Genomic DNA, 72,089 nt, shown 5'->3' on the forward strand with positions numbered 1-72,089 from the left:
TGTTATACCTGTGCTCCCTCCCTCTCTCTCTGATACCTGCGCTCCCCTCTCTCTGATACCTGTGCTTCTCTCTCTGATACCTATGCTCCTCTCTGATACCTGCGCTCCCCTTTCTCTGATACCTGTGCTCCTCTCTTGCTGATACCTGTGCTCTCCCTCTCTCTGATACCTGTTCTCCTCTCTCTCTGATACCTGTGCTCCTCTCTCTCTATCTCTCTGATACCTGTGCTCCCCTCTCTCTGATACCTGTGCTCCTCTCTCTCTCTGATACCTGTGCTCCTCTCTCTCTCTGATACCTGTGCTCCCCTCTCTCTGATACCTGTGCTCCTCTCTCTCTCTGATACCTGTGCTCCTCTCTCTCTCTGATACCTGTGCTCCTCTCTCTCTCTGATACCTGTGCTCCTCTCTCTGATACCTGTTCTCCCCTTTCTCTGATACCTGTGCTCCTCTCTCGCTGATACCTGTGCTCCTCTCTCTCTCTGATACCTGTGCTCCCTTCTCTCTGATACCTGTGCTCCCTTCTCTCTGATACCTGTGCTCCCCTCTCTCTCTGATACCTGTGCTCCCTCTCTCTCTGATACCTGCGCTCCCCTCTCTCTGATACCTGCGCTCCCCTCTCTCTGATACCTGTGCTCCCCGCTCTCTGATACCTGTGCTCCCCTCTCTCGGATACCTGTGCTCCTCTCTCGCCTGATACCTGTGCTCCCCTCTCTCTGATACCTGTGCTCCCCTCTCTCTGATACCTGTGCTCTCCCTCTCTCTGATACCTGTGCTCTCCCTCTCTCTGATACCTGTGCTCTCCCTCTCTCTGATACTTGTGCTCCTCTACCACCATGCGGACCACTGATAGGTACTCACCAGTGAAGTCCATTGTTGTCATCATTGGCATTCATCACGCTCTTAACAGAAGTAAGGAGTGTCCAACAAAGAAGGAAAAAGTAACAGAAAAGGTGCAAAATGTGAAGTGCAGGAATATGTCACACCTCACAATGTGGTGAAAAATGTAATAAAATTGATAGGATTCACACACTTCGCAACAACTTTATTCTTTCACTCAGTGAATCCAATCAAAGTAAAAAACAGTGTAGTTTGCTATTTATGCATACCACTGTTAGATGCCAACATGTTTCTCTGCCTCTAAACTTTATGCAGATTCATCAGGGCTATGTTGTATTTGCCACTGCACCATGTGTTGGACACATCAATCTGGAAGACTGTCAACAAAAGGTAAAATAAAAAAACACAGTTACAATGGATCTATGTGTAATTTCATCAATATAAAATTACATTACACTCTTATTTGCATATTTACCCTCAGCAAGCCATCTTGTAGCCTACCAGCTGCCAGGTTTCTAAGCAAGTTTCCTTTCGTAAAGCTCTTGCTCTTGGGGTACCAAGTGTTCCTATCGTTGTAGGTATCTATGAATAGAAGGACCGTGAATCAGCCAGCCTTCATTGCCCAGTCCTATCTACAAGATTTTTAGCCGGCACAAATGCCCAGTCATACACCCGTGTTCCAGCTAAAAATGAGCCTTCGAGACAAGGAAAGATTCTAAAACAGCACAATCTCTCCAGCTTTGATACTCAGTGAGCACATATTGTCTCTCAAAGGAAATTTTTTTAAATTACACTGCGGAGACGCATAGCATGCTCGATCATAGCGTTTTCAATATCAGAGTTGTGCAAGCGCCTCCCAGTTACTCTATACTTGGAAACACAGACACACTACCTTCTCGCCGGGGAACCCCCCTCCTTACCGCCCAAGCGATGCGGAGCGTACTCTCTCTCTCTGCGTGTTGGTCCCTTCACTTCCTGCATTTAGCTCACTAATCGCGCTATTACTCTGATAACTGATACCTGTGCTCCCCTCTCTCTCTCTGATACCTGTGCTCCCCTCTCTGATACCTGTGCTCCTCTCTCTCTCTTTGATAACTGTGCTCCTCTCTCCCTCTGATACCTGTGCTCCTTTCTCCCTCTGATACCTGTGCTCCTCCCTCTGATACCTGTGCTCCTCTCTCTCCCTGATATCTGTTCCCCCTCTCTCTTTGATAATTGTGCCCCCTCTCTCTGTGATAATTGTGCTCCTACCTCTCTGATACCTGTGCTCCTCTCTCTTAATCCTGTGCTCCTCTCTCCCTCTGATACATGTGCTCCTCTCTGATACCCGTGCTCCTCTCTCTCTCTGATACCTGTGCTCCTCTCTCTGATACCTGTGCTCCTCTCTCTGATACCTGTGCTCCCCTCTCTGATACCTGCACTCCCCTCTCTCTGAAACATGTGCTTCTCTCTCTGATATCTATGCTCCCCTCTCTGATACCTGCGCTCCCCTCTCTGATACCTGCACTCCCCTCTCTGATACCTGCACTCCCCTCTCTCTGAAACATGTGCTTCTCTCTCTGATATCTATGCTCCTCTCTCTGATACCTATGCTCCCCTCTCTCTGATACCTGTGCTCCCTGCTCTCTGCTTCCCTCTCTGTCTGTGCTCCCCTCTCTCTGATGCCTGTGCTCCCCTCTTTCTCTGATACCTGTGCTCCCCTCTCTCCGATACCTGTGCTCACCTCTCTCCGATACCTGTGCTCCCCTCTCTGATACCTGTGCTGCTCCCCTCTATCTGATACCTGTGCTCCTCTCTCTCTAAGACCTGTGCTCCCCTCTCTCTGATACCTGTGCTCCCCTCTCTCTGATACCTGTGCTCCCCTCCCTCTTATACCTGTGCTTCTCTATCTGATACCTGTGCTCCTATCTCTCTCTGATACCTGTGCTCTTCTCTCTCTCTCTCTGATACCTGTGCTCCCCTCTCTCTGATACCTGTGCTCCCCTCTCTCTTATACCTGTGCTTCTCTATCTGATACCTGTGCTCCTTTCTCTCTCTGATAACTGTGCTCCTCTCTCTCTCTCTCTGATACCCGTGCTCCCCTCTCTCTGATACCTGTGCTCCCCTCTCTCTTATACCTGTGCTCCCCTCTCTGATACCTGCGCTCCTCTCTCTCTGTTACCTGTGCTCCTCTCTCTCTCTGATACCTGTGCTCCCCTCTCTCTGATACCTGTGCTCCCTGCTCTCTCTGATACATGTGCTGCTTCCCTCTCTCTGATACCTGTGCTTCTCTCTCTGATACCTGTGCTCCACTCTCACTCTGATACCTGTGCTCCACTCTCACTCTGATACCTGTGCTCCTCTCTCTCTGTGATACCTGTGCTCCTCTCTCTCTGTGATACCTGTGCTCCTCTCTCTCTCTGTTACATGTGCTCCTCTCTCTCTCTCTGTTACCTGTGCTCCTGTCTCTCTCTGTTACCTGTGCTCCCCTCTCTCTGTTCCCCGGGCTCCCCTCTCTCTGTTCCCTGGGCTCCCCTCTCCCTGTTCCCTGTGCTCCCTGCTCTCTGATACCTGTGCTCCCCTCTCCCTGATACCTGTGCTCCCTGCTCTCTGATACCTGTGCTCCCCGCTCTCTGATACCTGTGCTCCCCGCACTCTGATACCTGTGCTCCCCGCTCTCTGATACCTGTGCTCCCCTCTCCCTGATACCTGTGCTCCCCGCTCTCTGATACCTGTAGTCCCCGTTCTCTGATACCTGTGCTCCCTGCTCTCTGATACCTGTGCTCCCCTCTCTGATACCTGTGCTCCTCTCTCTCTGATACCTGTGCCCCCTCTCTCTGATACCTGTGCTCCACTCTCTCTCTGATACCTGTGCTCCTCTCTCTGATACCTATGCTCCCCTCACTGATACCTGTGCTCCCCTCTCTCTGATACCTGTGCTTCTCTCTCTGATACTTGTGCTCCTCTCTCTCTCTAATACCTGTGCTCCTCTCTCTGATACCTATGCTCCTCTCTCTCTCTCTCTCTGATACCTGTGCTCCCCTCTCTCTGATACCTGTGCTCCCCTCTCTCTTATACCTGTGCTTCTCTCTCTGATACCTGTGCTCCTCTCTCTCTCTGATACCTATGCTCCCCTCTCTAATACCTATGCTCCCCTCTCATACCCGTGCTCCCTCTCTTTCTGATGCCTGTGCTCCATCTCTGTTATACCTGTGCTCCCTCTCTCTCTCTCTGATACCTGCGCTCCCCTCTCTCTGATACCTGTGCTTCTCTCTCTGATACCTATGCTCCTCTCTGATACCTGCGCTCCCCTTTCTCTGATACCTGTGCTCCTCTCTTGCTGATACCTGTGCTCTCCCTCTCTCTGATACCTGTTCTCCTCTCTCTCTGATACCTGTGCTCCTCTCTCTCTATCTCTCTGATACCTGTGCTCCCCTCTCTCTGATACCTGTGCTCCTCTCTCTCTCTGATACCTGTGCTCCCCTCTCTCTGATACCTGTGCTCCTCTCTCTCTCTGATACCTGTGCTCCCCTCTCTCTGATACCTGTGCTCCTCTCTCTCTCTGATACCTGTGCTCCTCTCTCTCTCTGATACCTGTGCTCCTCTCTCTGATACCTGTTCTCCCCTTTCTCTGATACCTGTGCTCCTCTCTCGCTGATACCTGTGCTCCTCTCTCTCTCTGATACCTGTGCTCCTCTCTCTGATACCTGTTCTCCCCTTTCTCTGATACCTGTGCTCCTCTCTCTCTCTGATACCTGTGCTCCCTCTCTCTCTGATACCTGGGCTCCCCTCTCTCTGATACCTGTGCTGCTCCTCTCTCTGATACCTGTGCTCCTCTCTCTCTCTGATACCCGTGCTCCTCTCTCTCTGATACCTGTGCTCCCCTCTCTCTGATACCTGTGCTCCCCTCTCTCTCTGATACCTGTGCTCCTCTCTCTCTCTGATACCTGTGCTCCTCTCTCTGATACCTGTTCTCCCCTTTCTCTGATACCTGTGCTTCTCTCTCGCTGATACCTGTGCTCCTCTCTCTCTCTGATACCTGTGCTCCCTCTCTCTCTGATACCTGGGCTCCCCTCTCTCTGATACCTGTGCTCCCTCTCTCTCTGATACCTGTGCTCCCCTCTCTCTGATACCTGTGCTCCCTCTCTCTCTGATACCTGCGCTCCCCTCTCTCTGATACCTGTGCTTCTCTCTCTGATACCTATGCTCCTCTCTTTGATACCTGTTCTCCCCTTTCTCTGATACCTGTGCTCCTCTCTCACTGATACCTGTGCTCTCCCTCTCTCTGATACCTGTGCTCCCCTCTCTCTGATACCTGTGCTCCTCTCTCTCTCTGATACCTGTGCTCCCTCTCTCTCTGATGCCTGCGCACCCCTCTCTCTGATACCTGCGCTCCCCTCTCTCTGATACCTGTGCTCCCCGCTCTCTGATACCTGTGCTCCCCTCTCTCTGATACCTGTGCTCCCTTCTCTCTGATACCTGTGCTCCCTTCTCTCTGATACCTGTGCTCCCCTCTCTCTCTGATACCTGTGCTCCCTCTCTCTCTGATACCTGCGCTCCCCTCTCTCTGATACCTGCGCTCCCCTCTCTCTGATACCTGTGCTCCCCGCTCTCTGATACCTGTGCTCCCCTCTCTCGGATACCTGTGCTCCTCTCTCGCTGATACCTGTGCTCCCCTCTCTCTGATACCTGTGCTCCCCTCTCTCTGATACCTGTGCTCTCCCTCTCTCTGATACCTGTGCTCTCCCTCTCTCTGATACTTGTGCTCCTCTACCACCATGCGGACCACTGATAGGTACTCACCAGTGAAGTCCATTGTTGTCATCATTGGCATTCATCACGCTCTTAACAGAAGTAAGGAGTGTCCAACAAAGAAGGAAAAAGTAACAGAAAAGGTGCAAAATGTGAAGTGCAGGAATATGTCACACCTCACAATGTGGTGAAAAATGTAATAAAATTGATAGGATTCACACACTTCGCAACAACTTTATTCTTTCACTCAGTGAATCCAATCAAAGTAAAAAAACAGTGTAGTTTGCTATTTATGCATACCACTGTTAGATGCCAACATGTTTCTCTGCCTCTAAACTTTATGCAGATTCATCAGGGCTATGTTGTATTTGCCACTGCACCATGTGTTGGACACATCAATCTGGAAGACTGTCAACAAAAGGTAAAATAAAAAAAACACAGTTACAATGGATCTATGTGTAATTTCATCAATATAAAATTACATTACACTCTTATTTGCATATTTACCCTCAGCAAGCCATCTTGTAGCCTACCAGCTGCCAGGTTTCTAAGCAAGTTTCCTTTCGTAAAGCTCTTGCTCTTGGGGTACCAAGTGTTCCTATCGTTGTAGGTATCTATGAATAGAAGGACCGTGAATCAGCCAGCCTTCATTGCCCAGTCCTATCTACAAGATTTTTAGCCGGCACAAATGCCCAGTCATACACCCGTGTTCCAGCTAAAAATGAGCCTTCGAGACAAGGAAAGATTCTAAAACAGCACAATCTCTCCAGCTTTGATACTCAGTGAGCACATATTGTCTCTCAAAGGACATTTTTTAAAATTACACTGCGGAGACGCATAGCATGCTCGATCATAGCGTTTTCAATATCAGAGTTGTGCAAGCGCCTCCCAGTTACTCTATACTTGGAAACACAGACACACTACCTTCTCGCCGGGGAACCCCCCTCCTTACCGCCCAAGCGATGCGGAGCGTACTCTCTCTCTCTGCGTGTTGGTCCCTTCACTTCCTGCATTTAGCTCACTAATCGCGCTATTACTCTGATAACTGATACCTGTGCTCCCCTCTCTCTGATACCTGTGCTCCTCTCTCTCTCTGATACCTGTGCTCCCCTCTCTGATACCTGTGCTCCTCTCTCTCTCTTTGATAACTGTGCTCCTCTCTCCCTCTGATACCTGTGCTCCTTTCTCCCTCTGATACCTGTGCTCCTCCCTCTGATACCTGTGCTCCTCTCTCTCCCTGATATCTGTTCCCCCTCTCTCTTTGATAATTGTGCCCCCTCTCTCTGTGATAATTGTGCTCCTACCTCTCTGATACCTGTGCTCCTCTCTCTTAATCCTGTGCTCCTCTCTCCCTCTGATACATGTGCTCCTCTCTCTGATACCCGTGCTCCTCTCTCTCTCTGATACCTGTGCTCCTCTCTCTGATACCTGTGCTCCTCTCTCTGATACATGTGCTCCCCTCTCTGATACCTGCACTCCCCTCTCTCTGAAACATGTGCTTCTCTCTCTGATATCTATGCTCCCCTCTCTGATACCTGCGCTCCCCTCTCTGATACCTGCACTCCCCTCTCTGATACCTGCACTCCCCTCTCTCTGAAACATGTGCTTCTCTCTCTGATATCTATGCTCCTCTCTCTGATACCTATGCTCCCCTCTCTCTGATACCTGTGCTCCCTGCTCTCTGCTTCCCTCTCTGTCTGTGCTCCCCTCTCTCTGATGCCTGTGCTCCCCTCTTTCTCTGATACCTGTGCTCCCCTCTCTCCGATACCTGTGCTCCCCTCTCTCCGATACCTGTGCTCCCCTCTCTGATACCTGTGCTGCTCCCCTCTATCTGATACCTGTGCTCCTCTCTCTCTAAGACCTGTGCTCCCCTCTCTCTGATACCTGTGCTCCCCTCTCTCTGATACCTGTGCTCCCCTCCCTCTTATACCTGTGCTTCTCTATCTGATACCTGTGCTCCTATCTCTCTCTGATACCTGTGCTCCTCTCTCTCTCTCTCTGATACCTGTGCTCCCCTCTCTCTGATACCTGTGCTCCCCTCTCTCTTATACCTGTGCTTCTCTATCTGATACCTGTGCTCCTTTCTCTCTCTGATAACTGTGCTCCTCTCTCTCTCTCTCTCTGATACCCGTGCTCCCCTCTCTCTGATACCTGTGCTCCCCTCTCTCTTATACCTGTGCTCCCCTCTCTGATACCTGCGCTCCTCTCTCTCTGTTACCTGGGCTCCCCTATCTCTGTTCCCTGGGCTCCCCTCTCTCTGATACCTGTTCTCCCCTTCCTCGGATACTTGTGCTCCTCTCTCGCTGATACCTGTGCTCCCCTCTCTCTGATACCTGTGCTCCCCTCTCTCTGATACCTGTGCTCCTCTCTCGCTGATACCTGTGCTCCTCTCTCTCTCTGATACCTGTGCTCCCCTCTCTCTGATACCTGTTCTCCCCTCTCTCTGATACCTGTGCTCCCCTCTCTGATACCTGTGCTGCTCCCCTCTCTCTGATACCTGTGCTCCTCTCTCTCTGATACCTGTGCTCCCCTCTCTCTGATACCTGTGCTCCTCTCTCTCTCTGATACCTGTGCTCCCCTCTCTCTGATACCTGTGCTCCTCTCTCTCTCTGATACCTGTGCTCCTCTCTCTCTCTGATACCTGTGCTCCTCTCTCTCTCTGATACCTGTGCTCCTCTCTCTGATGCCTGTTCTCCCCTTTCTCTGATACCTGTGCTCCTCTCTCGCTGATACCTGTGCTCCTCTCTCTCTCTGATACCTGTGCTCCTCTCTCTGATACCTGTTCTCCCCTTTCTCTGATACCTGTGCTCCTCTCTCTCTCTGATACCTGTGCCCCTCTCTCTCTCTGATACCTGTGCTCCCTCTCTCTCTGATACCTGGGCTCCCCTCTCTCTGATACCTGTGCTGCTCCTCTCTCTGATACCTGTGCTCCTCTCTCTCTCTGATACCCGTGCTCCTCTCTCTCTCTGATACCTGTGCTCCCCTCTCTCTGATACCTGTGCTCCCCTCTCTCTCTGATACCTGTGCTCCTCTCTCTCTCTGATACCTGTGCTCCTCTCTCTGATACCTGTTCTCCCCTTTCTCTGATACCTGTGCTCCTCTCTCGCTGATACCTGTGCTCCTCTCTCTCTCTGATACCTGTGCTCCCTCTCTCTCTGATACCTGGGCTCCCCTCTCTCTGATACATGTGCTCCCTCTCTCTCTGATACCTGTGCTCCCTCTCTCTCTGATACCTGTGCTCCCCTCTCTCTGATACCTGTGCTCCCTCTCTCTCTGATACCTGCGCTCCCCTCTCTCTGATACCTGTGCTTCTCTCTCTGATACCTATGCTCCTCTCTTTGATACCTGTTCTCCCCTTTCTCTGATACCTGTGCTCCTCTCTCACTGATACCTGTGCTCTCCCTCTCTCTGATACCTGTGCTCCCCTCTCTCTGATACCTGTGCTCCTCTCTCTCTCTGATACCTGTGCTCCCTCTCTCTCTGATGCCTGCGCACCCCTCTCTCTGATACCTGCGCTCCCCTCTCTCTGATACCTGTGCTCCCCGCTCTCTGATACCTGTGCTCCCCGCTCTCTGATACCTGTGCTCCCCTCTCTCTGATACCTGTGCTCCCTTCTCTCTGATACCTGTGCTCCCTTCTCTCTGATACCTGTGCTCCCCTCTCTCTCTGATACCTGTGCTCCCTCTCTCTCTGATACCTGCGCTCCCCTCTCTCTGATACCTGCGCTCCCCTCTCTCTGATACCTGTGCTCCCCGCTCTCTGATACCTGTGCTCCCCGCTCTCGGATACCTGTGCTCCTCTCTCGCTGATACCTGTGCTCCCCTCTCTCTGATACCTGTGCTCCCCTCTCTCTGATACCTGTGCTCTCCCTCTCTCTGATACCTGTGCTCTCCCTCTCTCTGATACCTGTGCTCTCCCTCTCTCTGATACTTGTGCTCCTCTACCACCATGCGGACCACTGATAGGTACTCACCAGTGAAGTCCATTGTTGTCATCATTGGCATTCATCACGCTCTTAACAGAAGTAAGGAGTGTCCAACAAAGAAGGAAAAAGTAACAGAAAAGGTGCAAAATGTGAAGTGCAGGAATATGTCACACCTCACAATGTGGTGAAAAATGTAATAAAATTGATAGGATTCACACACTTCGCAACAACTTTATTCTTTCACTCAGTGAATCCAATCAAAGTAAAAAACAGTGTAGTTTGCTATTTATGCATACCACTGTTAGATGCCAACATGTTTCTCTGCCTCTAAACTTTATGCAGATTCATCAGGGCTATGTTGTATTTGCCACTGCACCATGTGTTGGACACATCAATCTGGAAGACTGTCAACAAAAGGTAAAATAAAAAAACACAGTTACAATGGATCTATGTGTAATTTCATCAATATAAAATTACATTACACTCTTATTTGCATATTTACCCTCAGCAAGCCATCTTGTAGCCTACCAGCTGCCAGGTTTCTAAGCAAGTTTCCTTTCGTAAAGCTCTTGCTCTTGGGGTACCAAGTGTTCCTATCGTTGTAGGTATCTATGAATAGAAGGACCGTGAATCAGCCAGCCTTCATTGCCCAGTCCTATCTACAAGATTTTTAGCCGGCACAAATGCCCAGTCATACACCCGTGTTCCAGCTAAAAATGAGCCTTCGAGACAAGGAAAGATTCTAAAACAGCACAATCTCTCCAGCTTTGATACTCAGTGAGCACATATTGTCTCTCAAAGGAAAAAAATTACACTACGGAGACGCATAGCATGCTCGATCATAGCGTTTTCAATATCAGAGTTGTGCAAGCGCCTCCCAGTTACTCTATACTTGGAAACACAGACACACTACCTTCTCGCCGGGGAACCCCCCTCCTTACCGCCCAAGCGATGCGGAGCGTACTCTCTCTCTCTGCGTGTTGGTCCCTTCACTTCCTGCATTTAGCTCACTAATCGCGCTATTACTCTGATAACTGATACCTGTGCTCCCCTCTCTCTGATACATGTGCTCCTCTCTCTCTCTGATACCTGTGCTCCCCTCTCTGATACCTGTGCTCCTCTCTCTCTCTTTGATAACTGTGCTCCTCTCTCCCTCTGATACCTGTGCTCCTTTCTCCCTCTGATACCTGTGCTCCTCCCTCTGATACCTGTGCTCCTCTCTCTCCCTGATATCTGTTCCCCCTCTCTCTTTGATAATTGTGCCCCCTCTCTCTGTGATAATTGTGCTCCTACCTCTCTGATACCTGTGCTCCTCTCTCTTAATCCTGTGCTCCTCTCTCCCTCTGATACATGTGCTCCTCTCTCTGATACCCGTGCTCCTCTCTCTCTCTGATACCTGTGCTCCTCTCTCTGATACCTGTGCTCCTCTCTCTGATACCTGTGCTCCCCTCTCTGATACCTGCACTCCCCTCTCTCTGAAACATGTGCTTCTCTCTCTGATATCTATGCTCCCCTCTCTGATACCTGCGCTCCCCTCTCTGATACCTGCACTCCCCTCTCTGATACCTGCACTCCCCTCTCTCTGAAACATGTGCTTCTCTCTCTGATATCTATGCTCCTCTCTCTGATACCTATGCTCCCCTCTCTCTGATACCTGTGCTCCCTGCTCTCTGCTTCCCTCTCTGTCTGTGCTCCCCTCTCTCTGATGCCTGTGCTCCCCTCTTTCTCTGATACCTGTGCTCCCCTCTCTCCGATACCTGTGCTCCCCTCTCTCCGATACCTGTGCTCCCCTCTCTGATACCTGTGCTGCTCCCCTCTATCTGATACCTGTGCTCCTCTCTCTCTAAGACCTGTGCTCCCCTCTCTCTGATACCTGTGCTCCCCTCTCTCTGATACCTGTGCTCCCCTCCCTCTTATACCTGTGCTTCTCTATCTGATACCTGTGCTCCTATCTCTCTCTGATACCTGTGCTCTTCTCTCTCTCTCTCTGATACCTGTGCTCCCCTCTCTCTGATACCTGTGCTCCCCTCTCTCTTATACCTGTGCTTCTCTATCTGATACCTGTGCTCCTTTCTCTCTCTGATAACTGTGCTCCTCTCTCTCTCTCTCTGATACCCGTGCTCCCCTCTCTCTGATACCTGTGCTCCCCTCTCTCTTATACCTGTGCTCCCCTCTCTGATACCTGCACTCCTCTCTCTCTGTTACCTGTGCTCCTCTCTCTCTCTGATACCTGTGCTCCCCTCTCTCTGATACCTGTGCTCCCTGCTCTCTCTGATACATGTGCTGCTTCCCTCTCTCTGATACCTGTGCTTCTCTCTCTGATACCTGTGCTCCACTCTCACTCTGATACCTGTGCTCCACTCTCACTCTGATACCTGTGCTCCTCTCTCTCTGTGATACCTGTGCTCCTCTCTCTCTGTGATACCTGTGCTCCTCTCTCTCTCTGTTACATGTGCTCCTCTCTCTCTCTCTGTTACCTGTGCTCCTGTCTCTCTCTGTTACCTGTGCCCCCCTCTCTCTGTTCCCCGGGCTCCCCTCTCTCTGTTCCCTGGGCTCCCCTCTCCCTGTTCCCTGTGCTCCCTGCTCTCTGATACCTGTGCTCCCCTCTCCCTGATACCTGTGCTCCCTGCTCTCTGATACCTGTGCTCCCCGCTCTCTGATACCTGTGCTCCCCGCACTCTGATACCTGTGCTCCCCGCTCTCTGATACCTGTGCTCCCCTCTCCCTGATACCTGTGCTCCCCGCTCTCTGATACCTGTAGTCCCCGTTCTCTGATACCTGTGCTCCCTGCTCTCTGATACCTGTGCTCCCCTCTCTGATACCTGTGCTCCTCTCTCTCTGATACCTGTGCCCCCTCTCTCTGATACCTGTGCTCCACTCTCTCTCTGATACCTGTGCTCCTCTCTCTGATACCTATGCTCCCCTCACTGATACCTGTGCTCCCCTCTCTCTGATACCTGTGCTTCTCTCTCTGATACTTGTGCTCCTCTCTCTCTCTAATACCTGTGCTCCTCTCTCTGATACCTATGCTCCTCTCTCTCTCTCTCTCTCTGATACCTGTGCTCCCCTCTCTCTGATACCTGTGCTCCCCTCTCTCTTATACCTGTGCTTCTCTCTCTGATACCTGTGCTCCTCTCTCTCTCTGATACCTATGCTCCCCTCTCTAATACCTATGCTCCCCTCTCATACCCGTGCTCCCTCTCTTTCTGATGCCTGTGCTCCATCTCTGTTATACCTGTGCTCCCTCTCTCTCTCTCTGATACCTGCGCTCCCCTCTCTCTGATACCTGTGCTTCTCTCTCTGATACCTATGCTCCTCTCTGATACCTGCGCTCCCCTTTCTCTGATACCTGTGCTCCTCTCTTGCTGATACCTGTGCTCTCCCTCTCTCTGATACCTGTTCTCCTCTCTCTCTGATACCTGTGCTCCTCTCTCTCTATCTCTCTGATACCTGTGCTCCCCTCTCTCTGATACCTGTGCTCCTCTCTCTCTCTGATACCTGTGCTCCCCTCTCTCTGATACCTGTGCTCCTCTCTCTCTCTGATACCTGTGCTCCCCTCTCTCTGATACCTGTGCTCCTCTCTCTCTCTGATACCTGTGCTCCTCTCTCTCTCTGATACCTGTGCTCCTCTCTCTCTCTGATACCTGTGCTCCTCTCTCTGATACCTGTTCTCCCCTTTCTCTGATACCTGTGCTCCTCTCTCGCTGATACCTGTGCTCCTCTCTCTCTCTGATACCTGTGCTCCTCTCTCTGATACCTGTTCTCCCCTTTCTCTGATACCTGTGCTCCTCTCTCTCTCTGATACCTGTGCTCCCTCTCTCTCTGATACCTGGGCTCCCCTCTCTCTGATACCTGTGCTGCTCCTCTCTCTGATACCTGTGCTCCTCTCTCTCTCTGATACCCGTGCTCCTCTCTCTCTGATACCTGTGCTCCCCTCTCTCTGATACCTGTGCTCCCCTCTCTCTCTGATACCTGTGCTCCTCTCTCTCTCTGATACCTGTGCTCCTCTCTCTGATACCTGTTCTCCCCTTTCTCTGATACCTGTGCTTCTCTCTCGCTGATACCTGTGCTCCTCTCTCTCTCTGATACCTGTGCTCCCTCTCTCTCTGATACCTGGGCTCCCCTCTCTCTGATACCTGTGCTCCCTCTCTCTCTGATACCTGTGCTCCCCTCTCTCTGATACCTGTGCTCCCTCTCTCTCTGATACCTGCGCTCCCCTCTCTCTGATACCTGTGCTTCTCTCTCTGATACCTATGCTCCTCTCTTTGATACCTGTTCTCCCCTTTCTCTGATACCTGTGCTCCTCTCTCACTGATACCTGTGCTCTCCCTCTCTCTGATACCTGTGCTCCCCTCTCTCTGATACCTGTGCTCCTCTCTCTCTCTGATACCTGTGCTCCCTCTCTCTCTGATGCCTGCGCACCCCTCTCTCTGATACCTGCGCTCCCCTCTCTCTGATACCTGTGCTCCCCGCTCTCTGATACCTGTGCTCCCCTCTCTCTGATACCTGTGCTCCCTTCTCTCTGATACCTGTGCTCCCTTCTCTCTGATACCTGTGCTCCCCTCTCTCTCTGATACCTGTGCTCCCTCTCTCTCTGATACCTGCGCTCCCCTCTCTCTGATACCTGCGCTCCCCTCTCTCTGATACCTGTGCTCCCCGCTCTCTGATACCTGTGCTCCCCTCTCTCGGATACCTGTGCTCCTCTCTCGCTGATACCTGTGCTCCCCTCTCTCTGATACCTGTGCTCTCCCTCTCTCTGATACCTGTGCTCTCCCTCTCTCTGATACTTGTGCTCCTCTACCACCATGCGGACCACTGATAGGTACTCACCAGTGAAGTCCATTGTTGTCATCATTGGCATTCATCACGCTCTTAACAGAAGTAAGGAGTGTCCAACAAAGAAGGAAAAAGTAACAGAAAAGGTGCAAAATGTGAAGTGCAGGAATATGTCACACCTCACAATGTGGTGAAAAATGTAATAAAATTGATAGGATTCACACACTTCGAAACAACTTTATTCTTTCACTCAGTGAATCCAATCAAAGTAAAAAAACAGTGTAGTTTGCTATTTATGCATACCACTGTTAGATGCCAACATGTTTCTCTGCCTCTAAACTTTATGCAGATTCATCAGGGCTATGTTGTATTTGCCACTGCACCATGTGTTGGACACATCAATCTGGAAGACTGTCAACAAAAGGTAAAATAAAAAAAACACAGTTACAATGGATCTATGTGTAATTTCATCAATATAAAATTACATTACACTCTTATTTGCATATTTACCCTCAGCAAGCCATCTTGTAGCCTACCAGCTGCCAGGTTTCTAAGCAAGTTTCCTTTCGTAAAGCTCTTGCTCTTGGGGTACCAAGTGTTCCTATCGTTGTAGGTATCTATGAATAGAAGGACCGTGAATCAGCCAGCCTTCATTGCCCAGTCCTATCTACAAGATTTTTAGCCGGCACAAATGCCCAGTCATACACCCGTGTTCCAGCTAAAAATGAGCCTTCGAGACAAGGAAAGATTCTAAAACAGCACAATCTCTCCAGCTTTGATACTCAGTGAGCACATATTGTCTCTCAAAGGACATTTTTTAAAATTACACTGCGGAGACGCATAGCATGCTCGATCATAGCGTTTTCAATATCAGAGTTGTGCAAGCGCCTCCCAGTTACTCTATACTTGGAAACACAGACACACTACCTTCTCGCCGGGGAACCCCCCTCCTTACCGCCCAAGCGATGCGGAGCGTACTCTCTCTCTCTGCGTGTTGGTCCCTTCACTTCCTGCATTTAGCTCACTAATCGCGCTATTACTCTGATAACTGATACCTGTGCTCCCCTCTCTCTGATACCTGTGCTCCTCTCTCTCTCTGATACCTGTGCTCCCCTCTCTGATACCTGTGCTCCTCTCTCTCTCTTTGATAACTGTGCTCCTCTCTCCCTCTGATACCTGTGCTCCTTTCTCCCTCTGATACCTGTGCTCCTCCCTCTGATACCTGTGCTCCTCTCTCTCCCTGATATCTGTTCCCCCTCTCTCTTTGATAATTGTGCCCCCTCTCTCTGTGATAATTGTGCTCCTACCTCTCTGATACCTGTGCTCCTCTCTCTTAATCCTGTGCTCCTCTCTCCCTCTGATACATGTGCTCCTCTCTCTGATACCCGTGCTCCTCTCTCTCTCTGATACCTGTGCTCCTCTCTCTGATACCTGTGCTCCTCTCTCTGATACCTGTGCTCCCCTCTCTGATACCTGCACTCCCCTCTCTCTGAAACATGTGCTTCTCTCTCTGATATCTATGCTCCCCTCTCTGATACCTGCGCTCCCCTCTCTGATACCTGCACTCCCCTCTCTGATACCTGCACTCCCCTCTCTCTGAAACATGTGCTTCTCTCTCTGATATCTATGCTCCTCTCTCTGATACCTATGCTCCCCTCTCTCTGATACCTGTGCTCCCTGCTCTCTGCTTCCCTCTCTGTCTGTGCTCCCCTCTCTCTGATGCCTGTGCTCCCCTCTTTCTCTGATACCTGTGCTCCCCTCTCTCCGATACCTGTGCTCCCCTCTCTCCGATACCTGTGCTCCCCTCTCTGATACCTGTGCTGCTCCCCTCTATCTGATACCTGTGCTCCTCTCTCTCTAAGACCTGTGCTCCCCTCTCTCTGATACCTGTGCTCCCCTCTCTCTGATACCTGTGCTCCCCTCCCTCTTATACCTGTGCTTCTCTATCTGATACCTGTGCTCCTATCTCTCTCTGATACCTGTGCTCCTCTCTCTCTCTCTCTGATACCTGTGCTCCCCTCTCTCTGATACCTGTGCTCCCCTCTCTCTTATACCTGTGCTTCTCTATCTGATACCTGTGCTCCTTTCTCTCTCTGATAACTGTGCTCCTCTCTCTCTCTCTCTCTGATACCCGTGCTCCCCTCTCTCTGATACCTGTGCTCCCCTCTCTCTTATACCTGTGCTCCCCTCTCTGATACCTGCGCTCCTCTCTCTCTGTTACCTGGGCTCCCCTATCTCTGTTCCCTGGGCTCCCCTCTCTCTGATACCTGTTCTCCCCTTCCTCGGATACTTGTGCTCCTCTCTCGCTGATACCTGTGCTCCCCTCTCTCTGATACCTGTGCTCCCCTCTCTCTGATACCTGTGCTCCTCTCTCGCTGATACCTGTGCTCCTCTCTCTCTCTCTGATACCTGTGCTCCCCTCTCTCTGATACCTGTTCTCCCCTCTCTCTGATACCTGTGCTCCCCTCTCTGATACCTGTGCTGCTCCCCTCTCTCTGATACCTGTGCTCCTCTCTCTCTGATACCTGTGCTCCCCTCTCTCTGATACCTGTGCTCCCCTCTCTCTTATACCTGTGCTTCTCTATCTGATACCTGTGCTCCTATCTCTCTCTGATACCTGTGCTCCTCTCTCTCTCTCTCTGATACCTGTGCTCCCCTCTCTCTGATACCTGTGCTCCCCTCTATCTTATACCCGTGCTTCTCTATCTGATACCTGTGCTCCTATCTCTCTCTGATATCTGTGCTCCCCTCTCTCTGATACCTGTGCTCCCCTCTCTCTTATACCTGTGCTCCCCTCTCTGATACCTGCGCTCCTCTCTCTCTGTTACCTGGGCTCCCTCTATCTCTGTTCCCTGGGCTCCCCTCTCCCTCTTCCCTGGGCTCCCCTCTCCCTCTTCCCTGGGCTCCTCTCTCTCTGATACCTGTGCTCCCCGCTCTCGGATACCTGTGCTCTCCCTCCCTCTGATACCTGTGCTCTCCCTCTCTCTGATACCTGTGCTCCTTTCTCTCTCTGATACCTGTGCTCCTTTCTCTCTCTGATACCTGTGCTCCTCTCTCTCTCTCTGTTATCTGTGCTCCCCTCTCTCTGTTCCATGGGCTCCCCTCTCTCTGTTCCCCTGTGCTGATACCTGTGCTCCTCTCTCTGATACCTGCACTCCCCTCTCTCTGATATCTGCGCTCCCCTCTCTGATACCTGCACTCCCCTTTCTCTGATACCTGTGCTCCTCTCTCTCTCTGATACCTGTGCTCCTCTCTCTCTCTCTCTGATACCTGTGCTCCTGTCTCTGATACCTGTGCTCCCCTCTCTCTGATACCTGTGCTCCCCTCTCTCTTATACCTGTGCTTCTCTATCTGATACCTGTGCTCCTATCTCTCTCTGATACCTGTGCTCCCCTCTCTCTGATACCTGTGCTGCTCCCCTCTCTCTGATACCTGTGCTCCTCTCTCTCTCTCTGATACCTGTGCTCCCCTCTCTCTGATACCTGTGCTCCCCTCTCTCTTATACCTGTGCTTCTCTATCTGATACCTGTGCTCCTATCTCTCTCTGATACCTGTGCTCCCCTCTCTCTGATACCTGCGCTCCCCTCTCTCTGATACCTGTGCTCCCCGCTCTCTGATACCTGTGCTCCCCTCTCTCTGATACCTGTGCTCCCTTCTCTCTGATACCTGCGCTCCCCTCTCTCTGATACCTGTGCTCCCCGCTCTCTGATACCTGTGCTCCCCTCTCTCGGATACCTGTGCTCCTCTCTCGCTGATACCTGTGCTCCCCTCTCTCTGATACCTGTGCTCTCCCTCTCTCTGATACCTGTGCTCTCCCTCTCTCTGATACTTGTGCTCCTCTACCACCATGCGGACCACTGATAGGTACTCACCAGTGAAGTCCATTGTTGTCATCATTGGCATTCATCACGCTCTTAACAGAAGTAAGGAGTGTCCAACAAAGAAGGAAAAAGTAACAGAAAAGGTGCAAAATGTGAAGTGCAGGAATATGTCACACCTCACAATGTGGTGAAAAATGTAATAAAATTGATAGGATTCACACACTTCGAAACAACTTTATTCTTTCACTCAGTGAATCCAATCAAAGTAAAAAAACAGTGTAGTTTGCTATTTATGCATACCACTGTTAGATGCCAACATGTTTCTCTGCCTCTAAACTTTATGCAGATTCATCAGGGCTATGTTGTATTTGCCACTGCACCATGTGTTGGACACATCAATCTGGAAGACTGTCAACAAAAGGTAAAATAAAAAAAACACAGTTACAATGGATCTATGTGTAATTTCATCAATATAAAATTACATTACACTCTTATTTGCATATTTACCCTCAGCAAGCCATCTTGTAGCCTACCAGCTGCCAGGTTTCTAAGCAAGTTTCCTTTCGTAAAGCTCTTGCTCTTGGGGTACCAAGTGTTCCTATCGTTGTAGGTATCTATGAATAGAAGGACCGTGAATCAGCCAGCCTTCATTGCCCAGTCCTATCTACAAGATTTTTAGCCGGCACAAATGCCCAGTCATACACCCGTGTTCCAGCTAAAAATGAGCCTTCGAGACAAGGAAAGATTCTAAAACAGCACAATCTCTCCAGCTTTGATACTCAGTGAGCACATATTGTCTCTCAAAGGACATTTTTTAAAATTACACTGCGGAGACGCATAGCATGCTCGATCATAGCGTTTTCAATATCAGAGTTGTGCAAGCGCCTCCCAGTTACTCTATACTTGGAAACACAGACACACTACCTTCTCGCCGGGGAACCCCCCTCCTTACCGCCCAAGCGATGCGGAGCGTACTCTCTCTCTCTGCGTGTTGGTCCCTTCACTTCCTGCATTTAGCTCACTAATCGCGCTATTACTCTGATAACTGATACCTGTGCTCCCCTCTCTCTGATACCTGTGCTCCTCTCTCTCTCTGATACCTGTGCTCCCCTCTCTGATACCTGTGCTCCTCTCTCTCTCTTTGATAACTGTGCTCCTCTCTCCCTCTGATACCTGTGCTCCTTTCTCCCTCTGATACCTGTGCTCCTCCCTCTGATACCTGTGCTCCTCTCTCTCCCTGATATCTGTTCCCCCTCTCTCTTTGATAATTGTGCCCCCTCTCTCTGTGATAATTGTGCTCCTACCTCTCTGATACCTGTGCTCCTCTCTCTTAATCCTGTGCTCCTCTCTCCCTCTGATACATGTGCTCCTCTCTCTGATACCCGTGCTCCTCTCTCTCTCTGATACCTGTGCTCCTCTCTCTGATACCTGTGCTCCTCTCTCTGATACCTGTGCTCCCCTCTCTGATACCTGCACTCCCCTCTCTCTGAAACATGTGCTTCTCTCTCTGATATCTATGCTCCCCTCTCTGATACCTGCGCTCCCCTCTCTGATACCTGCACTCCCCTCTCTGATACCTGCACTCCCCTCTCTCTGAAACATGTGCTTCTCTCTCTGATATCTATGCTCCTCTCTCTGATACCTATGCTCCCCTCTCTCTGATACCTGTGCTCCCTGCTCTCTGCTTCCCTCTCTGTCTGTGCTCCCCTCTCTCTGATGCCTGTGCTCCCCTCTTTCTCTGATACCTGTGCTCCCCTCTCTCCGATACCTGTGCTCCCCTCTCTCCGATACCTGTGCTCCCCTCTCTGATACCTGTGCTGCTCCCCTCTATCTGATACCTGTGCTCCTCTCTCTCTAAGACCTGTGCTCCCCTCTCTCTGATACCTGTGCTCCCCTCTCTCTGATACCTGTGCTCCCCTCCCTCTTATACCTGTGCTTCTCTATCTGATACCTGTGCTCCTATCTCTCTCTGATACCTGTGCTCCTCTCTCTCTCTCTCTGATACCTGTGCTCCCCTCTCTCTGATACCTGTGCTCCCCTCTCTCTTATACCTGTGCTTCTCTATCTGATACCTGTGCTCCTTTCTCTCTCTGATAACTGTGCTCCTCTCTCTCTCTCTCTCTGATACCCGTGCTCCCCTCTCTCTGATACCTGTGCTCCCCTCTCTCTTATACCTGTGCTCCCCTCTCTGATACCTGCGCTCCTCTCTCTCTGTTACCTGGGCTCCCCTATCTCTGTTCCCTGGGCTCCCCTCTCTCTGATACCTGTTCTCCCCTTCCTCGGATACTTGTGCTCCTCTCTCGCTGATACCTGTGCTCCCCTCTCTCTGATACCTGTGCTCCCCTCTCTCTGATACCTGTGCTCCTCTCTCGCTGATACCTGTGCTCCTCTCTCTCTCTGATACCTGTGCTCCCCTCTCTCTGATACCTGTTCTCCCCTCTCTCTGATACCTGTGCTCCCCTCTCTGATACCTGTGCTGCTCCCCTCTCTCTGATACCTGTGCTCCTCTCTCTCTGATACCTGTGCTCCCCTCTCTCTGATACCTGTGCTCCCCTCTCTCTTATACCTGTGCTTCTCTATCTGATACCTGTGCTCCTATCTCTCTCTGATACCTGTGCTCCTCTCTCTCTCTCTCTGATACCTGTGCTCCCCTCTCTCTGATACCTGTGCTCCCCTCTATCTTATACCCGTGCTTCTCTATCTGATACCTGTGCTCCTATCTCTCTCTGATATCTGTGCTCCCCTCTCTCTGATACCTGTGCTCCCCTCTCTCTTATACCTGTGCTCCCCTCTCTGATACCTGCGCTCCTCTCTCTCTGTTACCTGGGCTCCCTCTATCTCTGTTCCCTGGGCTCCCCTCTCCCTCTTCCCTGGGCTCCCCTCTCCCTCTTCCCTGGGCTCCTCTCTCTCTGATACCTGTGCTCCCCGCTCTCGGATACCTGTGCTCTCCCTCCCTCTGATACCTGTGCTCTCCCTCTCTCTGATACCTGTGCTCCTTTCTCTCTCTGATACCTGTGCTCCTTTCTCTCTCTGATACCTGTGCTCCTCTCTCTCTCTCTGTTATCTGTGCTCCCCTCTCTCTGTTCCATGGGCTCCCCTCTCTCTGTTCCCCTGTGCTGATACCTGTGCTCCTCTCTCTGATACCTGCACTCCCCTCTCTCTGATATCTGCGCTCCCCTCTCTGATACCTGCACTCCCCTTTCTCTGATACCTGTGCTCCTCTCTCTCTCTGATACCTGTGCTCCTCTCTCTCTCTCTCTGATACCTGTGCTCCTGTCTCTGATACCTGTGCTCCCCTCTCTCTGATACCTGTGCTCCCCTCTCTCTTATACCTGTGCTTCTCTATCTGATACCTGTGCTCCTATCTCTCTCTGATACCTGTGCTCCCCTCTCTCTGATACCTGTGCTGCTCCCCTCTCTCTGATACCTGTGCTCCTCTCTCTCTCTCTGATACCTGTGCTCCCCTCTCTCTGATACCTGTGCTCCCCTCTCTCTTATACCTGTGCTTCTCTATCTGATACCTGTGCTCCTATCTCTCTCTGATACCTGTGCTCCCCTCTCTCTGATACCTGTGCTCCCCTCTCTCTTATACCTGTGCTCCCCTCTCTGATACCTGCGCTCCTCTCTCTCTGTTACCTGTGCTCCCCTCTCTCTAATACCTGTGCTGCTCCCCTCTATCTAATATCTTTGCTGCTCCCCTCTATCTGATATCTGTGCTGCTCCCCTCTTTCCCTGATAACTGTGCTTAGCTCTCTGATACCTATGCTCCCTCTCTCTCTGGTACCTGTGCTCCCCTCTCTCTCTCCCATATCTGCGCTGCTCCCCTCTCTCTGATACCTGTGCTCCCTTCTCTCTCTCTGATACCTGCGCTGCTCCCCTCCTTCTCTCTGATACCTGTGCTGCTCCCCTCTCTCTGATACCTGTGCTGCTCTCCTCTCTCTCTCCGATACCTGCGCTGCTCCCCTCCTTCTCTCTGATACCTGTACTCCCCGCTCTCTGATACCTTGGCTCCCCTCTGTTTGATACCTGTGCTCCCCTCCCTCTGATACCTGTGCTCCCCCCCTCTGATACTTGTGCTCCCCTCTCTCTGATACCTGTGCTCCCCTCTCTTTGATACCTGTGCTCCCCTCTCTCTGATACCTGTGCTGCTCCCCACTCTCTGATACCTGTGCTGCTCCTCTCTCTGATACCTGTGCTGCTTCCCTCTCTCTGATACCTGTGCTGCTCCTCTCTCTCTGATACCTGTGCTGCTCCTCTCTCTCTCTCTCTCTGATACCTGTGCTGCTCCCCTCTCTCCGATACCTGTGCTGCTCCCCTCTCTATCTGATACCTGTGCTGCTCCCCTCTCTATCTGATACCTGTGCTGCTCCTCTCTCTCTGATACCTGTGCTGCTCCCCTCTCTCTGATACCGGTGCTGCTCCTCTCTCTCTGATACCTGTGCTGCTCCTCTCTCTGATACCTGTGCTGCTTCCCTCTCTCTGATACCTGGGCTGCTCACCTCTCTCCGATACCTGTGCTGCTCCCCTCTCTCTGATACCTAGGCTGCTCCCCTCCCTCTGACACCAGTGCTCCTCCCCTCTCTCTCTGATACCTGTGCTGCTCTCCTCTCTCTCTGATACCTGTGCTGCTCTCCTCTCTCTCTGATGCATGTGTTGCTCCCCTCTCTCTGATACCCGTGCTCCCCTCTCTCTGATACCTGTGCTGCTTCCCTCTCTCTGATACCTGTGCTGCTCCCCTCTCTCTCTGATACCTGTGCTGCTCTCCTCTCTCTCTGATGCACGTGTTGCTCCCCTCTCTCTGATACCCGTGCTCCCCTCTCTCTGATACCTGTGCTCCTCTCTCTCTCTGATACCTGTGCACCCCTCTCTGATTCTTGTGCTCCTCTCTCTCTCTTTAATACCTGTGCTCCTCTCTCCCTCAGATACCTGTGCTCCTTTCTCCCTCTGATACCTGTACTCCTCCCTCTGATACCTGTGCTCCTCTCTCTCCCTGATATCTGTTCCCCCTCTCTCTTTGATAATTGTGCCCCCTCTCTCTGTGATAATTGTGCTCCTACCTCTCTGATACCTGTGCTCCTCTCTCTTAATCCTGTGCTCCTCTCTCCCTCTGATACATGTGCTCCTCTCTCTGCTACCTGTGCTCCTCTCTCTCTCTGATACCTGTGCTCCTCTCTCTGATACCTGTGCTCCTCTCTCTGATACCTGTGCTCCCCTCTCTGATACCTGCACTCCCCTCTCTCTGAAACATGTGCTTCTCTCTCTGATATCTATGCTCCCCTCTCTGATACCTGCGCTCCCTTCTCTGAAACCTGCACTCCCCTCTCTGATACCTGCACTCCCCTCTCTCTGAAACATGTGCTTCTCTCTCTGATATCTATGCTCCTCTCTCTGATACCTATGCTCCCCTCTCTCTGATACCTGTGCTCCCTGCTCTCTGCTTCCCTCTCTGTCTGTGCTCCCCTCTCTCTGATGCCTGTGCTCCCCTCTTTCTCTGATACCTGTGCTCCCCTCTCTCTGATACCTGTGCTCCCCTCTCTCTGATACCTGTGCTCCCCTCTCTGATACCTGTGCTGCTCCCCTCTATCTGATACCTGTGCTCCTCTCTCACTAAGACCTGTGCTCCCCTCTCTCTGATACCTGTGCTCCCCTCTCTCTGATACCTGTGCTCCCCTCCCTCTTATACCTGTGCTTCTCTATCTGATACCTGTGCTCCTTTCTCTCTCTGATAACTGTGCTCCTCTCTCTCTCTTTCTGATAGCCGTGCTCCCCTCTCTCTGATACCTGTGCTCCCCTCTCTCTTATACATGTGCTCCCCTCTCTGATACCTGCCCTCCTCTCTCTCTGTTACCTGGGCTCTCCTATCTCTGTTCCCTGAGCTCCCCTCTCCCTCTTCCATGGGCTCCCCTCTCTCTGATACCTGTTCTCCCCTTTCTCTGATACTTGCGCTCCTCTCTCGCTGATACCTGTGCTCCTCTCTCTCTCTGATACCTGTGCTCCCCTCTCTCTGATACCTGTGCTCCCCTCTCTCTGATACCTGTGCTCCCCTCTCTGATACCTGTGCTGCTCCCCTCTCTCCGATACCTGTGCTCCTCTCTCTCTCTGATACCTGTGCTCCCCTCTCTCTGATACCTGTGCTCCCCTCTCTCTTATACCTGTGCTTCTCTATCTGATACCTGTGCTCCTATCTCTCTCTGATACCTGTGCTCCTCTCTCTCTCTCTGATACCTGTGCTCCCCTCTCTCTGATACCTGTGCTCCCCTCTCTCTTATACCTGTGCTTCTCTATCTGATACCTGTGCTCCTATCTCTCTCTGATATCTGTGCTCCCTCTCTCTGATACCTGTGCTCCCCTCTCTCTTATACCTGTGCTGCCCTCTCTGATGCCTGCGCTCCTCTCTCTCTGTTACCTGGGCTCCCCTATCTCTGTTCCCTGGGCTCCCCTCTCCCTCTTCCCTGGGCTCCCCTCTCCCTCTTCCCTGGGCTCCCCCCTCTCTGATACCTGTGATCCCCGCTCTCTGATACCTGTGCTCTCCCTCTCTCTGATACCTGTGCTCCTTTCTCTCTCTGATACCTGTGCTCCTTTCTCTCTCTGATACCTGTGCTCCTCTCTCTCTCTGTTACCTGTGTTCCCCTCTCTCTGTTCCCTGGGCTCCCCTCTCTCTGTTCCCCTGTGCTGATACCTGTGCTCATCTCTCTGATACCTGCGCTCCCCTCTCTCTGATATCTGCGCTCCCCTCTCTGATTCCTGCGCTCCCTTTTCTCTGATACCTGTGCTCCTCTCTCTCTCTGATGCATGTGCTCCTCTCTCTCTCTGATACCTGTGCTCCTCTCTCTCTGATACCTGTGCTCCTCTCTCTCTCTGATACCTGTGCTCCTCTCTCTGATACCTGTGCTCCCCTCTCTCTGATACCTGTGCTCCCCTCTCTCTTATACCTGTGCTTCTCTATCCGATACCTGTGCTCCTATCTCTCTCTGATACCTGTGCTCCTCTCTCTCTCTCTGATACCTGTGCTCCCCTCTCTCTGATACCTGTGCTCCCCTCTCTCTTATACCTGTGCTTCTCTATCTGATACCTGTGCTCCTATCTCTCTCTGATACCTGTGCTCCCCTCTCTCTGATACCTGTGCTCCCCTCTATCTTATACCTGTGCTCCCCTCTCTGATACCTGCGCTCCTCTCTCTCTGTTACCTGTGCTCCCCTCTCTCTAATACCTGTGCTGCTCCCCTCTCTGTCTGTGCTCCCCTCTCTCTGATGCCTGTGCTCCCCTCTTTCTCTGATACCTGTGCTCCCCTCTCTCCGATACCTGTGCTCCCCTCTCTCCGATACCTGTGCTCCCCTCTCTGATACCTGTGCTGCTCCCCTCTATCTGATACCTGTGCTCCTCTCTCTCTAAGACCTGTGCTCCCCTCTCTCTGATACCTATGCTCCCTCTCTCTCTGATACCTGTGCTCCCCTCTCTCTCTCCGATACCTGCGCTGCTCCCCTCTCTCTGATACCTGTGCTCCCTTCTCTCTCTCCGATACCTGCGCTGCTCCCCTCCTTCTCTCTTATACCTGTGCTGCTCCCCTCTCTCTGATACCTGTGCTGCTCCCCTCTCTCTCTCTCCAATACCTGCGCTGCTCCCCTCCTTCTCTCTGATACCTGTGCTCCCCGCTCTCTGATACCTAGGCTTCCCTCTCTTTGATACCTGTGCTCCCCTCCCTCTGATACCTGTGCTCCCCTCCCTCTGATACTTGTGCTCCCCTCTATCTGATACCTGTGCTCCCCTCTCTTTGATACCTGTGCTCCCCTCTCTCTGATACCTGTGCTGCTCCTCTCTCTGATACCTGTGCTGCTTCCCTCTCTCTGATACATGTGCTGCTTCCCTCTCTCTGATACCTGTGCTGCTCCCCTCTCTATCTGATACCTGTGCTGCTCCTCTCTCTCTGATACCTGTGCTGCTCCCCTCTCTCCGATACCTGTGCTGCTCCCCTCTCTATCTGATACCTGTGCTGCTCCCCTCTCTATCTGATACCTGTGCTGCTCCTCTTTCTCTGATACCTGTGCTGCTCCTCTCTCTCTGATACCTGTGCTGCTCCTCTCTCCGACACCAGTGCTCCTCCCCTCTCTCTCTGATACCTGTGCTCCTCCCCTCTCTCTCTGATACCTGTGCTGCTCTCCTCTCTCTCTGATACCTGTGCTGCTCTCCTCTCTCTCTGATACCTGTGCTGCTCCCCTCTCTCTGATACCTGTGCTGCTCCTCTCTCTCTGATACCTGTGCTGCTCCCCTCTCTCTGATACCTGTGCTGCTCCTCTCTCTCTGATACCTGTGCTGCTCCCCTCTCTCCGATACCTGTGCTGTTCCTCTCTCTCTAAGACCTGTGCTCCCCTCTCTCTGATACCTGTGCTCCCTCTCTCTGATACCTGTGCTCCTCTCTCTCTGATACCTGTGCTGCTCCCCGCTCTGATACCTGTGCTGCTCCCCACTCTCTGATACCTGTGCTGCTCCCCTCTCTCTGATACCTGGACTCCCCTCCCTCCGATACCTGTGCTGCTCTCCTCCCTCCGACACCAGTGCTCCTCCACTCTCTCTCTGATACCTGTGCTGCTCTCCTCTCTCTCTGATGCATGTGTTGCTCCCCTCTCTCTGATACCTGTGCTGCTCTCCTCTCTCTCTCTCTGATACATGTGCTGCACCCCTCTTACTGATACCTGTGCTGCTCACCTCTCTCTCTGATACATGTGCTGCTCTCCTCTCTCTCTCCTATACATGTGCTGCTCTCCTATCTCTCTGATATCTGTGCTGCTCTCCTCTCTCTCTGAGACCTGTGCTGCTCTCCCCTCTCTGTGATACCTGTGCTGCTCCCCTCTCTCTGATACCTGTGCTGCTCCTCTGTCTCTGATACATGTGCTGCTCTCCTCTTGTGCTGCTCTCCTCTCTCTGATACCTGTGCTGCTCCCCTCTCTCTGATACCTGGACTCCCCACTCTCCGATACCTAGGCTGCTCCCCTCCCTCCGATACCTGTGCTGCTCTCCTCCCTCCGACACCAGTGCTCCTCCCCTCTCTCTCTGATACCTGTGCTGCTCTCCTCTCTCTCTGATACCTGTGCTGCTCTCCTCTCTCTCTGATGCATGTGTTGCTCCCCTCTCTCTGATACCTGTGCTGCTCTGCTCTCTCTCTCTGGTACATGTGCTGCACCCCTCTTACTGATACCTGTGCTGCTCACCTCTCTCTCTCTGATACATGTGCTGCTCTCCTCTCTCTGATACATGTGCTGCTCTTCTCTCTCTGATACATGTGCTGCTCTCCTCTCGCTCTCTGATACCTGTGCTGCTCTCCTCTCTCTCTGATATCTATGCTGCCTGTGCTGCTCTCCTCTCTCTGATCTGTGCTGCTCTCCTCTCTCTCTGAGACCTGTGCTGTTCTCCTTTCTTTCTGACACCTGTGCTGCTCTCCCCTCTCTCTGATACCTGTGCTGCTCCCCTCTCTCTGATACCTGTGCTGCTCCTCTGTCTCTGATACATGTGCTGCTCTCTTCTTGTGCTGCTCTCCTCTCCCTAATACCTGTGCTGCCCCCCTCTCTCTCTGATGTCTGTGCTGCTCCCCTCTCTCTCTGACACCTGTGCTCCTCTCTCTCTCTGATACCTGTGCTCCTCTCTCTCTGATACCTGTGCTCCTCTCTCTCTCTGATACCTGTTCTCCTCTCTCTCTCTGTTCCCTGGGCTCCCCTCTTTCTGTTCCGGGGGCTCCCCTCTCTCTGTTCCCTGGGCTCCCCTCTCTCTTCCCCTGTGCTGATACCTGTGCTCCTCTCTCTGATACCTGGGCTCCCCTCTCTCTGATATCTGCACTCCCCTCTCTGATACCTGCGCTCCCCTTTCTCTGATACCTGTTCCCCTCTCTCTGATACCTGTGCTCCCCTCTCCCTGTTCCCTGTGCTCCCTGCTCTCTGATACCTGTGCTCCCCTCTCCCTGATACCTGTGCTCCCTGCTCTCTGATACCTGTGCTCCCCGCTCTCTGATACCTGTGCTCCCGCTCTCTGATGCCTGTGCTCCCCTCTCCCTGATACCTGTGCTCCCCGCTCTCTGATACCTGTGCTCCCCGCTCTCTGATACCTGTGCTCCCCTCTCTCTGATACCTGTGCTCCTCTCTCTCTCTGATACCTGTGCTCCCCTCTCTGATACCTGTGCTCCTCTCTCTCTCTTTGATAACTGTGCTCCTCTCTCCCTCTGATACCTGTGCTCCTTTCTCCCTCTGATACCTGTGCTCCTCCCTCTGATACCTGTGCTCCTCTCTCTCCCTGATATCTGTTCCCCCTCTCTCTTTGATAATTGTGCCCCCTCTCTCTGTGATAATTGTGCTCCTACCTCTCTGATACCTGTGCTCCTCTCTCTTAATCCTGTGCTCCTCTCTCCCTCTGATACATGTGCTCCTCTCTCTGATACCCGTGCTCCTCTCTCTCTCTGATACCTGTGCTCCTCTCTCTGATACCTGTGCTCCTCTCTCTGATACCTGTGCTCCCCTCTCTGATACCTGCACTCCCCTCTCTCTGAAACATGTGCTTCTCTCTCTGATATCTATGCTCCCCTCTCTGATACCTGCGCTCCCCTCTCTGATACCTGCACTCCCCTCTCTGATACCTGCACTCCCCTCTCTCTGAAACATGTGCTTCTCTCTCTGATATCTATGCTCCTCTCTCTGATACCTATGCTCCCCTCTCTCTGATACCTGTGCTCCCTGCTCTCTGCTTCCCTCTCTGTCTGTGCTCCCCTCTCTCTGATGCCTGTGCTCCCCTCTTTCTCTGATACCTGTGCTCCCCTCTCTCCGATACCTGTGCTCCCCTCTCTCCGATACCTGTGCTCCCCTCTCTGATACCTGTGCTGCTCCCCTCTATCTGATACCTGTGCTCCTCTCTCTCTAAGACCTGTGCTCCCCTCTCTCTGATACCTGTGCTCCCCTCTCTCTGATACCTGTGCTCCCCTCCCTCTTATACCTGTGCTTCTCTATCTGATACCTGTGCTCCTATCTCTCTCTGATACCTGTGCTCCTCTCTCTCTCTCTCTGATACCTGTGCTCCCCTCTCTCTGATACCTGTGCTCCCCTCTCTCTTATACCTGTGCTTCTCTATCTGATACCTGTGCTCCTTTCTCTCTCTGATAACTGTGCTCCTCTCTCTCTCTCTCTCTGATACCCGTGCTCCCCTCTCTCTGATACCTGTGCTCCCCTCTCTCTTATACCTGTGCTCCCCTCTCTGATACCTGCGCTCCTCTCTCTCTGTTACCTGGGCTCCCCTATCTCTGTTCCCTGGGCTCCCCTCTCTCTGATACCTGTTCTCCCCTTCCTCGGATACTTGTGCTCCTCTCTCGCTGATACCTGTGCTCCCCTCTCTCTGATACCTGTGCTCCCCTCTCTCTGATACCTGTGCTCCTCTCTCGCTGATACCTGTGCTCCTCTCTCTCTCTGATACCTGTGCTCCCCTCTCTCTGATACCTGTTCTCCCCTCTCTCTGATACCTGTGCTCCCCTCTCTGATACCTGTGCTGCTCCCCTCTCTCTGATACCTGTGCTCCTCTCTCTCTGATACCTGTGCTCCCCTCTCTCTGATACCTGTGCTCCCCTCTCTCTTATACCTGTGCTTCTCTATCTGATACCTGTGCTCCTATCTCTCTCTGATACCTGTGCTCCTCTCTCTCTCTCTCTGATACCTGTGCTCCCCTCTCTCTGATACCTGTGCTCCCCTCTATCTTATACCCGTGCTTCTCTATCTGATACCTGTGCTCCTATCTCTCTCTGATATCTGTGCTCCCCTCTCTCTGATACCTGTGCTCCCCTCTCTCTTATACCTGTGCTCCCCTCTCTGATACCTGCGCTCCTCTCTCTCTGTTACCTGGGCTCCCTCTATCTCTGTTCCCTGGGCTCCCCTCTCCCTCTTCCCTGGGCTCCCCTCTCCCTCTTCCCTGGGCTCCTCTCTCTCTGATACCTGTGCTCCCCGCTCTCGGATACCTGTGCTCTCCCTCCCTCTGATACCTGTGCTCTCCCTCTCTCTGATACCTGTGCTCCTTTCTCTCTCTGATACCTGTGCTCCTTTCTCTCTCTGATACCTGTGCTCCTCTCTCTCTCTCTGTTATCTGTGCTCCCCTCTCTCTGTTCCATGGGCTCCCCTCTCTCTGTTCCCCTGTGCTGATACCTGTGCTCCTCTCTCTGATACCTGCACTCCCCTCTCTCTGATATCTGCGCTCCCCTCTCTGATACCTGCACTCCCCTTTCTCTGATACCTGTGCTCCTCTCTCTCTCTGATACCTGTGCTCCTCTCTCTCTCTCTCTGATACCTGTGCTCCTGTCTCTGATACCTGTGCTCCCCTCTCTCTGATACCTGTGCTCCCCTCTCTCTTATACCTGTGCTTCTCTATCTGATACCTGTGCTCCTATCTCTCTCTGATACCTGTGCTCCCCTCTCTCTGATACCTGTGCTGCTCCCCTCTCTCTGATACCTGTGCTCCTCTCTCTCTCTCTGATACCTGTGCTCCCCTCTCTCTGATACCTGTGCTCCCCTCTCTCTTATACCTGTGCTTCTCTATCTGATACCTGTGCTCCTATCTCTCTCTGATACCTGTGCTCCCCTCTCTCTGATACCTGTGCTCCCCTCTCTCTTATACCTGTGCTCCCCTCTCTGATACCTGCGCTCCTCTCTCTCTGTTACCTGTGCTCCCCTCTCTCTAATACCTGTGCTGCTCCCCTCTATCTAATATCTTTGCTGCTCCCCTCTATCTGATATCTGTGCTGCTCCCCTCTTTCCCTGATAACTGTGCTTAGCTCTCTGATACCTATGCTCCCTCTCTCTCTGGTACCTGTGCTCCCCTCTCTCTCTCCCATATCTGCGCTGCTCCCCTCTCTCTGATACCTGTGCTCCCTTCTCTCTCTCTGATACCTGCGCTGCTCCCCTCCTTCTCTCTGATACCTGTGCTGCTCCCCTCTCTCTGATACCTGTGCTGCTCTCCTCTCTCTCTCCGATACCTGCGCTGCTCCCCTCCTTCTCTCTGATACCTGTACTCCCCGCTCTCTGATACCTTGGCTCCCCTCTGTTTGATACCTGTGCTCCCCTCCCTCTGATACCTGTGCTCCCCCCCTCTGATACTTGTGCTCCCCTCTCTCTGATACCTGTGCTCCCCTCTCTTTGATACCTGTGCTCCCCTCTCTCTGATACCTGTGCTGCTCCCCACTCTCTGATACCTGTGCTGCTCCTCTCTCTGATACCTGTGCTGCTTCCCTCTCTCTGATACCTGTGCTGCTCCTCTCTCTCTGATACCTGTGCTGCTCCTCTCTCTCTCTCTCTCTGATACCTGTGCTGCTCCCCTCTCTCCGATACCTGTGCTGCTCCCCTCTCTATCTGATACCTGTGCTGCTCCCCTCTCTATCTGATACCTGTGCTGCTCCTCTCTCTCTGATACCTGTGCTGCTCCCCTCTCTCTGATACCGGTGCTGCTCCTCTCTCTCTGATACCTGTGCTGCTCCTCTCTCTGATACCTGTGCTGCTTCCCTCTCTCTGATACCTGGGCTGCTCACCTCTCTCCGATACCTGTGCTGCTCCCCTCTCTCTGATACCTAGGCTGCTCCCCTCCCTCCGACACCAGTGCTCCTCCCCTCTCTCTCTGATACCTGTGCTGCTCTCCTCTCTCTCTGATACCTGTGCTGCTCTCCTCTCTCTCTGATGCATGTGTTGCTCCCCTCTCTCTGATACCCGTGCTCCCCTCTCTCTGATACCTGTGCTGCTTCCCTCTCTCTGATACCTGTGCTGCTCCCCTCTCTCTCTGATACCTGTGCTGCTCTCCTCTCTCTCTGATGCACGTGTTGCTCCCCTCTCTCTGATACCCGTGCTCCCCTCTCTCTGATACCTGTGCTCCTCTCTCTCTCTGATACCTGTGCACCCCTCTCTGATTCTTGTGCTCCTCTCTCTCTCTTTAATACCTGTGCTCCTCTCTCCCTCAGATACCTGTGCTCCTTTCTCCCTCTGATACCTGTACTCCTCCCTCTGATACCTGTGCTCCTCTCTCTCCCTGATATCTGTTCCCCCTCTCTCTTTGATAATTGTGCCCCCTCTCTCTGTGATAATTGTGCTCCTACCTCTCTGATACCTGTGCTCCTCTCTCTTAATCCTGTGCTCCTCTCTCCCTCTGATACATGTGCTCCTCTCTCTGCTACCTGTGCTCCTCTCTCTCTCTGATACCTGTGCTCCTCTCTCTGATACCTGTGCTCCTCTCTCTGATACCTGTGCTCCCCTCTCTGATACCTGCACTCCCCTCTCTCTGAAACATGTGCTTCTCTCTCTGATATCTATGCTCCCCTCTCTGATACCTGCGCTCCCTTCTCTGAAACCTGCACTCCCCTCTCTGATACCTGCACTCCCCTCTCTCTGAAACATGTGCTTCTCTCTCTGATATCTATGCTCCTCTCTCTGATACCTATGCTCCCCTCTCTCTGATACCTGTGCTCCCTGCTCTCTGCTTCCCTCTCTGTCTGTGCTCCCCTCTCTCTGATGCCTGTGCTCCCCTCTTTCTCTGATACCTGTGCTCCCCTCTCTCTGATACCTGTGCTCCCCTCTCTCTGATACCTGTGCTCCCCTCTCTGATACCTGTGCTGCTCCCCTCTATCTGATACCTGTGCTCCTCTCTCACTAAGACCTGTGCTCCCCTCTCTCTGATACCTGTGCTCCCCTCTCTCTGATACCTGTGCTCCCCTCCCTCTTATACCTGTGCTTCTCTATCTGATACCTGTGCTCCTTTCTCTCTCTGATAACTGTGCTCCTCTCTCTCTCTTTCTGATAGCCGTGCTCCCCTCTCTCTGATACCTGTGCTCCCCTCTCTCTTATACATGTGCTCCCCTCTCTGATACCTGCCCTCCTCTCTCTCTGTTACCTGGGCTCTCCTATCTCTGTTCCCTGAGCTCCCCTCTCCCTCTTCCATGGGCTCCCCTCTCTCTGATACCTGTTCTCCCCTTTCTCTGATACTTGCGCTCCTCTCTCGCTGATACCTGTGCTCCTCTCTCTCTCTGATACCTGTGCTCCCCTCTCTCTGATACCTGTGCTCCCCTCTCTCTGATACCTGTGCTCCCCTCTCTGATACCTGTGCTGCTCCCCTCTCTCCGATACCTGTGCTCCTCTCTCTCTCTGATACCTGTGCTCCCCTCTCTCTGATACCTGTGCTCCCCTCTCTCTTATACCTGTGCTTCTCTATCTGATACCTGTGCTCCTATCTCTCTCTGATACCTGTGCTCCTCTCTCTCTCTCTGATACCTGTGCTCCCCTCTCTCTGATACCTGTGCTCCCCTCTCTCTTATACCTGTGCTTCTCTATCTGATACCTGTGCTCCTATCTCTCTCTGATATCTGTGCTCCCTCTCTCTGATACCTGTGCTCCCCTCTCTCTTATACCTGTGCTGCCCTCTCTGATGCCTGCGCTCCTCTCTCTCTGTTACCTGGGCTCCCCTATCTCTGTTCCCTGGGCTCCCCTCTCCCTCTTCCCTGGGCTCCCCTCTCCCTCTTCCCTGGGCTCCCCCCTCTCTGATACCTGTGATCCCCGCTCTCTGATACCTGTGCTCTCCCTCTCTCTGATACCTGTGCTCCTTTCTCTCTCTGATACCTGTGCTCCTTTCTCTCTCTGATACCTGTGCTCCTCTCTCTCTCTGTTACCTGTGTTCCCCTCTCTCTGTTCCCTGGGCTCCCCTCTCTCTGTTCCCCTGTGCTGATACCTGTGCTCATCTCTCTGATACCTGCGCTCCCCTCTCTCTGATATCTGCGCTCCCCTCTCTGATTCCTGCGCTCCCCTTTCTCTGATACCTGTGCTCCTCTCTCTCTCTGATGCATGTGCTCCTCTCTCTCTCTGATACCTGTGCTCCTCTCTCTCTGATACCTGTGCTCCTCTCTCTCTCTGATACCTGTGCTCCTCTCTCTGATACCTGTGCTCCCCTCTCTCTGATACCTGTGCTCCCCTCTCTCTTATACCTGTGCTTCTCTATCCGATACCTGTGCTCCTATCTCTCTCTGATACCTGTGCTCCTCTCTCTCTCTCTGATACCTGTGCTCCCCTCTCTCTGATACCTGTGCTCCCCTCTCTCTTATACCTGTGCTTCTCTATCTGATACCTGTGCTCCTATCTCTCTCTGATACCTGTGCTCCCCTCTCTCTGATACCTGTGCTCCCCTCTATCTTATACCTGTGCTCCCCTCTCTGATACCTGCGCTCCTCTCTCTCTGTTACCTGTGCTCCCCTCTCTCTAATACCTGTGCTGCTCCCCTCTCTGTCTGTGCTCCCCTCTCTCTGATGCCTGTGCTCCCCTCTTTCTCTGATACCTGTGCTCCCCTCTCTCCGATACCTGTGCTCCCCTCTCTCCGATACCTGTGCTCCCCTCTCTGATACCTGTGCTGCTCCCCTCTATCTGATACCTGTGCTCCTCTCTCTCTAAGACCTGTGCTCCCCTCTCTCTGATACCTATGCTCCCTCTCTCTCTGATACCTGTGCTCCCCTCTCTCTCTCCGATACCTGCGCTGCTCCCCTCTCTCTGATACCTGTGCTCCCTTCTCTCTCTCCGATACCTGCGCTGCTCCCCTCCTTCTCTCTTATACCTGTGCTGCTCCCCTCTCTCTGATACCTGTGCTGCTCCCCTCTCTCTCTCTCCAATACCTGCGCTGCTCCCCTCCTTCTCTCTGATACCTGTGCTCCCCGCTCTCTGATACCTAGGCTTCCCTCTCTTTGATACCTGTGCTCCCCTCCCTCTGATACCTGTGCTCCCCTCCCTCTGATACTTGTGCTCCCCTCTATCTGATACCTGTGCTCCCCTCTCTTTGATACCTGTGCTCCCCTCTCTCTGATACCTGTGCTGCTCCTCTCTCTGATACCTGTGCTGCTTCCCTCTCTCTGATACATGTGCTGCTTCCCTCTCTCTGATACCTGTGCTGCTCCCCTCTCTATCTGATACCTGTGCTGCTCCTCTCTCTCTGATACCTGTGCTGCTCCCCTCTCTCCGATACCTGTGCTGCTCCCCTCTCTATCTGATACCTGTGCTGCTCCCCTCTCTATCTGATACCTGTGCTGCTCCTCTTTCTCTGATACCTGTGCTGCTCCTCTCTCTCTGATACCTGTGCTGCTCCTCTCTCCGACACCAGTGCTCCTCCCCTCTCTCTCTGATACCTGTGCTCCTCCCCTCTCTCTCTGATACCTGTGCTGCTCTCCTCTCTCTCTGATACCTGTGCTGCTCTCCTCTCTCTCTGATACCTGTGCTGCTCCCCTCTCTCTGATACCTGTGCTGCTCCTCTCTCTCTGATACCTGTGCTGCTCCCCTCTCTCTGATACCTGTGCTGCTCCTCTCTCTCTGATACCTGTGCTGCTCCCCTCTCTCCGATACCTGTGCTGTTCCTCTCTCTCTAAGACCTGTGCTCCCCTCTCTCTGATACCTGTGCTCCCTCTCTCTGATACCTGTGCTCCTCTCTCTCTGATACCTGTGCTGCTCCCCGCTCTGATACCTGTGCTGCTCCCCACTCTCTGATACCTGTGCTGCTCCCCTCTCTCTGATACCTGGACTCCCCTCCCTCCGATACCTGTGCTGCTCTCCTCCCTCCGACACCAGTGCTCCTCCACTCTCTCTCTGATACCTGTGCTGCTCTCCTCTCTCTCTGATGCATGTGTTGCTCCCCTCTCTCTGATACCTGTGCTGCTCTCCTCTCTCTCTCTCTGATACATGTGCTGCACCCCTCTTACTGATACCTGTGCTGCTCACCTCTCTCTCTGATACATGTGCTGCTCTCCTCTCTCTCTCCTATACATGTGCTGCTCTCCTATCTCTCTGATATCTGTGCTGCTCTCCTCTCTCTCTGAGACCTGTGCTGCTCTCCCCTCTCTGTGATACCTGTGCTGCTCCCCTCTCTCTGATACCTGTGCTGCTCCTCTGTCTCTGATACATGTGCTGCTCTCCTCTTGTGCTGCTCTCCTCTCTCTGATACCTGTGCTGCTCCCCTCTCTCTGATACCTGGACTCCCCACTCTCCGATACCTAGGCTGCTCCCCTCCCTCCGATACCTGTGCTGCTCTCCTCCCTCCGACACCAGTGCTCCTCCCCTCTCTCTCTGATACCTGTGCTGCTCTCCTCTCTCTCTGATACCTGTGCTGCTCTCCTCTCTCTCTGATGCATGTGTTGCTCCCCTCTCTCTGATACCTGTGCTGCTCTGCTCTCTCTCTCTGGTACATGTGCTGCACCCCTCTTACTGATACCTGTGCTGCTCACCTCTCTCTCTCTGATACATGTGCTGCTCTCCTCTCTCTGATACATGTGCTGCTCTTCTCTCTCTGATACATGTGCTGCTCTCCTCTCGCTCTCTGATACCTGTGCTGCTCTCCTCTCTCTCTGATATCTATGCTGCCTGTGCTGCTCTCCTCTCTCTGATCTGTGCTGCTCTCCTCTCTCTCTGAGACCTGTGCTGTTCTCCTTTCTTTCTGACACCTGTGCTGCTCTCCCCTCTCTCTGATACCTGTGCTGCTCCCCTCTCTCTGATACCTGTGCTGCTCCTCTGTCTCTGATACATGTGCTGCTCTCTTCTTGTGCTGCTCTCCTCTCCCTAATACCTGTGCTGCCCCCCTCTCTCTCTGATGTCTGTGCTGCTCCCCTCTCTCTCTGACACCTGTGCTCCTCTCTCTCTCTGATACCTGTGCTCCTCTCTCTCTGATACCTGTGCTCCTCTCTCTCTCTGATACCTGTGCTCCTCTCTCTCTCTGTTCCCTGGGCTCCCCTCTTTCTGTTCCGGGGGCTCCCCTCTCTCTGTTCCCTGGGCTCCCCTCTCTCTTCCCCTGTGCTGATACCTGTGCTCCTCTCTCTGATACCTGGGCTCCCCTCTCTCTGATATCTGCACTCCCCTCTCTGATACCTGCGCTCCCCTTTCTCTGATACCTGTTCCCCTCTCTCTGATACCTGTGCTCCCCTCTCCCTGTTCCCTGTGCTCCCTGCTCTCTGATACCTGTGCTCCCCTCTCCCTGATACCTGTGCTCCCTGCTCTCTGATACCTGTGCTCCCCGCTCTCTGATACCTGTGCTCCCGCTCTCTGATGCCTGTGCTCCCCTCTCCCTGATACCTGTGCTCCCCGCTCTCTGATACCTGTGCTCCCCGCTCTCTGATACCTGTGCTCCCCTCTCCCTGATACCTGTGCTCCCCCCTCTCTGATACCTGTGCTCCCCGCTCTCTGATACCTGTGCTCCCCGCTGTCTGATACCTGTGCTCCCCGCTCTCGGATAACTGTGCTCCCCGCTCTCTGATACCTGTGCTCCCTGCTCTCTGCTTCCCTCTCTGTCTGTGCTCCCCTCTGTCTGATGCCTGTGCATCCCTCTATCTGATACCTGTGCTCCCCTCTTTCTATGATAACTATGCTTACCTCTCTTACACCTGTGCTCCCCTCTCTCTGATGCCTGTGCGTCCCTCTCTGATACCTTTGCTGCTCCCCTCTCTGTGATACCTGCCCCCCCACTCTCTGATACCTGGTATGCTCCCCTCTCTCTGATACTTGTGCTGCTACTCCCACTCTCCGATACCTGTGCTGCTCCCCTCTCTCTCCCCGATACCTGTGCTGCTCCCCTATCTCTGATACCTGTGTTGCTCCCCTCTCTCTCCGATACCTGTGCTGCTCCCCTCTCTCTGATAACTGTGCTGTTCCCCTCTCTCTGATACCTGTGTTGCTCCCCTCTCTCTCTCACACCTGTGCTGCTCCCCTCTCTCTAATACCTGTGCTGCTCCCCTCAATCTAATACCTTTGCTGCTCCCCTCTATCTGATACCTGTCCTGCTCCCCTCTTTCCCTGATAACTGTGCTTAGCTCTCTGATACCTATGCTCCCTCTCTCTCTGATACCTGTGCTCCCCTCTCTCCGATACCTGCGCTGCTCCCCTCTCTCTGATACCTGTGCTCCCTTCTCTCTCTCCGATACCTGCGCTGCTCCCCTCCTTCTCTCTGATACCTGTGCTGCTCCCCTCTCTATGATACCTGTGCTGCTCCCCTCTCTCTCTCTCCGATACCTGCGCTGCTCCCCTCCTTCTCTCTGATACCTGTGCTCCCCACTCTCTGATACCTTGGCTCCCCTCTCTTTGATACCTGTGCTCCCCTCCCTCTGATACCTGTGCTCCCCTCCCTCTGATACTTGTGCTCCCCTCTCTCTGATACCTGTGCTCCCCTCTCTTTGATACCTGTGCTCCCCTCTCTCTGATACCTGTGCTGCTCCCCACTCTCTGATACCTGTGCTGCTCCCCTCTCTTCGATACCTGTGCTGCTCCCCTCTCTCTGATACCTGTGCTGCTCCTCTCTCTCTGATACCTGTGCTGCTGCTCCTCTCTCTCTGATACCTGTGCTGCTCCTCTCTCTGATACCTGTGCTGCTTCCCTCTCTCTGATACCTGTGCTGCTTCCCTCTCTCTGATACCTGTGCTGCTCCTCTCTCTCTGATACCTGTGCTGCTCCTCTCTCTCTGATACCTGTGCTGCTCCCCTCTCTCCGATACCTGTGCTGAGGAAAATGATATTTTGCCTGACCAAAAATGTCCACTACATACACCCTATGTTACATTCATGTGCATGTCACCCATGCATATTTCTCGTAGTGGCCTGAATCACTAGGCCTCTGCAAACATGTCCTGCAAGTCATCAAGTCATCAAGTCTCCCAAACATTAAGCTAACATGAAGGCTCATGTATTTTGCATTTTGCATTGTGCACTTTTAAATAAATATCGTACTGAGCCCTTTTTTCTTGTGGTTGGAGCCTGAAACCACTTTCTGAAATATTATTTACATGACTCCTGGCACATTGAAAACTGCAGTCACGTCAGCAAGAAGCCTGCCAAGACAGTGTTATGAATAACAGTTATCTGTTTTCAGTACAGAGTGGCATCCCTGCCCGGTGAGGAAAAGCAAACAGAACCCGTCCGCGACAGATAAGGCCTAACTCTCTGTCTCAGCCCCCATGCAATGAACGGAGGAATATATGCTTTTTCTTTATTTCTAGTGATGAACAACCTTTTGCTTCAGACAATACATCCCCTATCATATCAGATTGTACAAGATGTGCTTTTCGCCCTGACACAAGAGATGTCTCTGCTAGGCCGAAAGTCAGCTCTCCTCCCAGTTACACGTCAATTGCACGCCATGCTCGAGTTGCACAATTAGGGCAGAGTTCCAGCTGGTCATGCATACTCCTCCTCTAAGTACCCACCCACCTAAGACACCTACCTATCACCTACCTATGACTCATCAAGTGTACACCCTCATGCATCCTCATACACGCCCACATGCTCTTATCTCTTTTTTTCTTGCTCTGCCTGGAGCGCTCCTCCCTATGTACAAGAAGTAAAATGTATATATTCTGTTCATTGTTATTAAATGTCAGATTACTCTTCCTGAACCTCAGTGGTGATGGAACATATTCTCCCTTTGACTCGAGTTATTGGAATAAAGCCCATTTTAACTTGGACACCACGGATCCTGTCTCTCATTTGATGCAGGATACTTTGTTAATGCCTAGAAATTCTGCCAGGGTAATATTTTATTTACCACATTAATTGGCGCCCGAATAGGAACATGTCCCTTTCCCCACTCGCCGGAGTTGTTGGTCTAGTCTTTGCCCCCTTCCACAGCCGTGACGGACTTTAAAGTGTACACGCCATTGGGATTTCCCGCTACTCCCTCAGGCCCAGGAGGAGGACGGACTGCGACCAGGCATCCATGTGAGGCGGTGAGGAACGCGGATCGTCTCAAACCAGAGCCCAGTCCGTGAGAGAGCAAGGTCCGAGGTCTCCAGAGGTCCACCTGTTCCAAGGCGCATGCGTAGAAGTCCGAGGCCTTCAAGTTTCAAGTTCTGCTGCTTCCCGGTGAGTACCACTATGGGGAATGCATCAAGATTCAAGACGTGCCCATGGTAAACGTGGGCGCGGTCAAGACGTGTCTCATTCACGTGAGACCGGTAAAGACGGGCCCACGGTTAAACGTGGGAACGGTCAAGACGTGTCTCATTTTTGAGACCGGTATGGTTGTACTGTATTTCAGTGCATAAAGTTTTTCAAGTACATGTTTAGCTCTCTGTATCAGTTTAGGTTGTAACTGTTTTAGTGTTTAATATTTGTTTGTGTGTGAATGATTGTTGATTGTTTCAGTCTATTTTTGTGAATATTGGTTTCAAACATGCCACTGTTTTCAAAGTTACGTCAGATAGGGACCAGAAAAGGTATACTAGAAGAATCAGTTAACATCCCGCCTAGAGACACACCTGGTCATCATATGTATAATAAGCATGGATTAGACGCCATTTTGTTTTTAGATTTATGGGTAAACTATACAAAGGACCTGGAGGAAAAGTATAGATGGCCAATCTCGGGAACATGGGATCCTGAATGTATTATGAGGGTGGAGGAAGCACTATGGAAAAGGAAGTCAAGACCTTCTCAGAAAGATGCCATCGAATTGTGGCGCAAAGAGTCACATAGGAGAACAGAGAAAGAATTGAATAAAGCAGATAGAACTAGACAAGCTGGGGAGAAAGCCAGAGAAAAGGAACTGCGGGAGGAGGGGGAACGTGTCAAAACAGAACAGACTGATAGGGAAAGAAACGCCGTTGTTAATGGTATTTATCCCGTTCTGTCAGAAGAACTAGCTAAAGTGACCACCTCAGAAAGATCCAGTAGGTCACGAACGCCACCACCTGTACCATATAGAGTACAGAGAATAAAGCCGACAGCATCAGATGCGTTCATTTCCTCGTATCTAGACGAGTCCCTTCCAGACTACGTTAATGCAGGTTTTCCTCCACCCCCACAAGCAGATCAGCTCCAGCAACTTCAGCAGCAGCTAGCAAAAGATGACATAGGTCCCGGGGCAGTGGGAGGGGTGCCTACTGTAGATGCAGCCATTCCATTTTGTGTATATGATACAGAACCAGGAAAGGGTTCAATGGTCGTGATTTCACGTAGACTAAGACAAGCTGTTGCATATCTAGAGACATTACCAGACATGAAAGATCACCTAGATAGCATGTATCGTTTTATTAGAACGGGGGAGGGACCAGATAGTATAGCACAAGCCATGGCACAAAGAAAGGTAGGGGTTAAGAATCATATCTTACGTTTTATTATTAACTGCCTGATCAGGGAACAAGACGAAGGAGACGGAGATGTAAAGCCAGGTTTGATAGAATGGAGTGATCACATAGATGCCGGTAGACATGAGAAACAGGGACAGGTAGATGCCATGTACAAGAAAATACGAAAGGAAATAATAGAAAGGCACAGAAAAGAGTCTGAGGAGAATGGTGAGTTATCAACAGAAGAAGTAGATGAGCCAAAAGACAAAATGAATTATGTAGGAAAAGCGCGACAGTTTGACAGACCCAAGTGCCTTGATTACCATAAACAGGGGCCAGCTATAAAAGAAAGGTATTCCCTTGAAGCATTATTCCAGGCTACTGAAAAAGCACTGAAACTATGGATAGGGAGTGAGAGACCTCCCACACAACACGAAATAGAGTTGGCCCGTTCAGCCACCCAGTGGGTGTCCAATGCCAATATATATAGTAGTGATATTGTGGCTCAGACCTTCTTAAGCCTTCCACCGAACGAACAGCGTTTGGCTGGTATTTACATGGTTCAACACTTGATAACGTTGTGTAAAAGTCAGCATTCTGATCCTGGTCACTTGCATAAAATACTTGACGACATTTTACTAGATAGATGGACAGGTTTAGGTACTGAATTAATTAATGTAATCCTGGATCAACGACATAAGTACATAGATTCTCTGACTACATACATGCCTCCAGTCTTACACCATGACAGACATAACGTACACATAGACAGACAGAACCCCCTACGAGAGGTTCATCCCGTTAAGAATGCGGCCAATGAGTTACAACGAGTGTATGTTTACACCCCCTTAACGAAACTAGAGATTTTAGAAATGAAAAAGATGTTGCCTTGTCATGATAAAGACCCAGGGGGATTTCACCGTGAATTAAAAGACATCCTCCGCATAGGAGATTATACATACGCTGACATTCTGAAGCTATTAAAAGTACTGTTACCTGCAGGGATTTATGAAAAGCTTAAGGAAAAAGACTGGGAAGTGGGTGAGAAAAAGTTAAGTTGGGATGCATTGGAAACAGAAGAGAAGGGCAGGCTCCCAGGAGTTGGTCTTGGAGATAGAGCTAGAGAACTACCTGAATTCCTGATACAAGTTTTGCCAAGATTATTGATTACTAAAAAGGAAGATTGGGATGCTATTTCAGCATGTAAACAAAAGCAAGACGAGGACACTAGTGATTTCTATTCTAGATTTGAGAAATGTTTTACTATTAATAGTGGCCTTAAGCCTGGTAGCGAGTCATTTCCACATCTTTTTGTGAGCAAATTAGTAGAGAATTCCTTACCCCAGATCAAGAATAGAGTACTGAAGGTTGAGAGTACTTGGCAAGCAAACAGCCCTTCACAAATGTTACAGATGCTACAGTATCATCAGAACAGAATTAGGGAAGAGCAGGATCATGAAAAGAGACGCATGAAAGAGACAAAAATGAAGGTGCTGGTTGCCCAGACGGTACAGGCGACTTCAAACAAACATAACACGACACCTGTCAAAGGGAACTGTAATTATTGCAAACAACCAGGTCACTTTGTAAAGGACTGCACTGTTCTGAAACACAATATAGCTACAGGCAAGACAAAGGAGAGACAGTACACTCCTAGACAGAATAACACGCAACAGAACACGCAACAGACAGTAGCGAATTATCCTCCACCACCGCCTGTTAATGCCACACCACAAATGTATCAGTACACACAGTCTGACTATCCAGAGTATCAACAGTTCTCATGAAACAGCCTCGAGAGGGAAGTAGGCTTGCCCCTTATTGAGGTTCCTGTAGATCAAGAGGGTCCGTATGTACATAGTCGTGTTCTAGGTCAGGATTGAAAGTTTCTGATTGACACAGGGGCGAGCAGAACTACCATCAGTCATGACGAGGTTCCAGGGGCACCTCTCTCAGGCTCACAGAATGTTTCCCTGGGATTTTCAGGAAAGCCTATTGTTAATGAAGTATCAAAACCAGTCTCCCTAGGGGTTGGTCCACTGTCACGTACCACTGACTTGCTACTTACTGAGTCATGTCCAGAAAACTTACTTGGTATGAAGACATTAAAAGATCTAGGAGCAGTTATCTGCTGTTCTCCAGAAGGAGTACGCCTGTTCTTACGTGATTTTAAGGGACATTATGTACTGACTGATTTTGACCACAGACTCAAGAACGTGCCACAGATCCTGTGGGCACAAGGACCGACTGACGTAGGTTACATGGACATTACGCCTCACCATGTCACACTCAAAGCAGGAGTAGTACTTCCACGTATTAGACAATACAAGTTACCACCTGACGCCGAAACAGCATTACTGAAAATAGTTGACGAATTTATTGCACGGGGGGTAGTGGTAGAGACAGTCTCAAATGTATGTAACTCGCCTGTCATTCCTATCCTTAGAAGATCTGATCCTAGTGTACTGCCAGTGTACCGATTGATTATTGACCTGCGAGAATTGAACAAATGTGTAGTACCACAATATCCAGTGGTGCCAGACATTTCTTCATTGTTGACTGCTATTGATTCAGAGGCTACTTACTTTACTGTTATCGACTTGAAGAACGCTTTCTTTAGTGTTCCCATTCACCCAGACAGCCAGTACCTGTTTGGATTTTCATTAAAAGGTCGTAGCTTTGTATTTACAAGAGCTCCTCAAGGCTTTACAGAAAGCCCTAGTATTTACAGTCAGGCTCTGAAAAGACAGCTAGACAGCATTCACATGCCTACCAACACTGCGTTACTACAGTATGTGGACGATATCCTGATTACAGCACGTTCAGAAAAAGAATGCGAATATGCATCATTGACAGTTTTACATTTTCTGGCAGACAAGGGGCACAAGGTGTCCCCTTCGAAGTTGCAATTCTGTGAAAAGCAAGTAGTGTACCTAGGACACTTGCTTTCCAAAGAGGGGAGACAGCTAACACAAGCACGTATACAGCTCATTGCTAACCTTTCACAGCCCAAGACACAAAAGGAAGTACGTGCCTTTATTGGCCTCACATCATACTGTAGGCAATGGATTCCCCAGTATGCCTTTCTAGCCAAACCACTCATACAGTTAACTACACAGGAGGCAGGGGGGACTGTCCTCCCTTGGACACAAGAACACACCTTGGCATTCGAGGAATTAAAAAGAGCTTTATGTCAAGCGCCAGTATTAGCGACTCCATGTTACAGCAAACCTTTTATGCTTTTTGTAACTGAAAGAGAAGGAACAGCGTTATCTGTCCTCACACAAGATCAAGCAGGAAAACACAAGCCTTGTGCTTATTTTTCTAGCACGCTAGACCCAGTGGCCCAGGCTCTGCCTGCATGCCTGAAATCAGTTGCAGCAACAGCCCTAGCCATAAGACAAAGTGACTCCATAGTGCTGGGTCACCCTCTGACAGTACAGGTTCCACATGCAGTGGAGGTTCTCTTAAACAGAACACAGACACAACACTTGACTGTAGCAAGACTGACAGGATATGAACTGACATTATTTCAACCACACATAGAGATCAGACGTTGTAATATTCTGAATCCTGCAACACTTTTGCCCTCAAGTACAGTAAATGCACCACCACATGACTGTGTGGAACTAATGAATATAGTGACGAAACCAAGACAAGACCTGACAGATATTGCACTTACAGAACCAGACTTAACGCTCTATGTAGATGGATCATGCATGAGAACGAGTGCAGGAGAGTTAGTAGCGGCCTATGCTGTGACCACTGCTACAGAGGTCATAGAGACACAGAAAATAGACACATTGTCAGCACAAGCAGCAGAGCTCATCGCTCTGACACAAGCCTGCATAAGAGCTAAGCACTTGAAAGTAAACATTTATACTGATTCACAATATGCCTTTGGCGTTGTTCATGATTTCGGGGTACTATGGAGGGAGAGAGGTTTCCTGACCTCCCATGGGACCAAGATTCAGCATGGCCAGCCTATTCAAGCCCTGTTAGAAGCCATACATTTACCTACAGCCATTTCTATCCTGAAGTGCAAAGCTCACACCAAAGTTACAGACACCATTTCCCAGGGTAATGACCTGGCAGATCGAACAGCCAAACTTACAGCCCAGACACCAACAGACACGACAAGGACAGAGGTACCATTACTGACAACATGTATGACAGTCAGGGATCCCACTCAAGACGTACTCGACATACAGACACATGCCACTGCAGATGAGATAAAGAAATGGACTGAACAAGGAGGGGTCCAGACTGACCAAGGTTGGATGACTAAGGGAAAAGGCACATGGTTTCTCCCAGATTCCATGGTACAAGTAATCATTAACACAGCCCATAGTCCAGCACACTTAGGAGAAAAAGCAATGTTAGACAGCTTACAGAACATCTGGTTTAACAAGCACATGCGTGCAGCAGCGAAGCAGAAAGTACGAACATGTATGATCTGTTGTCAGTTCAATCCAGGTAAAGGCATCCCGGTGGAACAAGGCGGATTTCATCCTCCTGACCACCCTTTTGAGGTTCTCCAGATGGATTATATCCAAATGGACAGATGTAGAGGTTACAAGTATGTCTTGGTGGTAGTGTGTGCACTATCTAGATGGACAGAAGCTTATCCAGTTCCAGATTATACTGCTGTAACAACAGCCAGACAGTTAGTGCGCGAGTACTTCCCCAGGTATGGATTACCTCTGGTGATCTATTCAGATAACGGCCAGCCATTCTCCTCTGAATTAATTAAACAAGTGTCCCTTCTGTTAGGTTATACATGGAAGTTCCATTGTGTCAGACACCCAGAAGCAGCAGGCCTTGTAGAAAGACACAATCAGACCCTCAAGACAAAATTAGCAAAGGTCTGTGCAGAAAAAGGCGTGGATTGGATGGTAGCCTTGCCGGTTGCCCTTTTTTACATGCGTATGGTAGCACATTCCAGAACAGGCCTATCTCCGTATGAAGTGGTTTTCGGTAGACCGCCAAATATGTGGGGTACGCCTATGCCCAGAAAGATAACTGATATTGACAGTAACATGCTGACAGATTACCTGGCTTCCTTGATGTCTGCACTACTCTCTTGTCGTTCACAGGTTGCTGCCGCCTTCCCTGACAACACCCAGGTCAAGGAACACGCCATAGTCCCAGGGGACTTTGTGTGCATCCGGAATTTTGATCGTTCCAGCCCCCTCGAGCCGCACTGGAAGACCCCGAAATTGGTGCTTCTTACCACGAGGACCGCGCTGAAAGTGGAGGGACGCAAGGGCTGGATCCATGCCCATCACGTTAAGCGGTATTTCGGACAATGTGGAACATTTGCAAAGAACATTGACTTTAATGACAATACAGACTTTGTGCCGCCTTTGCTTGAAAAGACCCCTCAGCAAGAGTATAGGTCCAAATTAAGATCTAGTAAGTCAGACGTAGTTTAATTGTTTAAGCCCACCCAGTGGTGAATCGGTTAGACTAGTTTCTGACATGTATAAGATCACATATGAGAATAGCAAGAAGAGAGATAAAAAGGAAAAATACTGCAAGACATTACGCAGTAGATGTATTGTTACCAAGAACATTCTTTATATTCTGTGCATTGTTATAATTGGTGTTAGTTTATTGCTACATGTTTTGTTTTTCATTTCCTCACATATACATTCATCCAGTATGCATACATTTAGTGACCTGCCACCTCATGAATTGTCATATCGACTTGCCTTGCGTAACGATACTTTTATTCAAATGTTACACCATTCTCACCAGACCAGCAATGCAACTGATTGCTGGGTATGTGGCCAACTACCCCCTTATCAGAAAACAAAGGGAGTTCTGCCGAAATAATTTCTCAAATTTTAGGAAAAAACGCCCATTGGATAACATGGCAAATCGCACCTCCGCACAAAACATGCTTTTTCACCCACTTCCACAGCTCAGATCCTTTTCAAATTTGGCATCACAGTAGTCCAAGCGATGCCCTACATCCTCACCAAAAAGCAACCAAATCCCTCCACTGGAACGGGTACGAATTTCCGCACAAAGACACGCCCCCCGCAAACAAATCTAGCTCTCTCCTGCCTACCGTAATGTCAACATACTCTGCACAAACCATGACCACATGGCGCTATTCACAAGCCATATTTACAAGAAACTCAGCAAGTTATAATAATGACATGCTCTTCATAAACCATATTTACAAGGAGCTATTTACAAGGAACTTCACTCTCAGAAGGACTTTCTTCTTTCAAAACGTCACGCCATACCTATTTCATTTGCGGTCAGACAGCTTATGTACATCTGCCCTTAGACTGGGGTGGGACTTGTTATATAGCATTCCTATTGCCACCTGTTTCCTTGGCCCCATCCCATTATCACAGAGATTCACAACTAGAACATGTTAGACAAACTCAAGTGGACAAGAACCCTTGAAGCAGTAGTGAATGTGACTGCATCTGCCCTGGCGAACTTGGCCCAGGAGCAGTTTGCCATGATACTATCTCTGTCTGCAGTGTGGCCTGGCGATTTGCGGCCTGTGTGCAACTGCTTGCGTTCCCCATCCACATGTACAAAGGATAAAGATGAAGAAATGATTCTGTATGATCAGCTATACGGTCTCATGAATATAGATGTATCCTAAAGGGTTATGTAGGTGACAAGGAGGGAATGAGGAAAATGATATTTTGCCTGACCAAAAATGTCCACTACATACACCCTATGTTACATTCATGTGCATGTCACCCATGCATATTTCTCGTAGTGGCCTGAATCACTAGGCCTATGCAAACATGTCCTGCAAGTCATCAAGTCATCAAGTCTCCCAAACATTAAGCTAACATGAAGGCTCATGTATTTTGCATTTTGCATTGTGCACTTTTAAATAAATATCGTACTGAGCCCTTTTTTCTTGTGGTTGGAGCCTGAAACCACTTTCTGAAATATTGTTTACATGACTCCTGGCACATTGAAAACTGCAGTCACGTCAGCAAGAAGCCTGCCAAGACAGTGTTATGAATAACAGTTATCTGTTTTCAGTACAGAGTGGCATCCCTGCCCGGTGAGGAAAAGCAAACAGAACCCGTCCGCGACAGATAAGGCCTAACTCTCTGTCTCAGCCCCCATGCAATGAACGGAGGAATATATGCTTTTTCTTTATTTCTAGTGATGAACAACCTTTTGCTTCAGACAATACATCCCCTATCATATCAGATTGTACAAGATGTGCTTTTCGCCCTGACACAAGAGATGTCTCTGCTAGGCCGAAAGTCAGCTCTCCCTCCAGTTACACGTCAATTGCACGCCATGCTTGAGTTGCACAATTAGGGCAGAGTTCCAGCTGGTCATGCATACTCCTCCTCTAAGTACCCACCCACCTATGACACCTACCTATCACCTACCTATGACTCATCAAGTGTACACCCTCATGCATCCTCATACACGCCCACATGCTCTTATCTCTTTTTTTCTTGCTCTGCCTGGAGCGCTCCTCCCTATGTACAAGGAGTAAAATGTATATATTCTGTTCATTGTTATTAAATGTCAGATTACTCTTCCTGAACCTCAGTGGTGATGGAACATATTCTCCCTTTGACTCGAGTTATTGGAATAAAGCCCATTTTAACTTGGACACCACGGATCCTGTCTCTCATTTGATGCATGATACTTTGTTAATGCCTAGAAATTCTGCCAGGGTAATATTTTATTTACCACAGTGCTGCTTCCCTCTCTATCTGATACCTGTGCTGCTCCTCTCTCTCTGATACCTGTGCTGCTCCTCTCTCTATCTGATACCTGTGCTGCTCCCCTCTCTATCTGATACCTGTGCTGCTCCCCTCTCTATCTGATACCTGTGCTGCTCCCCTCTCTCTCTGATACCTGTGCTGCTCCTCTCTCTCTGATACCTGTGCTGCTCCTCTCTCTGATACCTGGGCTGCTTCCCTCTCTCTGATACCTGTGCTGCTAACCTCTCTCTGATACCTGTGCTGCTCCTCTCTCTCTGATACCTGTGCTACTCCTCTCTCTATCTGATACCTGTGCTGCTCCCCTCTCTATCTGATACCTGTGCTGCTCCCCTCTCTCTCTGATACCTGTGCTGCTCCTCTCTCTCTGATACCTGTGCTGCTCCTCTCTCTGATACCTGTGCTGCTTCCCTCTCTCTGATACCTGTGCTGCTAACCTCTCTCTGATACCTGTGCTGCTCCTCTCTCTCTGATACCTGTGCTGCTCCTCTCTCTACCTGATACCTGTGCTGCTCCCCTCTCTATCTGATACCTGTGCTGCTCCTCTCTCTCTGATACCTGTGCTGCTCCCCTCTCTCTGATACCGGTGCTGCTCCTCTCTCTCTGATACCTGTGCTGCTTCCCTCTCTCTGATACCTGTGCTGCTCCCCTCTCTCTGATACCAGTGCTGCTCCCCTCTCTCTGATACCTAGGCTGCTCCCCTCCCTCCGACACCAGTGCTCCTCCCCTCTCTCTCTGATACCTGTGCTGCTCTCCTCTCTCTCTGATACCTGTGCTGCTCTCCTCTCTCTCTGATGCATGTGTTGCTCCCCTCTCTCTGATACCCGTGCTCCCCTCTCTCTGATACCTGTGCTGCTTCCCTCTCTCTGATACCTGTGCTGCTCCCCTCTCTCTCTGATACCCGTGCTCCCCTCTCTCTGATACCTGTGCTGCTCCCCTCTCTCTGATAACTGTGCAGTTCTCCTCTCTCTGATACCTGTGCTGCTCCTCTCTCTCTGATACCCGTGCTGCTCCCCTCTCTGATACCTGTGCTGCTCCCCTCTCTCTGATACCTGTGCTGCTCCTCTCTCTCTGATACCTGTGCTGCTCCCCTCTCTCTGATACCTAGGCTGCTCCCCTCTCTCCGATACCTGTGCTGTTCCTCTCTCTCTAAGACCTGTGCTCCCCTCTCTCTGATACCTGTGCTCCCTCTCTCTGATACCTGTGCTCCTCTCTCTCTGATACCTGTGCTGCTCCTCTCTCTGATACCTGTGCTGCTCCCCTCTCTCTGATACCTGTGCTGCTCCCCTCCCTCCGACACCAGTGCTCCTCCCCTCTCTCTCTCTGATACCTGTGCTGCTCCCCTCTCTCTCTGATACCTGTGCTGCTCTCCTCTCTCTCTGATGCATGTGTTGCTCCCCTCTCTCTGATACCTGTGCTCCTCTCTCTCTGATACCTGTGCTCCCCTCTCTCTGATACCTGTGCTGCTTCCCTCTCTCTGATACCTGTGCTGCTCCCCTCTCTCTGATACCTGTGCTGCTCCTCTCTCTCTCTGATACCTGTGCTGCTCCCCTCTCTCCGATACCTGTGCTCCCTGCTCTCTGCTTCCCTCTCTGGCTGTGCTCCCCTCTCTCTGATGCCTGTGCATCCCTCTATCTGATACCTGTGCTCCCCTCTTTCTCTGATAACTGTGCTTACCTCTCTTACACCTTTGCTCCCCTCTCTCTGATGCCTGTGCGTCCCTCTCTGATACCTTTGCTGCTCCCCTCTCTGTGATACCTGCCCCCCCACTCTCTGATACCTGGTATGCTCCCCTCTCTCTGATACCTGTGCTGCTACCCCCTCTCTCCGATACCTGTGCTGCTCCCCTCTCTCTCCGATACCTGTGCTGCTCCTCTCTCTCTGATAACTGTGCTGTTCTCCTCTCTCTGATACCTGTGTTGCTCCCCTCTCTCTGATAACTGTGCTGTTCTCCTCTCTCTGATACCTGTGTTGCTCCCCTCTCTCCGATACATGTGCTGCTCCCCTCTCTCTGATAACTGTGCGGTTCTCCTCTCTCTGATACCTGTGATGCTCCCCTCTCTCTCCGATACCTGTGCTGCTCCCCTCTCTCCGATAACTGTGCTGTTCTCCTCTCTCGGATACCTGTGTTACTCCCCTCTCTCTCTGATACCTGTGTTGCTCCCCTCTCTCTCTCTCATACCTGTGTTGCTCCCCTCTCTCTCTCTCATACCTGTGCTGCTCCCCTCTCTCTCATACCTGTGCTGCTCCCCGCTCTCTGATACCTGTGCTGCTCCCCTCTTTCCCTGATAACTGTGCTGCTCCCCTCTTTCCCTGATAACTGTGCTTATCTCTCTGATACCTCTGCTCCCCACTCTGATAGCTTTGCTGATCCCTTCTCTCTGATACCTGCGCTGCTCTCTTCTCTCTCTGATACCTGTGCTCTCCCTCTCTCCGATACCTGTGCTGCTCCCCTCTCTCTGATACCTGTGCTGCTCCCCTCTCTCTCTGATACCTGCGCTGCTCCCCTCTCTCTGGTACCTGTGCTCCCCTCTCTCTCTCCGATGCCTGCGCTGCTCCCCTCCTTCTCTCTGATACCTGCGCTGCTCCCCTCTCTCTAATACCTGTGCTCCCCTCTCTCTAATACCTGTGCTCCCCTCTCTCTCTCCGATACCTGCACTGCTCCCCTCCTTCTCTCTGATACCTGTGCTGCTCCCCTCTCTCTGATACCTGTGCTGCTCCTCTCTCTCTGATACCTGTGCTGTTCCTCTCTCTCTGATACCTGCGCTGCTCCCCTCCTTCTCTCTGATACCTGTGCTGCTCCCCTCTCTCTGATACCTGTGCTGCTCCCCTCTCTCTCTCTCATACCTGTGTTGCTCCCCTCTCTCTCTCTCATACCTGTGCTGCTCCCCTCTCTCTCATACCTGTGCTGCTCCCCGCTCTCTGATACCTGTGCTGCTCCCCTCTTTCCCTGATAACTGTGCTGCTCCCCTCTTTCCCTGATAACTGTGCTTATCTCTCTGATACCTCTGCTCCCCACTCTGATAGCTTTGCTGATCCCTTCTCTCTGATACCTGCGCTGCTCTCTTCTCTCTCTGATACCGGTGCTCTCCCTCTCTCCGATACCTGTGCTGCTCCCCTCTCTCTGATACCTGTGCTGCTCCCCTCTCTCTCTGATACCTGCACTGCTCCCCTCTCTCTGATACCTGTGCTCCCCTCTCTCTCTCCGATGCCTGCGCTGCTCCCCTCCTTCTCTCTGATACCTGCGCTGCTCCCCTCTCTCTAATACCTGTGCTCCCCTCTCTCTCCCCGATACCTGCGCTGCTCCCCTCCTTCTCTGTGATACCTGTGCTGCTCCCCTCTCTCTGATACCTGTGCTGCTCCTCTCTCTCTGATACCTGTGCTGCTCCTCTCTCTCTGATACCTGCGCTTCTCCCCTCCTTCTCTCTGATACCTGTGCTGCTCCCCTCTCTCTCTCATACCTGCGCTGCTCCCCTCTGATACCTGTGCTCCCCGCTCTCTGATACCTTGGCTCCTCTCTCTTTCATACCTGTGCTCCCCTCCCTCTGATACCTGTGCTCCCCTGCCTCTGATACCTGTGCTCCCCTCTCCCTGATACCTGTGCTGCTCCCCGCTCTCTGATACCTGTGCTGCTCCCCTCTCTCCGATACCTGTGCTACTCCCCTCTCTATCTGATACCTGTGCTGCTCCTCTCTCTCTGATACCTGTGCTGCTCCTCTCTCTCTGATACCTGTGCTGCTCCTCTCTCTGATACCTGTGCTGCTCCTCTCTCTCTGATACCTGTGCGGCTCCCCGCTCTCGGATACCTGTGCTGCTCCCCTCTCTATCTGATACCTGTGCTGCTCCCCTCTCTATCTGATACCTGTGCTGCTCCTCTCTCTGATACCTGTGCTGCTCCCCTCTCTCTGATACCTGTGCTGCTCCTCTCTCTCTGATACCTGTGCGGCTCCCCGCTCTCGGATACCTGTGCTGCTCCCCGCTCTGATACCTGTGCTGCTCCCCACTCTCTGATACCTGTGCTGCTCCCCTCTCTCTGATACCTGGACTCCCCTCCCTCCGATACCTGTGCTGCTCTCCTCCCTCCGACACGAGTGCTCCTCCCCTCTCTCTCTGATACCTGTGCTGCTCTCCTCTCTCTCTGATGCATGTGTTGCTCCCCTCTCTCTGATACCTGTGCTGCTCTCCTCTCTCTCTCTCTGATACATGTGCTGCACCCCTCTTACTGATACCTTTGCTGCTCACCTCTCTCTCTGATACATGTGCTGCTCTCCTCTCTCTCTCCGATACATGTGCTGCTCTCCTATCTCTCTGATATCTGTGCTGCTCTCCTCTCTCTGATCTGTGCTGCTCTCCTCTCTCTCTGAGACCTGTGCTGCTCTCCCCTCTCTGTGATACCTGTGCTGCTCCCCTCTCTCTGATACCTGTGCTGCTCCTCTGTCTCTGATACATGTGCTGCTCTCCTCCTGTGCTGCTCTCCTCTCCCTGATACCTGTGCTGCTCTCCTCCTCTCCCTGATACCTGTGCTGCTCTCCTCCTCTCTCTAATACCTGTGCTGCTCCTCTCTCTCTGATACCTGTGCTGCTCCTCTCTGATACCTGTGCTGCTCCTCTCTGATACCTGTGCTGCTCCCCTCTCTCTGATACCGGTGCTGCTTCCCTCTCTCTGATACCTGTGCTGCTCCTCTCTCTGATACCTGTGCTGCTCCCCGCTCTCTGATACCTGTGCTGCTCCCCGCTCTGATACCTGTGCTGCTCCCCGCTCTCTGATACCTTTGCTGCTCCCCTCTCTCTGATACCTGGACTCCCCACTCTCCGATACCTAGGCTGCTCTCCTCCCTCCGACACCAGTGCTCCTCCCCTCTCTCTCTGATACCTGTGCTGCTCTCCTCTCTCTCTGATACCTGTGCTGCTCTCCTCTCTCTCTGATGCATGTGTTGCTCCCCTCTCTCTGATACCTGTGCTGCTCTGCTCTCTCTCTCTGATACATGTGCTGCACCCCTCTTACTGATACCTGTGCTGCTCACCTCTCTCTCTCTGATACATGTGCTTCTCTCCTCTCTCTGATACATGTGCTGCTCTTCTCTCTCTCTCTGATACATGTGCTGCTCTCCTCTCGCTCTCTGATACCTGTGCTGCTCTCCTCTCTCTCTGATATCTATGCTGCCTGTGCTGCTCTCCTATCTCTCTGATATCTGTGCTGCTCTCCTCTCTCTGAGACCTGTGCTGTTCTCCTTTCTTTCTGACACCTGTGCTGCTCTCCCCTCTCTGTGATACCTGTGCTGCTCCCCTCTCCCTGATACCTGTGCTGCTCCTCTGTCTCTGATACATGTGCTGCTCTCCTCTTGTGCTGCTCCCCTCTCTCTGATACCTGTGCTGCTCCTCTGTCTCTGATACATGTGCTGCTCTCCTCTTGTGCTGCTCTCCTCTCCCTGATACCTGTGCTGGTCTCCTCCTCTCTCTAATACCTGTGCTGCCCCCCTCTCTCTCTGATGTCTGTGCTGCTCCCCTCTCTCTCTGACACCTGTGCTTCTCTCTCTATTCTACCTGTGCTCCTTCTCTCTATCCTACCCGTGCTCCTCTCTCTCTCTATCCTACCTGTGCTCCTCTCTCTCTCTCTCTCTCTGATACCTGTGCTGCTCTCCTCTCTCTCTGATATCTATGCTGCCTGTGCCTTCTCCTATCTCTCTGATATCTGTGCTGCTCTCCTCTCTCTGATCTGTGCTGCTCTCCTCTCTCTCTGACCTGTGCTGTTCTCCTTTCTTTCTGACACTTGTGCTGCTCTCCCCTCTCTGTGATACCTGTGCTGCTCCCCTCTCTCTGATACCTGTGCTGCTCCTCTCTCTCTGATACCTGTGCTGCTCCCCTGTCTCTGATACCTGTGCTGCTCTCCTCTTGTGCTGCTCTCCTCTCCCTGATACCTGTGCTGGTCTCCTCCTCTCTTTAATACCTGTGCTGCTCCCCTCTCTCTCTGACACCTGTGCTCCTTCTCTCTATCCTACCTGTGCTCCTTCTCTCTATCCTACCTGTGCTCCTCTCTCTCTCTATCCTACCTGTGCTCCTCTCTCTCTCTCTCTCCCCGATACCTGTGCCCCTCCTTCCCTCCCTTCTCGAATACCTGTACTCCCTTCCGAACGACAATATTTTTAAACCTACATTTCGGGATATTCCACAACTCTGCATTATGCATGGACGGAGCAGCACAGAGTGACTAAATTGACCGCTCTTACTAACTTAAAAAACACAGATAATGAGACACTAGAGGAAATTAATTGCAACTTTTAACACATCATCTGTGTTAATAAAATTCCTTTCCCATAAGGACCACTATCTAATCTTGCACTGGAACGCATGAAAACATCCCTCTGTGTTGTCAACCCTCTTTGAAAACCAGGACATGTGCTAAATGTACTGAGGGCCAGGATGCATGATCACCCTACCCTCTCGCAAGTGTGTTTGTATTGCAGGGATTCTCCTCAGGAACAGAGCTGTGCTTGGGACCATAGAACATCGGTATGTAGGGACTGAGTCATCATACCGACTAGTTATAGTGCCTCACTTGCCCTCATAACCTTTCCAGAGCGTTACGGTAACCATGTAGTTCCTTCTTACATTTCACTCGCTTTTCTTAACCTTGCATTCCGGATGAGTGTTTGCTTTTTCCAGGATGTTGTTACTTTTTTTCCAGTCAGCAAGTTACTCCTGTCTAGTGCATAAATTGAACTGAGTCGCATACAGGTGTTTATAACACGGCACAATTGGGTTGTATCTGAAGGGAGTGCAAGTTTCTCTCAGTGAGGCAGTATGGTGTTCAGTGGGAGAGGATGTGGCACTATGGCCAGAGCTGCCGAATTGGGAACTGGGTTCAGCCTTCATGACCAGTCTTCCTAACCACTCTCCTGAGGGAGCACATTCCCATGCTATACCTTAGTGTAGGAGGCTGGCTTAGTATATGGTGCACACTTATTTAAGTGAAGTTTAAGTGAAGCACCCTGCACTAATCCAGACAACCCTTAATGTGATTTTAGTGGTCTTAGACAACCATACAAAGCTCTCTAAGTGGTAGCTGTGGAGAGCAGCCTTCAGTCTTAGTCCAGGAGTGTTAAGAAGCTTGTTTTACCAGTATTAACCATATAGATTAGGTTAAATGAAAAAGAACCACACAGTTTAATTATAAAAATAGTAGTATTTATTATACACACTCACACATTGGTATATCTCTTACCTGGAGATATAAACACAATATTTCAAAAGGAGAACAGGTAAGTATCACTAATACACAGTGCTCTCCAGGGGAGACCGAACCATATACTAATAAATTGGAATGCGAACTGCGACGAAGTCAAGACTTGACCCAGAAGACTTAAAAGAGCTGGAGACCCAAGGAACCACCCAAGGCAAGTACCCAGGAACCCCACGGAGGCCTGTGTAGAGTGGAAAAACAGCCACGTACTCAATGCAAGTCAATGGGGATGTCGCAGTTGCAGTTTTCAAGAAGGACCCTTCCCAGAGGACACTGAAGAAACCCCGTGGAAGATGGTAGATTGGAGAGTCACTCCACCCGTGGATACCCCAAGAACCAGGATACCTACACCAGGGGAGCCGGGTGCATAGGTGTGAAGTGAAGTCGGACACCGCCGTAGACAACAATGGAGGACTTGAGTGAAGATGCAGCTGACAAAGAAGGTGGAAGAGTCCTGTGGAATCCAAGGGGGGAATTTTCGAAGAGGAGTACCTGCAAGCAGAGGGGACAGGGTGTATGCTTCAAGAGTGACCAGGAGGCACGGAAGACTAATGACCACAGATGAACAAAGATGCAGGAGAGTTGACTGTGACCTTGTCGCTGCAGTTGAGAAGACCAGGCAACGCTGTGGAAGACCAGGAGCAGTTCACGAGCTTTCCCACGTCGGAAGTCAACAACTAGGGGGTTGGTGTCCGGCGGGAGCGCCAACAAGCCTTGGCAGCAGCAGCAAACAAAATGAAAAAGGTGCAGTGTCCGGACCACCCGGGTCCAAGGAAATCACCAAGTGTAGGAGAGTCCGAGCAGGCCCCGAGCAAGCAGGAGAGCCCACTGCAGCCAAAGAAGACCCTCATGAGGACCCACAGTCACAGGAGTTGCAAGAGGATCTCTAGCAGCTCACCAAGGATGCAGGCCCACAGTGCAATGGATGCGGTGAGGACGAAGATCTTGGTAGCAAGAGAGGCTGGAGGCTGGAGCTTCTAGGAGCCCGAAGACACCTGGAGAGTCAACAAGCCTTGGCAACAGCAAGTTGACGCGGTGCACAGGAGAATTGCTCCAGCAGTTCCAACGAGGGATACTGGCTTCAAACTTGCTGAGAAGACAGTGCAGGCATCGAGGGAGTTGTGCAGGCCTCAAGGGAGTAGAAGAACCACCCCCTGTGTTACTGAGCCTTTAGAAGTCTGGAGGACGTCAGGATCAGCAGACCAGTCAGCTTAGTTGTAGTGCCTGCAGATGCAGGGGAGTGACTCCTTCACTCCAAGGGAGATTCCTTCGGGTCTCTATGATGCCCACAAGCCTGGAGAATAACCTGGATGGAGCACAGACGATGCAGAAGACTGGCAGGATGATGAGACCAGAAGCAGCAGGAGTCTTCCAGATGCAGTCTCTGTTCCGAAAGTGAATTCCAACTAAGTCCAAAGTGCCCAGACTTTTGAAGTAGAGGTGGTTTAGGATCTGAATCTTGCCCCATGATGAATATGAAGAGCCACCCACAGGTAAGCCCTTAAGCACCCAAAGGAAAAGGTTGGGGGTTCAGGGATCCCTCTCAGAGGAGGGGCTGGACAGTGGGGCGGATACTCCAAGTCCTTTGTCCAGGTTTGCCCAAGAGCATGTTGGCTCCTGAACTAGTTTCAACTGGAGTATGAGAGGAGGTCACCAAATGTGCCCTTCAAAGCAGTCCGGTGGTACTGGCAAGCATCACCTTCCCGGCCCAATACACTAAGTCCTGTCTGGGAGGTGGTCACACCTCCCTGTGACAAGAAACCTATTGTTCTACCTTTCCTTGCTTGAGCCTGGCTCAGCAGCAGGAGGGCAAAATTGTATCTGTGGTCTGCAGCAGCCCTAGCTCGCTGTTAGATCCTGAAAGGCTGGTACCGGGAATACAGGGAAGCCCCCTAGGGGAGCCTCCCAGTGCATGGGATCCTACATCCAACACTGGAATTGGTGTTAAGGTAGGATTATAACATGTTCGATACCAAACATGACCGGTTTTGGTGCAGCCAATATATAGTTAGACATCTCATATGTGACTTGATGTCCACTATATGTATTACATGGCTAACCGCACCTACAAAGCCTGGAGAATCGACTCCGGGGTTTGTAGGTGTGTCCAGCTCATGCAGGGGCACCCTCACACTTGCAACCAAGCTCCCTTGCCTTCAGGATTGAAAGGCTTACCTTAGGGGTGACTTGTAGGTTTTAATTGCAGAGATCTCAGATATAAGGAAGCATATATCTGGTGTGAGTGGTGCTAGCACCAACTCACACAGACTGCAGTAACAGGCCTGTAGTCACAGTTTTAGTGGCCTCTCATGAGTGGCATAATACATGCTGCAGCCCATGGGAGATCCCTGGTGTACCTATGCCCTGGGTACCAGAGTACCAGGGACTTAGGCTATGGGAGATTGGTGTCAGAGGGCAGGTACTGGAGTGGTTCAGTAGCTATTTGACCAACCGAACGACCACGGTACAAATAGGCCAAATCCAGGCTAGTACTCGTCTTGTCAAAAGGGGGGTGCCGCAGGGCTCTATTTTGAGCCCCACGCTTTTTAATATCTATATGGCACCCCTGGCCAAAGTAATCAGAGCGTTCGGCTTCGATGTTCTATCTTACACCGACGATACTCAAATTTTGGCCACCCTTAGCCCTGACATTAACGAGACTAAAAGCCGTTTCAAGAACTGCTTGAGGGAGGTGAAAAACTGGATGGATAAAAATCATCTCCAATTAAATGGCAGCAAGTCAGAGGTCATGCTGTTTAGCAAAGCCAGTGAATTTTGGACTCAGGACTGGTGGCCTACTCAATTGGGTGACTGCCTGTCCCCCAAGGAATCTGTCCGTAATTTGGGCCTACACATGGACAATAAACTTTCCATGAAAGCGCAAGTGGACCATGTTGTTGGCACCTGTTTTGGCATCATGCGCGGTTTGCGTAGGGTTTTCAAATGGATACCCGTGGAAGCCCGTAAACCTTTGGTACAGGGCCTCATCATAAATAGGCTGGATTATGGCAATTCGTTACTACTTACCACAAATGAATGCCATCTCAGGAAGCTGCAGATCTTGCAAAATACTGCAGCTAACCTTGTTCTAGACCTACCCCGAAGATCTCCCTCTATGCCGTGTTTAAAAACTTTACACTGGCTCCCTGTAAAAAAACGCATTATGTTTAAAACACTATGTATGGTTCATAAACAGATGTATGGAAGGGGCCCAAAATACTGGACCCAGAAACTTACATGGTATAGGCCAGGGAGACGGCTGAGATCTAGCACTGAATCACTACTCACCCCATTAAGAATTCAAACTGCTCGGAATGGAGGTCGTGCTTTCTCTTTCCTGGCACCATCTCTCTGGAATAAAATGCCTCTTAGTCTGCGCACAACCTTTGAACACACCAGTTTCCGAAAGAAGCTTAAGACCTGGCTCTTTTGTTAACTGCAGCTTCCATCCTCCTTGTCAGAACTGTCTGCATGCGCCATGAGACTCTTTAGTAGTGATATGTGCGCAATACAAATGTCCTGACTTGACTTGACTTGACTAGCAAGATACACCAATAGCCAATTAGATAGGTACTAAAGTACGTACCATAGTCCAATTTAGGGAGAGAGCACAGTGACTGGGTTCCTGATTATAAGGATCCCAGTCAGACTAGTCAGAAAAACAGAATGACACCAGCAACAAGTGGGGGTAACCATGAAAGTAGATCCTACTTTCCTACACTTAGAAGGCCCTGCTAGACCTTAGAAGCCCTGGTGTCTTAGAACCAGCAGGTGCACCCTAGCAGTGTCAAGTGTAGGTTAACCTTGAAGGTCTGTCCACCACAATCCATACTGAAGTTCACAGACAGTCTTGTGGGCAGGCCTACGAAGCAGCACAACTTAGAGAAACAGTGACTGTCACTGAGGTCACAGGACCCTTGAGGCCAGTCCGCCTCACCCATTGGTACCTCTATTGGGCTTGTTTCAGCAGTAGTACTGCAACTCACCAGGGATTGGCAATGCATGATTTGCACGCACACCAAACTAAGTTTGCAAGCTTCACAGTCTCTCCACTTCATGCACAAGCCCTTTTAACATGTTCTGTCTGCTTTGGGGGCACTGGAATTATGCGGCAGTGGAGGACAAAATTGTGTCACAGTGTTGACTAAATTATTAGCAAAAAAAAGGCTGCAGCTTAATGCGCTACATTTTCTGATACTTTATTATTTTGGCATTTTTACACATACTAACAGTCTCTGCAACGATTTTGCCTTTCCTAGTACCAGTGTAACATACAAAAGCAGGAGTGAGAAAGGTAACCAGTCAACCTTTGCAAAGGGCTCTCCAGTTCACAGCAACACAAGTCCCATGTTTGAGTAACTTTTGATCTACAAACAATTTTATGTGGAAAACATCTGCAAACTAGGATATTTTGCCATTCAAGTTTTAACTGCTGTTTTGGAAAAAGGGAGGAGAAATGCTGATGACAAATGACTTGTGATTCCACTTACAAGCTTAATTGGGACATTCTGTTATTGGAAACGTATCCCACTTTGTGAATGTATTTGAATGCCAATAAAAATAAACGTGCATCTATTTGGTTGAATTAAACAACGTATTAAGATGTAACTGGTCAGTGAGCCACACAAATACTAATAATTGGGATGCTTTGCTCTTTCTAGCCACACCTCTGACTCCGCCCAGTGACCCAATCCTCTGATTATTCCCGCCTTCTGACTCCCCTCCACTTCGACCACTGAGTAATATACACTTGTTGTGCTTAGCTGTAAATTAGACAGTGCCACTATGTGGCAAACTGTCGTGTGCTGGTGTTGACATCTGTCGGTGCTGAGCACTGGAAACCACTGACTCAAATTAAGCACTGCTCTCAATGCCGATGGTGCTGGTTAGGGTGACCAGACCTCGTATTGGGGGTGGGGGAAGGTGGACGGGTCAGGGGAGGGGGCTGGGGGCGCAACGCACCAGGCTGTGCAGTTATTGAAGATGGTGAATTTGCTGGAGGTAGGGGTCGGGCCCTCCCACATTTGAGGGTCCTCTAACACTCTGAGAGCCTCTACCGTGCATGCTTCATGGCCTGGAGCACTCGTTGCTACCGGTCACTATGGCAGAACATTAAATCTCTCCCTCAGCCAGACTCAAAGATTGTGGGTCAGGGAGGGCTGAGAAGAAGCCATGAAGATACACGGGGAGCAGACAAAAAAGAGCAAAGGGGTTCTACTGACTTTTGTCCAGTACTGAATTTCTAAAAAGTGAAAATTCCTATATTTTTAGTAACATTAGGTCTAACGGAGAGGAGCATTGGAGGCGCCCTGTTCCCAGTTTCTACTGCACGCAGGGGTGTTGCCCGTAGAGGATGGTTGTAGACTTTAGGCATGGGTACTAGGGGCGATGAACTCAACATGTGCCCAGGGTGCCCAAGGCATAGCTTGTCCATATATTGCCCCAGATGGGGATTTTGGCAGCTACCGGGCATATCTGCATGTCCTAGGAATTCAGGGGGAAAATGTGTTGTTGTTTTTAAGTTGTGGCTCATAATTTTAACATACATTCAGCAGATGCTTCAAAACCCATGTGTCACTGGAAGTATGTCAGCTATGTTTTTCCATAATATGCATAAATTACTTTAGAACCGTAAGATATTGAGTTCAGCCATTTTAAAGGCTAGAGTATCCTAGCACAGCACACAGCAGTAAGTATGATGTGTTTAATTAGCATTTTCTATAGCATGAACTATAAAGTACATAACAGATACAACATTATGGATCTGTCCTCCACATTTGAGCTCGATGTTGGCATTACAGAATGAGAGATGTGCATATTACAAACTCTGCCTGTGTAGTTTCACATCCTAATACATAATACATAGCTGCCTTTATTTCTCCTCTGTATGGAACTACATATAGACGTAATAGAGGCACAGCAGGGGCACTATAGATCTAAGTCACGCTTTCCATGGGGAATTCAAATTCCACTTTTGGCTAAATGTTCGAAATATTAGACTAAAGTTCATGAAATTTTCTAATTATCTCCTGGGATGCACATGTGGTTCAACATATTTGCTCAACATTAATCAATGTATTCACAGCTTCAAATGGGATTCTTGGAGTCAGTTCAGTTCAGTTCAGTTCATGAAGCTTTATTCGGTACAAAAGAATTGACCATAAAAGCACATGTAAAAAATACATATACAGAAATCATTAAAATTTAGTAAAAAGGTTTCAATACAATACAGACCAATGTACTAAAATATCATGCTATTACGTATACTGATAGATTTAATTAAAAAAATGGCAGTATAAAAACAAATATCAGCAGACGTCATGTTAAAAATAAGACTCATTGCCTCATCCACTGTGCGTACCCCATATTTAACAAATAAAGGCTTAAGGTACAAAATTCGATCGTTCAAGTATAATTTACATATAAGTAAAAAGTGCAGGGTGCTCAAGTCAAGTTTAATACTTTATTCGACAGCATTGTCATAAAAGCATTTTTCCCCTATTCTAAACAGAATAAATACTACGCTAAATTTAAGACCGACATAAAATACTCATTAAATTCAGTCAAATACAATAAATGCTGGCGAATTTTTCAGCTTAAAAAAATTCATACATAAAAAATCAGAGTCACAATACCTAGTTCATAATAAATGGGATTGATCTTAAAATTAGATATTTTTCCATCATATATGATCAATTGCAGTTAAGGTACGCATGCGGATTATCCAGGCCCATCCCAAGTATTTGGCCAAAGGGATTGCAAGACTGGGAGCACTATTTGATCTTAATATTCTTAGTGCTTCTAGATATCTCCTTATGCCCAAATTCCTGCAAACCGGTTTTAGCCATCTACTTCTTGGGGCCGCATATAATGGGCAGAAGAGCAAAAAATGTGGGATGTCCTCCACGTGTGTTTTGCAGTAACAACATGTATTTACATTGTCTGGAGACCATTTAAAAGTAAAAGCATTTAGAGGCAGGGAGCCAACTCTGAACTGGAAATACAGTTTTCTATCCAGGGGTTTTGTGATCAAATCCCAGTACTGTTCACATTCAGGGATTATTTTAAACTCCAAGTACTGGGATGTCAACATAGACGATTGGTTGGAAATTAAAACAGAACCATATACCATGTCCCAATACATGTTTTTCAGTGACGCCTTAGATGGAAAGGCGGAGGGATCAGTGGCAGTCCATAAGTGGTCTAAGTGCAGTTTCTGGAGCAGGTTCCTAATTTCTTTAAGCCAGGATATTTTGTGGAACCGATCAGAGCTAATAATGTCCTTAGGAGCAGATGCATAATGACCCAGTTCAAGAGTGGTCTTTATGCGCCTCCAATACAGCAATGGGCGCAATCGCGCCATGTCCTCGATCTTTTTCCTCCCAAGGTCGTATTGGAGTGGAATCGATGGAGTACTCTGCGGGACACCCACCAATCGGCGAAGAAATTTATTTTCTGCAGTAGCCAAGATGCTCAGATTGGTAAAGCCCCATAGCTCTGATCCATAGAGGCAGGCGCCCAGCACCTTCATACTATAAATCTCCATTACAGGCTGAATAGGTTTCGTTAATGAGGATTTATATTTTTGTGCTATGGCCCCGGCCAACTGGTGAAACTTTAAGACCACACAGTCCATATGAGATTTCCAATTCATATTACCCTGCAAAGTAATACCAAGGTAAGTGAAGGCATTCACTTCTTCCAAAACGGACCCATTAAAATGTATTTTTCCCTTGAATTGCTTAGCAGGATTCATGTTCATAAACTTGGTCTTTGTAGTATGTATCTCCAATCCCCGGATCCGACAGAAATCACCAAATGCATCAATTGTCTTTTGTAATCCACTTGGGGTCCGCGAGACCAGTAGTGTGTCATCAGCAAACATTAATACTGGAACTCGCTCCCCATCTAGCATTGGGGCGTCTGTTGGGGATTTCTTTATAAAATCTACTACGCCATTAATGTAAAGAGAGAATAGGGCGGGGGCCAGGACGCATCCCTGTCTTACCCCACGCTCCACGGGGAAAGAGTCTGTGACGTCCCCCTGTGCACCCCACCTAATCCTGGCGTAGTTGTTTTAGTGCATACGCACGAGCAGAGTCAATAGTTCGGGGCTGATTCCAAGTTCCCGTAAAACAATCCATAGTTTTTGCCGAGGTGCTAAGTCAAATGCTGACTTGAGGTCAACAAAAACTGCATATAATGGGCCATTTGTTAAGGTCACGTTTTTCCAGTAGAGAGTTAAAAAATGGAATACCTGATCAACGGAGCTAGTTAGGGGTCGAAAGCCAGCCTGGTACGGGGAAAGGATATCCTTATCATCTATCCAGGCTTGTAATTTGTTTTGTATCATTCTGCCCATCAGTTTTTGGGCTGAATTGATAAGGCTGATGGGCCTATAATTACTTGGTAAAGCCTTATCCCCTTTTTTGAACACTGGAATAATCTCCGCTCCTTTCCATGATGCTGGTATCATTGCTCCTTGTGCGATAGAATTCGCAAACCATACAAAATATTGGCACCAGCTAACCCGGTCAGATAAAAATACGTCTGCCGGTATTCCATCCATTCCTGGTGCCCTGCCTCTAGTCACCCCATCTAGTGCTACATTTACATCTTGCAATGAAAATATTCCATGGCTAAAAAATACCATTGTGGGCAATGGGTGGGATTGCAAGGTCGAATTATCCGCATATTGTGGTTTAAAAAATTCCACCCATGCTTCCTTTGCTATATAATTTTTTGGACACTCAGCAATTCCCCCCCTGCCCCATTTTAAAATTGCCCAAAACTCTTTCTGCTGTTTAGCTGCACAGGCTTTTTTTTTTTTTAAACCTTTATTCATATAAGCAAGCAATACAAGCGCAGGCCTACAACCACAAGGGCCGGCCGCAAAATCAGGAGATCAAAAACAGAGCAGTTTAGACGTGTACTATCAGAAGCAATTACAGGAGAGCCGCAAGATGTGGTCATAACACAGGAAGCGCTAGGAGAAAAGTGGTTTCATTTTTATAATTAAGAGGAGGCAGTGGCTATACCGATCAATACGTCGTGCAACACAATCAAAGAATAGAAGATGGGGGGGGTATATCCCCCTATGCAATCAAAAAAGCAATAAAAATAATGGGGCCAAATACACCCTACGCCCACCGAATGTGGGCCAGAAGTAAAGGTCAAACCATAGCAAGCAATTTAGCAAAATGTCGTGTAGAAAGCCCCCCCGCCCCACACAGTAAGAAAGGTAAATGCAGCCACCGGATAAATCAAAGAAAAGAGGAAAGAGAAAGAGACACAGCCAACCCCCTTGAAAGGGAAGAAAAAGGGACCATAGAACAAAAGAAATTAAAATAACAAACTCCCCCCATCACCCGCCACCCTACATCACCGTAATGGCTATGGCCTACCCCACTAACAGCGTGTCTGTCGCCCCAGGAACACCCTAAAGAAAGGAAATAAAAGAAGATAAAAGAGAGGAAACGAAAGGGAGAAAAAGAAAGAAAGAAAGAATGAGGAGAGGAGCCGGCGATGGAAACACTCGGTCCCCCCCGTCCCCGCAACAGAAAGCTTACAGATCGAGGCCAAAAAGAATACAGAGAAAAGTCAACGCACAGGGTGCAATCAATAATAGTCCACAAGACGAGTCCCGGATACGCCATTAACTAAGAGACAGTCCCGCCAGGACCCAAGCAAAGTCACCCCTGGCCACTTCTGCGAACGATAGAGCTGCCAAACATCCGTGTGGTCAGGAGACAGTACGACACAAAAAGTCCATACCAGTCAGGTAAGGCAGGCGGCATCTTCACACAACACCATTCCAGCCACCAAGAAGTAACCAACGATACATGGCGGCAGCCAGCATGCAACAGTACACCAATCACCAACGCGGCCAAGTCCAAAGTCAGGTCTGCCCAGCACGGAGTGGAGAACACAAGATGTGGAAAACAGTGCAGCACCGGAGCCAGGCCAATTCGTTCCCCCAAAATCGTAGACTCATCCGGGGACCCCGGCTCAACAACCGGAGGTGAATCAACGAGACCAACTCGGGGAGAAAGCACTACTCCACAAAATGGCGGATCAACAATGGCAGCGATCCGAAACTCCAAGTCCCGGGACTTCCAGTGCAGATCGGTCCGCAGAGCAACCAGCGCAAGCAGCACATGACTTCGTGTAGGCGCCGCCCCAAGTAACCGAGGTCTGGGGGTCTCAACTGCAACAGTGTCACCGTCTCCGGGAGGGATACACTCCAAGGGGCCATCCGCCATCTTGAGCACATCGGTCGCCGCCATCATCCCCTCCACCTCCAAGTCCATCATGACCGCCGGAGACAACAGGACCCACAGCCGATCAGCGGCGGCCGGCGCCCGGCGAAGAAAGGAGAGTCACCAGAAGGCCGGGTGCGCTCCCAGCAGCTCCCCGGAAGCCGGGCACCGGTCCCCGGACAGGACCACAAACAGGAGTGGGCGTCTCACCCGAGGGGAACCGGACAACACGGCCTCTCTTCGGTTCACCAACTGCTCGGGCATGCGGGGTGACCCACTACGGGGAGTGGGTCCGCTCCATCTCTCCCGGCTCGCGGCTCTCAGGCTCCCACCAACAGGCTTCTCATCCGGACCAGGGCCACCAACACTCCGAACACCGCCGGGCAGGCGCTGCACTCGAGGCCCCGGCGTCAGGGCCGGGAAGGCCAGCAAGCAGACAAGGGCAGATCGCAGGAACCACTGCACGTTGGAGCCCGAAAATCAGACGGTAAGTGAGCAATTTTCTCTAATCGTAGAATTCAGAAAGCCTCGAACAGGATCGTCGACAGGATAGGTAAGCGGGGAGGAAGGGACCTCAGAGCGAAGCGTTCATGCGACTGTTCCGATCGCCATCTTGGCTCCTCCCCCTGCACAGGCTTTTTTAAGGTCTAACCATTAGTTATCATCCCACAACCTTTTTGCCTTAACTTGAACTTTTCTATACTCATCCCTGGCTTTCAACACTCCTTCTTTAGACCTTAACGCTAGACTGAGGTTCTGCCGTGCTTTTCTACAAGAATGATCATATCACCCTCGCTTCCTCTGGGGGCCGGGAGCCTTCCCCTGCTGAACTTTTTTTTAAGAAAAACCCCTGTAAAATTGCAACAAACTTTGGATGTGACTCTTCAATTAATTTGTTAAAATTTGGTTCATTACAATAAGCCTGCAATCTGCTGACCTCTTTGTTAACAACCTCCATTAAGTCCTGCATATCCCCAGGTTTATCCAACAATGATGCCCATTTGATATGACGGAGGTTGTTAGCTGGAATGACATCTAGCGGCATAATGCCCAATTCCTGGTTAGATGAACTTTCTCCTAGGTCCAGATTAAAGAGCATACACAATGGATTGTGGTCGCTCTCTAATCTAGATGTAACTTTCATATCCATTATTTTGTGCCAATCTCTAACGTCTACAAGAATGTAGTCTATCCGACTACTTGATCTTGTATTGTCAAAGGTATGCACGCCCTTAAGGTCTGAGGGAGTGCGACCATTTGCTGCCCTCAGCCCCCTAGCCAGGCACAAACTCTTCAACTGTATTGCCACCTCAGTCCATTTCTTTACAATTGGTAAATCCAATTGAGGAACTCCCCATTTGGTATCTTCAACTAGGGACAATTCATTATCCTCATGACCTAGAGGTTCAAATGTAGTATTCATATCTCCTCCCACTAGAATGGTGGTATGTGTTGGGAGATTCTCTAAGTCATTGTCTAGTGCTACTAACACCTCAGAGGCTTTACCCCCTTGAGTTCCCCTGGCATATATGTTATAGAGGGCCATCTCAAGACCATCGACCCAAGTTATCACAATTGGGAGTAGATCACAGTTGTTACCGGGCCTCGCTTTAATAGTACAATTTATAGATTGGCGTACCCATGTGATTAGGCCCCCTGAGGGACGCCCTTTTGGATTTTTTTTCGCGGGAGCAAAAAAATTTAGAAAGCCCAGCCGATAAACAGGGGTCACTGCCCAAGTTTCCTGGAACATAATTACGTCATGGCTGTCAACAAATTCACCCCATTCAGGAGACTCTAATTTGTGGTGAATTCCCGCCAGATTCCAGGAGAGAATTTTGGTACCTAGCTTCGTCTGGCTGGCCCTCTCATGCAATGGCGTTTCATGCGGGGAGTGGATTAAAATTGGAGGTGGGCTAGTTTCCCTGCTACGTTCAATAATGCGTGGAATCGATGTCAGTTGCCCCGCTATGCAAGAGGATTCCCCACTAAAACTAGGTACCCTATCCTTGTTAAGGTTAGTTGTAACAAGCTTCATAGTGACCCCTGTGCCCCTCTCTTGAATCCCTGTTGTGATGTCCTTTACTATAGTCATCCGCCCTTTCAGTCAATCGCACTCATTGAGGCCAGAAAGGGCAGAGTATCTATTCTCCATCGGTATACCCCAATTGCTTCTCATACTAGGGGGTTTACCTTTTTTTACTACAGGATTCCATTTTGTTTTAAGCACGGTGGGATTTAGGATATTCCCTTTTTTTGCATAGAAATAATCTAACGTCAACGGGACTATTTCTGTGGATCTACGCTGGGGTGGATATATATTTGCTAGGATGTTTGGCAGCACTTCGGGATCAGAAAGGTGTAACACTACGCAATCCCCTTTAAATTTTTTGGTACCACCCCCAATCCAGTCAACTCTTCTAGCTTTCACAACTTCTTGTGCCAGCTGGTCCATGCCTCCCAAGGTAAAAGCCATGTTCCTTGATAGCCAATGAAGTGATTTGTTTATCAGGGAAGGAGTATTCTCAACTTGCTCAGGTTCTAAAAGGGGAACATTTGCCAAAACCAATATCAGGGGAGACGCCTCCACAATTAATTCTACAGGCCCCTTCTCTACATTAGGATCTATCAATCTGTCCCTTTCGCTTAGCCCTTCAGTTTCACCAGTGTGAGTATCTAGCCCCCTAGAACCCCCCCCTGTGTCAGTAGTCAACATGGGGATAAGGGGAATATTTTCCAGAAGTTCTAACCTGGAGTCAGTCTGTATATTTTTCGATTCGACTCTAAGTATTTTCTGTTTGGGGATGTTTACTGCTTCTTCTAGTGATTTTTGCAATAGGCCCCCCAGTCTGTTCACCTCTTCCGTGAGGTGATCTATTTTACTTAGGAGAGGTTTAGTGATAATTTTAATTTTACTATCTAGGGCTTTTAACAGTTTCTTAAATTGGTCATCGTCCAAGAATAACTTCCCTCCTGGGAATCCCCTTATATCTTCATCAATATTTTCCAATGGGGATGCATCAGGGCGTTTTTTACTTGAGCGAAGCCCGCCCCGTTTAGGTAGACTCTTCTCTCCCCCTTTAGAAGCTCTTGGAGCTGGTACCGGTAGTGGGGGCTCCTCTTCTAGCAGTATTATTTCTTCGTTGGTTATACTCTCAGGGGCTGTATCCGCAATAGCTACTAGTAGCTGCGTTAATGGGTTATTCTCCTGCGTCTGAAATACCTCATTGCTAATATCAAGGGCAGATGTGTGGAGAGGCATATTGTCATCGTGTAGCGGTTCAGGTGAAAGGCTCAGTCCCAGTGAAGACCTCCTATCGTTATTAATTTTTGCAACCTTCTGGACCATGTAGTTCTCTATAGTGTTAACCGCTGAGGTCGATTTCGCTTTAGACATAATGAGAGTGGACGTAGAGAATAACAAGAAAATAGAACATTAAAGTCATATGATACCAGAACACTAGTTGACTTTTCAGCAAATTGCAGCTTCAATATAAGTATGAAGAAACTTACAGGGATATTTTGGAGCAGAGTTCTGGGCCCTGTCCCTGTCTCTTCCTGCCGGGCTTCGCCCCGGGCGTCCCGCGAGGCGGGGCACAGCGCTGCTTTTGTGCGCCTCCTGGCGCTGGCGCGGTGTCACAGAGCGCGCCGCCGCGTAGGCAGCCGGGAATTGGAGTCCCGGAGCGGCGGCGCGGTTTGTCAGCGTTGGAATGACTCCTGGCGGTGGCGGCGTGCACTCGGGTGGATGGCGAGTGAATGGCAGCCCCTGTGTGACTCCTGGCGGTGGCGGCGTCTGTCAGGTAAGTCTCTGCTTGTTTCCCCCGCTCTGCCGGGCACAGCGCTGCTTTTGTGCGCCTCCTGGCGCTGGCGCGGTGTCACAGAGGGCGCCGCCGCGCAGGCAGCCGGGAATTGGAGTCCCGGAGCGGCGGCGCGGTTTGTCAGAGTTGGAATGACTCCTGGCGGTGGCGGCGTGCACTCGGGTGGATGGCGAGTGAATGGCAGCCCCTGTGTGACTCCTGGCGGTGGCGGCGTCTGTCAGGTAAGTCTCTGCTTGTTTTGCTTTGTTCGCAGGGTGCTCTGTTTTGATGTGCCATCACACTGACACGGTCCTTTAGGGTGTTGCTTAATGTTAGGCAGAGACACTAACTCATGGGCAATTCCGAACCTGAGCCTGGTTAAGATAAACTTGTGTGAAGGCCTCGTTACCAGCACAAGATACGGCGGGAAGCCTTCAGTGAGGGAGTATTTACTGCAAAAGGAAACAATTGTCATGGACCGACACGAAGAAGCCCTCTTCTTTGCCATGTTGTCCAAAAAGATTGCTTTCACATCTGATTTCGGTATAGTCAGTGCAGCCTTAGGGTCGGCCAAAACATCAAGATTAAATATTTGTGAATAACAATCTGTAACGTATTTTATCCACGGGATTTTCTTATGCATGTCCAGTGATAGACAATCTGCAATTATAGATCTGTTTAAGGTCTTTTCCTCCTGGAGCCAGATAGAGCGCCATAGCAATAATGGTCTTAAGGCTAAAAGATCATTCAAATAGTTAATGTCTAGTTCCCGATGGGTCAATGCAGTGGCGGCTGATGAGGGCAGACATAAGAGTTTCTTTAAAAAGGAATTTTCCTCAAGCTGTAATTTATGGGCACTACTATGACCCCAAATAGCCGCCCCATATAATGCGATACTAGCGCATCTCGCTTGATAAATTTGCAGCATATCTCTTGTTCGTCTGTCCCCAATTTTTGCCGCAAATTTAAAAATACCATGGGCACTTTTCGCCATTTTATTACTGACATTATTAAATTCATTAGACCACTTTCTATCATGGGAAAAGGTTATTCCAAGATAACAGAAGGAATCGACTGATTGCACCCTATTACCATCAATGAAAAAGGCAGTAGGTTTCTTATTTTTAGCCCGCATGTCATAATATACGTCTTGTCCTTATTGATGAGTAGTTTCCTGTCCCTAATAAACAGAGAAAATCTATCCATCAATCTTTGCAGACCCAGCGGGGTCCTAGAAAGAAGCACGGCGTCATCAGCATATAATAACACCGGCAATGATACGCCTTTTAGCCTAGGAGCGTCTGCTTGAACACCTTTTTAAATTTCGTCAATTTCATTGATAAATAAAATAAACAATAATGGAGCTAAAACACAGCCTTGTGTTATGCCGTGTCGTACGTCAAATTTGGGGGTACATTCTCCCTTGGTTCCAAAACGCACACAGGTTTGCAAATTCTGGTACAGCCTAGCAAGGAAGAAAATAATACCCTCGGGGGCGCCCATCCGCAGCAAAATGGGCCATAAAATTCCATGATCAACCATATCAAAGGCGCTGCTTAGGTCAGCAAAGCATAAATATAAAGCGCCACCTTTAGTGTCTACATATTTTCCAATTATGAGATCAAGATTCAAACATTGGTCCAAAGTGCCCCTACCTTTCCTAAAACCAAACTGACTTTCGGACAAAATTGCCTTATCTTCAACCCACTCCTCGAGCCTAGCTAACATGACTCTGCTCATAACCTTTACAGAGCAGTCCAAAAGGGAAATGGGGCGATAATCCTTTGCTTCAGACCGATTGCCTTTTTTGAAAATAGGGATAATGATTGATTCCCTCCATGTGGTCGGAGCTTCAGTGCAAACAGCTGCATTAAACACATTTGCAAGGAGGGGGGCTCCAGATCTCC

Source organism: Lissotriton helveticus, chromosome 6 (genome assembly GCF_964261635.1).
Source record: "Lissotriton helveticus chromosome 6, aLisHel1.1, whole genome shotgun sequence".
Classification (NCBI taxonomy): Eukaryota; Metazoa; Chordata; class Amphibia; order Caudata; family Salamandridae; genus Lissotriton; species Lissotriton helveticus.